This window comes from Budorcas taxicolor, chromosome 16, assembly GCF_023091745.1.
Source record: "Budorcas taxicolor isolate Tak-1 chromosome 16, Takin1.1, whole genome shotgun sequence".
NCBI classification, from domain to species: Eukaryota; Metazoa; Chordata; class Mammalia; order Artiodactyla; family Bovidae; genus Budorcas; species Budorcas taxicolor.
This window is the reverse complement of record NC_068925.1, coordinates 71,093,176-71,165,264: the sequence shown is the minus strand read 5'-3', so window position 1 is coordinate 71,165,264 and position 72,089 is coordinate 71,093,176.

Sequence of the window (72,089 nt, the reverse complement as noted above, 5' to 3'; positions counted from 1 at the left end):
TCAGGGCCATGTAAAGTATAATGAGTCCGAATTTGTTCCCCTACCTTTTTCCACGTCTCTAAACTTACTGTGCCTTCTCTGGGGAACCAAGGGCAGACTTCTTCAATAAATGAAAGAAAATTGATTAATTTAGGTTTGGAAATAGTAATTCCCCGGTGTTTTAACATTACAGATAACATATGTGCAAACAATTGACGACTATGCGTCTGTCCCATATTTATACTCTCAACTATATACCTTACTACTCCTCCTTAATTTAAATCACTTGTATACTTATATACTCACTCTTTTCAGCTTAATAAGAGTAGTGGCGAGGAAAACTGTCGATCTGCCCCACGTTGGGCGCCACCTGCCGCGGCCAGCACAAGCAAGAGTTGCACCTGCACAGGGAGAGAACGGAGCGTCCCCGCTAAGAAAAATAAGAGATAGAGACAAAAGATGGGGTTGAGAGGATCAGACCACAAATGGCTGATGCCTTTCTTTATTAGGCTACAATATTTATAGGATAAAATACGTGACTTAAGACATGCACAGGATTATTTTTTAACCTCAGGATACAATCACCAGACCCTTACCATTGTGTACAGAGCACTATAAGATTATCTGTCTTACATGTTGCAGAAACAAGACATCTTGGGGCTTTAAGGGCTATAAAAATTCTTGAGGGTGGCGGGACAGGGAGCTTAGGAACGTGCCTAAGGCTCTGCATATCTGCCGAGCAGCTCCCAAGACTTAACCCTTTACGGGCAGTCCCCCGCAGTTTCCTATTTTGTATCTTTCTGCAGCTCAGCTTGTTTGGTTCCAGACCATTCTACCGTTACACTGTATTCCTTCAATTTTTGAATGCATTTCAAATGTTGGAAATCTCTTAGTGAATTTTAAATACTGAGTTGGGGATGGAGGTAAGAATGCTCCAGCCCTTGACAGGTGCCCAAGACCCTGGCCCTACGGGGCTGAGCTGCCTGTGAGTGGGAAGTGCACTGAAAGGGTGTGTAAGGGGAGTCGCAGAGAAATAGAGCCAAGCTCACAGTTTCCCCTCAAGGCTGGTGCCACCCGGGAGGCTGGGACCCTGGGACAGTTTTTCAGTCCAAGCCATTCTGTAAGGCTGAACCTGCATGGTGTCAATGAAGTGGAATTTGATCCATGCAGACAGCTGATCTGGACGTTTTTTGGCCCAGATTATTTGTTTGGCTGTCTCCACTGATCAAATTAACTGGATAATTGCCAAATCTCCTCTCTGCTGTGCTCCCCTAGGCAGCTGGTACGGCCAGCAGGAGGGGGTGGGCCTCCGAGGACAAGCCAGATTAGAGAATTAGCACATGCTTGCTACCTGGTTGACCCAGGGAAAGGGCCATTTAATCAGGGTGAGAAGCGAGGGCCTGGGTGGGAGGAAGTGGGTGGTAGATGGGCCTCTGCTCTCCTGCTTCACATGCAGGAGACTGTGACAGCGATGCAGCCTAGCTTTCCCCAAGCAGCCTCCAGACCAGCGGATAAGATGGTGCCTAAAGAGAATTTTGGATGGAGGAGGCTGGTGGGCTGCAGTCCATGGGGTCGCTAAGAGTCGAACACGACTGAGTGACTTCACTTTCACTTTTCACTTTCATGCATTGGAGAAGGAAATGGCAACCAGCTCCAGGGTTCTTGCCTGGAGAATCCCAGGGACGGGGGAGCCTGGTGGGCTGCCGTCCGTGGGGTCGCACAGAGTCGGACACGACTGAAGCGACTTAGCAGCAGCAGCAGCAGCAAAGAGAATTAGGGAGCTGCCCGCAACTCTGCGCCTACTCACGTGGTGTGTTTGTCAAGGATGTCACAATCTCTAAGCAGTTTTTTTGTAGGAAGATGAGCTTCTTAAACTTGAGGGCCAAGAAAAGCTTAAAAGAGGCTGTGAAAAAGCCAGGGAGAAAGAGTTTCTCCCTCTTACTCCTTTCTCCGGGTGGCTGGGATCCAGGCCCCCGGGAGCACACTTAGCACCTTGACTGGCAGTCCCATTGTTTGACATGTGTCTTGCCTCCCTGGGGGTGGGGGGTGCACCTCATCTCTAAGAGCATGAGTCTTTCTTGGTTCCTTGAGCACCTGCTGGAGGGTCTGGCTCATTGTCAGTGCTTGCTGAGCTGGTTGGTCTATCACTTAATTCAGTAAGACTTCTGAACTTATTTAAAGAAAGTAGCCACTTGTTATTTTTATTTATTTGGATGCTCTGGATCTTAGTCGTGGCTTACAGGATCTTCAATGACACATGCAGGCCCTTTTTCACTCATGGCAGGTGGAATCTAGTTACCTGACCAGGGATCGAACCTGGGCCCCCTGCTTCGGGAGCATGGAGTCTTAGCCACTGGGCCACCAGGGAAGTCCCTTAATTCTGTAAGATTTATTGAGCACTTATTATATCCTAGGGCTTCCCTGATAGCTCAGTTGGTAAAGAATCTGTTTGCAATGCCGAAGACCCTGGTGTGATTCCTGGGTCATTCCGCTGGAGGCGGGATAGGCTACCCATGTCCAGGATTCTTGGGTTTCCCCTGTGGCTCAGCTGGTAAAGAATCTACCAGCACTTTGGGAGACCTGGGTTTGAACCCTGGGTTGGGAAGATCCCCTGGAGAAGGGAAAGTCTCCCCACTCCAGTATTCTGGCCTGGAGAATTCCATGGACCGTATAGTCTACAGGGCTGCAAAGAGTGGGACACAGTTGAGTGACTTTCACTTTCTTTCTATTATGTCCTGTATACTCAGGGGAGAACAAAGGTGGGCAAACCTAATTCGTGAGGACCCCACCCCCCACCCCACTAGTTTCATGGAGTGACAAATGATCGTAGGGCAGGATGGCAGGAGAGATGAAAGCTTTGAACGGAAGCTGTATCGGGGGCTGGGGTGGTGTAAGATGGTGTGGGAGGTCTGCACGCTCACTGAACCACAGCCCTGTAAGGGCTGAAGAAACCAGGGAGGTGTTATTAGCCCCATTCAACAGAGGAGACAACTGAGGTTCAGAGAGACTTGCTTCAGTGACGTGCTTAAGATCGTGCCACTAGCAAGAGTCAGGGCCAAGATGGAGACTCAGGTTTTCCGACTCCCTCTGTGTCTCCAGACTGGCCCTCTTTTAATGGATTACATCCTGGCCTTCAGTGAGGGAGTGGGGCCTTTGGGTACTGCGATCAGGCAGGAATCTCAAACTTGTGCTCTGCAGCCTGAAGCCCTCTGCAAATGGATTTGTTAGGTTCAGATGGCGATGGTGTTGTTTTCAACCAAACCGGTAGCTACAAATCAGGACGTTTTACATCAAGAGATGGCTTCACTTTGAGAAAGAAGAAGACGCACTGCTCTCAAATCACAACAGTTTGCTGGTGCGCAGGGATGATGGGCTTTCTGGTTAGTGTGTGATCTGGGGTGAGGAAGTGAGCCTGTGGGCCTGGGGTTGGGGGACAGGAACGTTGACCCCTCCCCTCAATCTTATGCATGGTCTTTGTGAGCACGTTCTAGTACACAGGGCACTGGACCAGGAGTCCCACCCGACACTTTGGGTCCCGCTCTCTGATTTTGGGTGGATCACGCAACCTCTTCCTCACTGCAGAATGAGGTCCTGCTATCACCTCCGTGCAGCCCCGGGAGTTTCCGTGTAATGGAAGGAGACAGTGGAGGAGAAAGCTCTTCATAAATTGTGGACAGAGGCAAAAGGACAGGCAGGTGGTTGTGATGAATGAATGGGGGGGGGGGGGGTGGTGGTGCTGGCACCACCAACTCCCCAACCCTGCTCCCAAGCCAGAGCCTCCAGCCTGTCTTCAAACAGGGCACCAGCAAGCGGATGGAAGTGTGCCCAGCTTCTGGTCAAGAGACCCAAATGTTTGCCTTCAGATCCACTGAGAAGCCACCAACCAGGTAGGGAGGTGGGGGCAGGAGGCTCCCAGAGGCCTTTGTATCAACAGACTCCTTGGCCCCTGGGCACATGGTCTGGCCCTGAGGCAGGGGCAGTGGGCTGGGGGTCTGCCCTCTGTTTCCAGCTCTGTTCCGTGCGAGTTCCACAGAGATCGCCCTCAAACCATTCCGGTTGGACTCCTCTGGGGAACTTCTGCTTTGTCATTTAAAATAGTTTGGGAACTTCAGATTTAGCTGAGTGTCAGAGCAGTTTATTTGGTCTGTAGGCGTTTTGTTTTTAAAATTCATGACAAGTTCCTTGCAACATGTTTTATTATATTTTCGCCACCTGTTCTACCTTGGGGGTGGTTTTAAAATCTGGGACTATCTATCTCTCTGTCTTTTTTTTTTTTCAAAGTTTCCTTATTTGCCATTTATATGTGTCTTGCAAACATACACACGTGCACATGCACAACGTGAATTTACATATGGGTATGGGTATGGAGATATATATATATCTCGCTCTCCCTCTGTGCCTTGATTGGCTTTAAACTGTGGTTGCAATGTTGAAGGTTTTGCCAGGCTAATTATGGAGCTTTAAATGATAAATTTGTAAAACAAATAAATACTTGGAAAACGCTTTGCCAGTGTAAATGCTATCTCCCTAAACATTAATAGCAAATATATATGTGCAAATATATGTGGTATATATATATATACCACAGCACTTAATCCTCTAAGGTAAATAAGCTGTTTAAAGCTTTACTACTTACCTAAGCTTCCACTGAGGAGAAGGCAATGGCACCCCACTCCAGTACTCTTGCCTGGGAAATCCCATGGACGGAGGAGCCTCGTAGGCTACAGTCCAGGGGGTCGCTAAGATTTGGACACGACTGAACGACTTCACTTTCACTTTTCACTTTCATGCATTGGAGAAGGAAATGGCAACCCACTCCAGTGTTCTTGCCTGGAGAATCCCAGGGACAGAGGAGCCTGGTGGGCTTCTGTCTATGGGGTCGCACAGAGTCGGACACGACTGACGCGACTTAGCAGCAGCAGCAGCAAGCTTCCACTGAAGTGAAAAGAGAGTAGTGTGTCCATTTTTACAGATGGTAAAGTCAAGTCTCAACAAGAGTAGCTTAAGGGTCAGTGATGGAGGTTGGAGTCCATCCCCAAACTCTTCACATCTATGTAATTATTTATAGCATCTCTCTATGTCAGCCAGAACAAGGGACCAAGACAGATTTATAGCACTATGTTCTATTTATTTTCCCTAAAAATAATGGTGGTTTCCTTTGAGCCCCTGGATCCACCTGTGCCTGAAGCTGTTATTTTAAGTTACATGAGCCACTAAACTATCTTTGGATTTCTTCTACTTGAAAAACATTAAAAAAAAGGTCCAAAACCCAAAAAACAATTTAGGTTTTAAATTATATTATGTACTTAAATTTGACATAAAAATGCAAGGTGGGTATTCTAATCTCCATTTGTAAATAGATGTACAAATCCCCAGATATTCTTGTGGAATATCCTAGTGTTGTGGATATTCTTGTGGAATATCCTAATGTTTATAAAACCAGGATATAAATATCCTAATGTTGATAAAACTCAGCCGTGTCTCACTCTTTACAGCCCCATGGACTCTACCCTGCCAAGCTCCTCTGTCCATGGAATTCTCCAGGCAAGAATTTTGGGTGGGTTGCCATTCCCTTCTCCAGGGGAATAAACCCAGGTTAACATATAAGACTCAAAATAAGTCAAGCTTCTTTCATAAGAAATTAAACAGTAGTCTACTGTAGTTTTCATAATTACCACTGGAAAGTTATGTATTAGGTTCCCTGACGTGGTGTCCCATCATGGCCCCTTTGCTGAGATTTTCAAGAAGGCTTTTGTTTGTGGTGTTGAAATACAGATGCTCTCTCTATTGTCATGGAAACAGAAGCCTCCCAAGGGCTGTTAGAGAGCTCTCTGTATCTTCTGTAGGTTCCTGTTCTTCCTGTTCCACGGGGAGATGATCTGTAGGACGGCATGGCTGGTACTATGGGAAACAGGTAGAGTGATGTGCATTAATTGCCTGGTTTATGCAAGAGGACCCTGGAAGAGGGAATGGCAACCCCCTCCAGTATTTTTGCCTGGGGAATCCCATGGGCAAAGGAGCCAGAGGGGCTACAGTCCACGGGGTTGCAAAAGAGTCAGACACGAGTAAGCACACACTGATTGAGTGGTGCAAGTGGAGTTTGCAGAGCAATGTCCTGGAACAAATATAAAGCTCGGATCTTATAAAGTTAAGAACATGGGAGTTTAGTGTCATATAAACTTGTTATTTGACCTCTTTAAACATTAATTTCTCCATCTATAAATGACAATACTATAATAGATGTCTGTGGTTAATAAATGGTAGGTATTCCTATTATTTCCCATAAGTATGACCAGATAAATCTGAGAGCCACGGTATGTGAAAATCTTATCTTGGAGATTCATAATATTCATCACCATAGTAAAGAGTTAGAGGGGTCCTTTGATAAAGCGAACTGATTGCTTTCATTTATTTCAGTGTTTGCAAATCTAACTTAAGCATAAAATGCTTGTCCTCTCTGATATTTTCCTGCAGAGCTGGGAGTCCCACGGAACAAACTTGGAGAACCCCCATGAGTTCGTAACCTGTAATAATTGAGGGGTATTCATTAGGCCACCACTAGGGGGTGCGCCCGTCAAGTTTTCTGATTCTCTGTCAGAAAAGAGGGTTTGCTCTAGGCTTCGCATAGAGCTTTTGAAGGCTTCCTGGGGGAATAAGGAGAGTCCAAAATGGCAACAGTTTAGAGGAGCAAGGGACGTAGAGAGAAGTGGGCACGCTATGTGCAAAAATGGACGTTTGCCTGCCCGTCCTTTTGTTATGACATGCATATGGTTGACCTTTGGATAATGGATCAGTAGAGCCCAGAGTGGCTGAAAGGGGAGGTGTGACTTGGAGGCCAGGCCGAGGCAGGGGACAGAGTGGAGCACCACCAGAGGCCTCGGACAGCGAGCCTCAAAGAGACTGACATTTTCCATGAGATTAGCTCTTACGTCTAATGTGAAGACTGTATATAATATATGATATAGTAATATATAAAATGAATGTATATTTTCTCTTAGTTAAAGGTTTTCTCCTAACCTTGGGCACTTAGTGGTGGACTAGAAAGTGGACACTAAATATTAAATGATAGAAACATTCAGAGTAGAAAATTTGGACAGTTCAGAAAAAAAAAATCACTTGCCATCAGTGATAACCTTCCCCAGTAACAGTTTGAAGTATGCAGGGAGATCTATAGATAATTGGGTGTTTGAGAGAGCCTGTTTTGGTTAGGATCCTTTCTGTTACAAGGGCAGGAGATTCAAAGGAACTGGTTTTTTATGAGGATCTTGGATGGTCCATCTCATTGATGCTGAGGGCAGGGAACTGGGCCAGGCCTTAGGTACAAGGATGAAGGCGGGACATGCTGTCGGGACACTCTGTTTCTCTTACTCTTGTCTTTTCCTCTGCGTTTACCCCTTCCTGTGTCTTCTCTCCGTGGATCAGCTGCTGGGTCTCTGGCTCACAGTTTAGGACATGTGGGCCCACATGTGCAACTCCTGGGTGCTCCATACTATCATTTCTGTTGCTGCAAAGAGACAGATTCTCTTCATTCCAAGTCCAGGATTACTGGGGAGGAAGAGGATTGTCCTGGCTGGGGTCAGATGTTCACCCTGAACATATCAGCTGCGGTCAGGGGCCAGCCACACTGTGCATGACTCCTCTATGGCAACTGTGTGTGTCTGTGTGGTGTATGTAGTATGTGTGTGTGTGTGTGTATGTGAGTGGTGTGTAGTGTGTGTGTAGTGTGTGTGCATGTGGTGTGTGTAGTGTGTGTGTAGTGTGTGTGCATGTGGTGTGTGTAGTGTGTGTGTAGTGTGTGTGGTGTGTGCGTGGGAGTGTGTAGTGTGTGTGTGGCATGTGTGTGTGTGGTGTGTGTGAGGGAGTATGTAGTGTGTGTGTGCATGTGTGCGCGCGTGCGTGTGTAGTATGTGTGTGGTGTGCGCACCAGAATGTGTAACGTGCGTGTGTGCGTGTGCATGTGTGTGGTGTGTAGTGTGCATGTGTTCACTTCACTTCACTTGCTCAGTCGTGTCCGACTCTTTGCGACCCCATGAACCGCGGCATGCCAGGCCTCCCTGTCTATCACCGACTCCCAGAGTTCACTCAGACTCATGTCCATCGAGTCAGTGATGCCATCCAGCCATCTCATCCTCTGTCATCCCCTTCTCCTCCAGCCCTCAATCTTTCCTAACATCAGGGTCTTTTCAAATGCGTCAGCTCTTCGCATCAGGTGGCCAAAGTATTGGGAGTTTCAGCTTCAGCATCAGTCCTTCCAATGAACACCCAGGACGGATCTCCTTTAGGATGGGCTGGTTGGATCTCCCTGCAGTCCAAGGGACTCTCAAGAGTCTTCTCCAACACCACAGTTCAAAAGCATCAATTCTTCGGCACTCAGCTTTCTTTATAGTCCAACTCTCACATCCATACATGACCATTGGAAAAACCATAGCTGTGACTAGACGGACCTTTGTTGGCAAAGTAATGTCTCTGCTTTTTAATATGCTGTCTAGGTTGGTCATAACTTTCCTTCCAAGGAGTGTCTTTTAATTCATGGCTGAAGTCACCATCTGCAGTGTGTGGTGTAGTATGTGTGCATGTGGTGTGTGTAGTGTGTGTGTGGTGTGTGCGCAGGAGTGTGTAGTGTGTGTGTGTGTGTGTGTGTGTGTGTGTGTGTGTGTGAAGTCCTCAGAAAAACTGGAGATAGGGAGGGAGGGAGGGAGGAAGGGACTATTGGCAGACAAAACATTATCTAGTACTGTGTATATTTTCTACATTTATAAAACTGAGATTAAACTGTATGTAAATGTATCCTGTTTTTAATCAAACCTTATGTCATCAGCCTTTCCCCAGGCCTCAAAATCTTTGTGAACAGCTTTTAAATTATTGCATTGATTTCAGTTATTTGGATGTACTTAGTGAATTTCCAATTGTTAGATATTTAGATTACTTTCATTAACATTTTTTGGGGGGAGCTATATTAGTAATGTTATGATGGAAGGGAATTTTCCTGACTTCATGCAGGTAATAATTAGGTACATTATTGTGAATAAAAACAACTAGGATTTGGTCTCAGAGTCTCACCCCCTACTCTGCTTCACTTTTCTCTTCCAACTTTTTCCAGGGTGAAAATGGCTGTGGGAGCTGAGCACCGAGAGTGTGAAGGAGAGAGGCCAGGAAGACAGGTAAGTTGGCTCCTCAGGTCTGCCCGGTCCTGCCTGTTTTCTTTCCAGAAATAGATGCAGGTAAAGTGAATCACCTGAGAATTAATCCTTCCACCTAGTAACCAAAGAGGTCAGCATCCCCAGAGTCAGGCGTCTCAGGAATGAGGCTCTGTTTAGATCGGGCTGGGCGAGTTAATACAGGAGCCTTCAGGAAGGAGACCAGCAGGGGACCTGAGCGAAGGCTGGCTCTTCGCTCCGTGCAGAGTTCACCACCACCCTCTCTGGGAAGCAAGCAAGGGTGGCTCAGCCACTAATGTGCATGTCTCCCCCGGGGAAAGGCAGTCTCGGAATGCTGGTGGTTTTCAAAATCCCGTGATTTTTTTCCAAATTGGGGTTAAACATTTGCTCAGGTTGAAACATGGTTTTAAAGGCCCTTTGTGGAGTCATGAGAGTTCCTGGAAGTTGGGTCATTGGATGTTTTCTTGTGGAGAACAAAGAATTCCTAAATGTGATAACCTTATCTGGAGGGTTTAGACTGTTTGAAGGAAGCTCTGTTGAATGCCACTGTGAAGGGAAGGAAGCTAAAAAAAAAAGGTGTCCTACTGTGCGCTAGGCACCATGTTGGGTACTTTCTGCTTTATTCTTCTGAGGTTTGGAATGGCCCTAGACAATATTCTCTGTGTTGATGTGACTGGATATTTAGAGTTGCTGTATTATTTCAGGTGATCTTTGTTCGGGGGGAAGGTTCTACATGTCCTCTGCCATTGTTTTTCTGCATTTTCTAACAGTTTCTATTTGTGGAATACTACGGTTTTTATTAGATATTCCAGTTCCTTCTGTCCTGGAGTGGCTCCAACTGATGTTTTATCATTCTTATTTGTTTTGAATGATAATAAGTGAATAATAATACCAAATGCCATGACTCTAGGAGGTGGAACATTTCTCAAGCTAGGACTGTACTGAATTTTGTTTTGGAAGCTGCTGTGCAGGCAGGCTGAGAGGCATTCCATTTGTGATTGGGGATAGGGACATAGAAATAAAATATTCTTGCTTCATTTGGGAGGATGGGAGTCTGATACCTGAATATGGTGTTTTCTTTCATGGCGAGGTCGTAAGTCTAAGCTTGAGAGCAAATCTTGAAGGTAGAGGAAAATCCCAGTCATTTTGACTTTCTATTAAGGAATTTGGGGAGTAGGAGCTGGAATCTGGGAACATCGATCTATACTTTTACACTTTCTAGGGAAGCAGTGTTTGGTAAGCAAAGAATGAATGGGGTGGTAGGAACAATGTTTGCCTCCCCATAAAATTGCTACATTCACAGCTCTTTCAGGCCCTCTCTCTGATTAACTGAGGGACTGTTACCTCAGGTTAAGTGAGGTGTGCCATCTCCAGCCTTTAAAGCTGTATTTTCTGCCTAGACAACCGTACTCTGACTTCCTTCAGAGTAAGTCTCCCTCCAAGTAAGTAAAGATTACTTTACTTCTCCCTCTGAGTAAGTAAACTCTAGTTAGTAAAATAATGAGTTCTCTACATTAATTAGCTTTGCCTAAGAAATTACTTGAAATTTGAATTATGATGTTGGAGAAGACTCTTGAGAGTCCCTTAGACTGCAAGGAGATTAAACCAGTCCATTCTAAAGGAAATCAGTCCTGAGTGTTCATTGGAAGGACTGATGTTGAAGCAGAAACTCCGATACTTTGGCCACCTGATGTGAAGAACTGACTCATTTGAAAAGCTCCTGATGCTGGGAAAGATTGAGGGCAGGAGGAGAAGGGGATGACAGAGGAGGAGATGGTTGGATGGCATCACTGACTTGATGGACATGAGTTTGAGCAAGCTCTGGGACTTGGTGATGGACCGGGAGGCCTGGCGTGCTGCACTCCATAGGGTCTCAAAGAGTCAGACATGACTGAGTGACTGAAATGAACTTAAGAAATTATAGCAAGTCATTTAACCTTTCTCTTCTCAGTCTCCTCATTGAGAAAGTAGGAATAATAATGGGTCCTCCTTATGGGATTGTGAAGAGGATTAATTGAGCTAATTGATGTAAACTGGGTGAACTGTGCCTGTCATGAAGTAAATGATCAATAAATGCTATTTATTTATTTAAGGGATGGTCAGGTAAACAGTGGCTGCCTGCTGAGTTGCACTGGTGTTTTCTCAAATCGATATAACAATGAGCTCGTGTGCCCTGAGCGGACAACAGTGATGCTGGGGAGAGAAAGTCTGGAGGCGTGTTGGAACAGGAAATGGGAAACTGACATTTACTGAATCCAAACTATGTAGCACGTGCTGCCTCCACCATCATTTTATTAACAAATAATAAACAAATACTGGAAAAGACCCTGATGCTGGGAACGATTAAGGGCAAGAGGAGAAGGGAGTGACAATGTATGATGGTTGGATGGCATCACTAACTCAATGGACGTGAGTTTGCGCAAACTCAGGGAGATAAGTGAAGGACAGGGAAGCCTGGCGTGCTGCAGTTCATGGGGTCCTGAAGAGTCAGACACAACTTAGAGATTGAACAACAATAGCAAATACAGACCGTGAAATGAATGCATGATGAGAGCACAGAAGATTACGTCTCCTTTAGAGCCCAGGAGAGGCAAAGAATCTTGCCAAGCAGGACTGCGTGTGGATAAGGGAGCCAGGCTCCAACCTTACACACCCTGACTCCCACACTCGTCCAAGGCTTGGCACCCGCAGACCACCTGCCACACTCGCTCTGGAGAAGACAGCGTGTCCTTAATGATTTATGTAGAATCTGGTGGAATCAAGCGATCCTAGGCTAGGCTACTGTAGACCAGGTGGAGAAGCCTGAGAGGGAGGCAGAGACCTTCCTAGCAAAGGTTGGGCTCTTGCATACAGGTGGCTCTGCTGATTTTGTTCAGTCGCTCAGTCATGTCGGACTCTTTGAGACCCCATGGACTATATCCCACCAGGCTCCTCTGTCCATGGGATTTTCCAGACAAGAATACTGGAGTTGCCATTTCCTTCTCCAGGGGCTCTTTCCCACCCAGGGATCCAGGCCGTGTCTCCTGCTCTGCATGTGGATTCTTTACCACTGAGTCAGGTGGCCCTACTCTTGTCTGACTTACGGCAGAGTGTCCACCTAACCTCTCTCTCCTCTCCTATCTCCCCACCTCATTTTTCTGCTTCTTCTTTGCCCACGTGTTTGCTTCCTGTGCATCTGTGCCATGGGGTCTCAGAGAGGACTGTTTCTCTAAGTCTTAGCAAGGATCCTGGATCTGCCAAACAAGGCTGCCTGGGTTGGTGGCGGGATCTCGGAGAATTGTCATGACAACTCCCTAGGCTTGGGAAGGGCTTCTGCAGAGTGCTTTCTTAGCTATTGGTCCTTGGAAGAATCACACAGAGCAGGCAGATACCTGGAAGAAACTAGAGTTGGGAAGGTGGGTGGGTGGGTGGCAGAGTGGGCAAGCAGTGAAGAACCTTAGTGAGTGAAGAGCAGGAAGCAAGATGGTGGGATTCTGATTATCTTAAAATCCGGTGAGCGGAGGCATGGGCCAGCAGGAACTGAATGTCTTGGTAAGGCATTAGGGTTCTGGAGCTCACGGAATCCATTTTTCTTTTCTCCTTTCTCCTTCCTTTCTTCGCTCCCTGTTTTCTGCGCACGGCTTTCCTTGCCTTCTTGCCTGGATGCTTATGGGCCAAGTTTATGCTGCACCCGCCGAATCCTCCCATTCATCTGATCTGCTTCCCAACGTGTGATTTAGTGGTGTTGCGTGCCCTGAACGCAAGCAGTGGGGTGGCAGGAGGGGAGAGAAAGGAGGCTGGGGGGGGACGCGTTTGATCAGCTGAAATGCACCTTAAGAGCAAAACCCATCCACATTGCTGAAGGTATCAGCTGGGTCCTGCCTACAGTTATGTCAAACAAAGTGTGCTGCAAAGTGCCAACCCTCCCTTTGTGCTGTGACACCAAGAGCTGCCAAAAGATATTAAAAAGCTTGCATGAACTAGGTGATGGCAGCTGTAACTATCTAAGTTATTGCCTGGCAGCTGCAGCGCTGCCTCACTGCTGCTGGCCGCCTTTATGGTCGGTTCTCCATTTGTTTGCCCTTTCTCTCGCAACTGAGAGCACCAAGCCCGCAGTGGGCGAGTCGCCGCCCCAGCCCCCTCGCGCCTGCAGGAGAGGATGCTCGCAGAGCGCGGCTGCGGAGAGACACCCCCTACAGCTTCTGGGAGAAGTTCTGTTTCTCTTGGCCCGGCCCCAAGCCCGGTTTTGTATCGGTCAGCTTGACTCCAAGGAACCTTGGGCGAGCGGATGGCACCGCGGCGAGCACGCACACCCAGGCGCGCACACCAAATGCGGCTTTCTGTGTCTGTGTGTGTGGCTTTCTTCCCCCCCTTCCCTGTTGGCGCCGAATGAGCTAGAACAATATCGCCAGCTCCAAGCCCTGCCAGTCCTACATCTGCTCCCTAAAACCTCCAGCAAATAAGAATACGGTGGGGTTGTTTAACCAACACTCTCAATATACACACTTTTCAGCTTTTCTCCCTCTGGGTTGCCCAGGCTCGGAGATCGGGATGCTGGTGGCAAAGGGCTGAGAGATAAGGGGCTAATGATCCCTGTGGGCATCTGTCTCGGAAGCCTCCTTCCCTGGCAGGTTGAGCTGTGGCATAAAATACATTTCATTGTCATGGGCTTCGGGGAAGGTGTCTGTACCGAGCCGGTTTTTGTATTCTTCTGTTGAGTTTGGTCTTTTCAGCTGTCTGTTAAATAATTCATACAGCTCATGAAAGTAATATTTCTGGGATGTAGGGGGTTCCATTTTTCCAATTCCCTTTCACTTCATCTTTTTTTTTGAAGCAGTTGTGGGGAGAACTTGGCAGGCGTGGCCTGGGTGGTAGAATAAAACCTTCTGTCTTTCCCTCTCACCTCTCCAGCTCGGGCTGGGACTGCGGGAGAGATTGCTGACCTTCAGCAGGCTAAGTTAAGGTCAAGACTGAGGTTTGAGTATGGTTTTCATCTCAGAGTTGAGCCATCAGAGGATCCAAGGGCATGGGCCTTTTTCATTGTGGTCAGAGCCATTTTGCTGTTGGAAGGACCTTTCTTTTCAATATTCTCCCAAATGCTTGCCCAGTGCCTAGCATGGGTTTTTGCCGCTACTGGTAGACAGTCAATGAGTGTCTAACAAAATGGACTGAATTGAGGCCGTTTTGCACAAAGGCAGGACTCAGCATTCTTAACCTCTGTTATGGTCAAGTCAATCACATACCCACACTGGCCATTTTGTTTATCTTGGCATGTCGAGTTAGTGTGTAGGCTCTGTCAATGCAAAAGCTAAGCCTTTTGTTCTTCAAAGAGTAAAGCCTCTTCATTCCAGCCCTGCAGAGCTCCCAAGCTGGGTAGCACGTCCCACCCAGTGTTGGCCAGACCCTTTGCACTGGATTGTGGTTGCCCGTTTGTCTGTGACCCTCCACGGCACCCAGAGTTCCTTGGGAGCAGAATTCAGGTCTAATTGTTCAGTACAGGGTGTGTGTGTGCTCAGCTGCTCAGTTGTGTCTGACTCTTTGCCGCCCCATGGACTGCCAGGCTCCTCTGCCCATGGAATTTTCCAGGCAAGAATCCTGAAGTGGGGTGCCATTTCCTACTACAGGGGATCTTTCCAACTCGGGGAGTGAACCCTGGTCTCCTGCATTGCAGGCAGACTCTTTACCCTCTGAGCCCCCAGGGAGGCCCCAGTACTGGACTCACAAGCATCAAAAGCAGTATCGTACATGTAGCAGGTGCTCTCTGTTTGCTGAATGAATATTATATAAAAATGTATTTTCTGTAAACAAACACATTTTATAGTATCATGTATAACTTTCCTGAAAACCTGAGAGGGGAGGGAGGTTTCCTGGAACCCTTCCATCCCACTAGAAAGTGAAAGTGAAAGTGAAGTTGCTCAGTCGTGACCGACTCTTTGCGAGCCGTGGACTGTAGCCCACCAAGCTCCTCCATCCAGGGGATGCTCCAGGCAGGAATACTGGAGTGGGTTGCCATTTCCTTCTCCAGATCTAGAACCACCCCTTTATTCTGGATCTCCTTAATCCCTGAAGGGCTCTTCGGGAGCTCCATGTCCAGCTCCTGTGGTCTTCATAAGGCCCTTCTTTCAAATTCACATTTGATCTTTGGGAAGGCTAAGACTCAGTCTCTGGAGGTGTAGGACTGCCCACTTGCTGACTGTGTGACCTGGGGTAAAGATCCCATCTCATCATTGGCAAACTCTATACCCACCTCAAAGAAATACTGGTGTGTATTATGGACTGCATGTTTGCTTCTCCAAAAATTCATAAGGTGAAGTTTTAACTCCCAGCATGGCTGTATTTGGTGGGGCCTCTAAGGAAGTATTAATAATAAAAGTTTAGATGAGATCATAATGGTGGGGCCCTGGTCCAAAAAAATTAGTGTCCTTATGAAAAGAGACACCAAAGAGCTCACTCATTCTCTTTCTCCACATGCTTAGAAGAAAGGCCATGGGAAAATTGCATGTTAGAAGTTTCCCCCCTATATCTGTTGCCTGAGAGATCAAGGACACAAGACTGGGGTGAGGGAAAGCAGGGAGAAAGCCTAAGGAATGTCTCCACGTCCATACTGGGAAAGGGCTGGGGATGTTTTTAGATGAATCTTGGAAGGCTTATGGAGGAGGTGGGATTATAGTGGGTGTGAGTGATGGTTGAGAATCATTGGTAGGGAGAATCAAAGTGAAGCCTCTGATCTGAGGTACAGACAGAGAGAGGCATGGGAAACAGAGGCACTGTCGTTTGTCAAGGGCTGAACGTGTGTGAGACCAGGGCTCTGCATGTCACACCTGTCACCTGCCTCAACCTGACCCCCGACCCCTCAGCACTGCAGGTACCACCATCCCCAGCCTAGAGACAGAGGAAGTGAGGAGAGGGGCTAGCAGGTGTCCAGGTGCCTGTGTGTCCTCTCTCAGTCCTCATGGCCGTCCCGCCAGGTGCCTTGTGATGCCACCCCCGCTTCATGGAGGAGGCCTCTGAAGCAGGCCTCCTGAGTAACTCATTCAGGCTACACAGTTAGTGGTGCTGTAGAGGGAGTTAAACCCAGGCAGGCCGACTCTGAGCCTGTGCCCTGAACACATGGTTTACTGCCTGGGTCATGCCGGGACTATATTGTGTGTCCAGATTCCACGCTGGCAGGACTGAGATGTGAACTGGGTTCTACTTTGAATCCAGACATTGCCACTCTATTACACAGCCCTGGAGGTAGGAACAGGACCCCTAAAAGGTGGGCGTCTGCTGCAACACCCACCTACCATTGAAAATAGACCAGGAAAGGGGATTTCCCTGGTGGTCCAGGGGTTAAGAATCCACCTTGCAATGCAAGGGATGTGGGCTTGATCACTGGTTGGAGAGCTAAAGTTCCACATACCGCGGAGCAACTAACCCTACATGCGGCAACGACTGAAATCTGCATAATCACAGCTAGAGTACATGTTCTGCAACGAAGGATCCCGAGTGTTGCAACGAAGACCTGACATGGTCAAATAAATAAATAAATATTAAAAAAATAATGGACCAGGAGAGAGGCTGACAAGTGTGAGAGGCAGTGTCTGGGCTTTGTGGGGTGGGGTGTTTGTAGGACAAGGCGGCTGGTGAATCGTCACAATCTACCCCCGGAGGTTGGTGCTTTTCTAACCCCCATTTTATAGATGAGGAAACTGAGGCACAGAAGGTTAAATCTGTCTAGGACTGCATGGCTACCAAACGGCCAAGTCGAGGTTTCAGGTCAGGTCATTGGGCTCCTGGACCCTCCTGCTAGCTGTCAAGTCACGTGGCCTTCGGTGGAGACTGGATGGTATTATTTGATAACACTGGCCTGGTGGAGGACCTTATAGGCAAGGCAGACAGAGGGAAAGTACTGCATCTCTGCTCGCTGGCTGAGGACTTGAGAGAGCGCGGGTGTGCGGGATGCCCGTGTCCCCTGCGGCAGGGAGGCTGGTGGCATGATCAGCCTGGCACTGCCTTGCAAGTATTCGCTTTGACTTGACTCAGTGCTGGACAAACACGTGGTGATGACTGTAGACCCTGCCAGACAGGTCTGTCTTGGGGTGTTCTCATGAGGCCCCCGTTGCACTCCTCACACCCTGCAGGGCTCTGTGCAGTCTGGGGACAAGCTTCTTTGCTACTGTCCTTCCCAGGGGCTAACCTCAGCTGGTGGCCTTCACAAACCGCCGTGGTTCAGAGCACAGCTGAGGGCCTGGAGTCCAGCCAGCTCTTCACTGGCTGTATAACGACAGGCACATTAATAAATCCCTCCGTGCCTCAGTTTCCCCATCTGTGCAGTGGGTATAGTCCTCATACTGCCCCGTGCCCCCTGGCGGGCTGTGGTGAGGTGGGACTGAACGAGGTGCTCAGAGCCTTGTTTCACACACAGCGCCTGCTGTGTCTGTTCTCAGCGCTGTCAGATCCCAGGGGCTGTGGCCACCTGCGTGCTGGTGACCGACTCACACTGTGGCTCGAGGGCTTCTCAGGACGTGTCCTCATCCGGCCTCTCCATCGCTGTTGTTCAGGGCTTGGTAGGACTTCCCAGTGCTGAGTAGCTGGAGGGCTGACCACCATAAGGAAGGGCTGAGGTCAGAAACCAAGCCTGACTCGGCTCTCGGTTCCACCCCTGGCTCTTGATGACAGGGGAATTGCTTTGTTTTCTCTGGTGTCACTGTCCTCTTCCATTCTTACCATCTCCTCAGACATGACAAGTTAAGTCCTCAAGGCCTTCAGACAAAATGAAGAGAAGGGATCTGAGTGAGTGCAGAGGGTCAAGTCTTGTGCCTTTTACCCCTCAAATCTCTCTTGACTGGAGAACCTTTTGTGTACGGCTCCGGGGGATCCAATGGACAGTCTCAGCCCTCAGGGCTTTCAGCCCAGGAGCGGGGACAGTTAAACAAGCATGAAGAGGGCCTGGTAGGTGGTTAATCAAGGAGCCTCAGATAAAGCTCTGCTGAGGGGATTTATGTGAGTCGGCGTTGCTAGAGGGAATTGTACCCAGTATGACAGACTGACCGAGGTTTGAGGGACTCTTAGGGTATTTTTTTTTGTCTTAGTATTAATAAATCCATTTTGAGGTTTAGTAAAACCCACAGATTTAAGTTTATTTTTATTATAGTTGCCTGGCTTCCAATTAACTGCAGGTGAATAACCTGCTTTGTAATTGCCCAGGGCCAGTTTTTAGTCCCTGACTGACCTATTCTATCACTTCAGCTTTCTCAAGGCACCTATGCTGTCTTCCCAGGGACTCCATTTTGGACCTTAAATCTGTCCCATTTAATAAACAGTGTGTGTAATGAGCCTACTGCATATTGGCCTGGGAACTGACAGCTGAATCGGACACAAGAGCATCAAATCTGATACAGTTCAAATAATGTATCATCTTTTCCTGAAAAGCTGAGCAGAAATTGATTTTTTATAGATCTGATATCAAATGAATTGAGAGAGTTTTACATTTCAAAGGAAGCTTTATAACCAGTGTTTGAATTTTCATACACTGAGTATCTTTAGACTGGGGCATACCCCAACTCATATTAGCCAGAGTTCAAGAAAATTAGGAAGGCGATGACATAGACTTCTAGAACTGAAGGGACCCAACTTCTGGATTTTTATGGGAGAGACCGTTCAGACCCTGAAACATGACATGGATGTCTGGTCCTGAGCTGATCACTGACAAGTGTTCCCGTGTGCCCTGCGGCTTTTTTATGCTCCTGGGGAGGGGTTATCTAGGCTTTCTGGTTGTCTGCTGGTTTGCACTATCCGTCCCAGCTTTCCTCCTTCAGTGTAAGAACTGGTGGTGGAACACTTCCATGAACACCACGGGACTTTTTAGTCTTGGGCCAAATCGTCCCCCCAAAGCTCTGGACCTCAGGGACCCAGGTTCGTGCACTCTCCTTCTGCTTGGAGCTTATGTGCCGAATTTCAGCCCTGCAGTAACATTTGGCTCCTTAAATTCACTCCACTCCAAGAGTGTGTGTGAGGCTGACAGACCTCTCCCTCGTGTGCCCAGAAACCGCACTAAAGAAGCAAGGACAGATGCAGCCACCACTGCCCTTGGTGGGGGAGGCCATTGAGCAGAAGGGCACGCGCGCAGGGAGATGGCACGTGAAACCTATTGTCCCGGCCTCGGCAGCCCTGGGCACGGAGGCGCCTGTCCTCCCGGGCGGCTACCACTCGAGGCGTGCGGAGTGTGGACGCGGGATGGGCACGTGGCCCCGCAGGTTGCCCCTGCCAGCGGCGGCCCTGGTGGGACCGGGAGCCCGGACGGGCCTCGCCGGCTTTCGGAGCAATTCCTCATCTGTTTTGAGTCACCAAGTACTGCCTTTGGCAGTTCGACTCTTCTCGCAGATGGCGACGGGTGGGCTTTGGTGAGACGAGAGATGGGCCAAATGAAGAGCCTTTCTTCAGAGTGGCCCCCGTCTGTAGGGGGTGACGTGGATTTTGGCCGTGTGCTCGTCGCCCCCAAATTATGTCCCGGCTGGGATCTTACAAAAGGCGGCGACCTCACCGCACACATTCGGAGGGGGGTGGCGGAGGGGCGGGTCGGAAAGCGAGGCGGGGAGGCGGTCTCTCTGGGAAACTCTCACAGGCATTGGGAAGATCCTCATCTTCCACTGAGTGCCTGTAAAACGATAACCCGCCTGGGGAGAACAGAGGACAAAACCAGATAAGAGAAAAGACCCAGACGTAAAGTGTTCTTTGGGCTCCTCTGTCTTCTTTCAGGGGAAGCCTAATGCCGTGATTGTTGGGGACTTGAGAGGTGGGACCAAGGGGAATGGAATATTCTCCACTGATTTTCTTTCTTGTTCTTTTTCTGTGGAGGGGTGTGTGGAGAAATAGTGGGGTGAGGAGAAACTTGTTGAAGAGAGCCATGCAAACAATGGCTGGTGGATGCCAAAGCTGGCAGTCGGTGCTTCTTAATGTTTGAATGGAAGTGGCTGGAGCTAGCTTCTTTTTTTTTTTTTTTTTTCCACAGTCAGTGTTGCCAAGAAAACAAGGAGTAGCTGTTTTAAGCATTTACAAATGGTAATGAACCAACAGCTGGTCTCAGTCCAACGGAGCTATTGTAGGGGTATTAAAAAGACAGGCCAGAGTTGGAGATGTACTGCCAACCTCCCTTGCAGAGTTGGGGAACATTTTCCTTGGAAAAAAAAGGTCTTATATTCCTGCAGAGATCGACAGGACGGTTCTCCCGTGGAGTCAGTGCCTTGCTTGGCAGAGGAGGCCGCGCGGGCAGGCGAGCCAAATGCTCCGGCGACAGGGAAGCGTGGAGTTAGGGGGCTTGCTGTGGGTTTATCCGCGCCTCCCTGCCGCCTCCCTGCCCAGCGCAAGTGTGCGCGTGCGTGCGGACACGGCTGTCCCACGTGTCTGGGCACCACATCCTCCGACCACCCCTTTGGGCGCGTGAGTGGTGGGGCTAGACCAGTGCACCCCTGCTGCCCTGAGTCTTGGCTTTCTCGTGTAAATCCATCACTGCTTCCCTTGCCTCTTTACCCAGGCCAGGACGAGGAAGGAGAAAAATCTGAAAAGCCTGGGCTTCCCTTTCCTCCTTCCTCATCCTCTGTCCCTTGGATGGCGGTGCCTCAGAGAGGCACCCCAGGAGAGGGCAACCCACCATTTCCCTCTTCTTTTCATTTCAAACCCCCCAGTCTGGGGTGTTCTTCAGGGTTTTGTTCATTTCAGGAAATTGTAATACACAGAGCATGCTTCTTCGCTAAATGTAATTACCAGCGGCCCTGTGTTTATGGATGAGGCATGGTGGAAAGTAATAGAAAATGATTATTTTTCGTTCTGAAGGCCTTCTTTATTAGTGGTGCGGTAGGGACGTCAGCTGCCTTCTCTGAATGGCAATGCAGTGTTTTGCTTTCCCCAGCAAGATAAACGATCTTATTTGTTGATGTTTGGTGCTTGAGATGACATTTATGTGAAATAAAAGGGACCAAATTAATAATAAAAAAAAATGATTAGCCAGACACAAATGAAAAATGTACATCTCTCCCCACCCCAGTTAAGTTGTTTGTATTTACATGCTATTCACAAATAATGGCAAAATGCCCAATAGTTGGATGGCGAGGATTTTTTTTTTTCTTTTACAATCATATGGCTTGATTCCGTTTTCCAGATCTTGTCTGAGAGCTGCTATTTGAAATAAAAATGTTTGCATCCATTTCCTCATTAATCCTTCCGTTGTAATACAACCTGCTGCAGAGAAATGGCAAAACAGATGCAACAATGAAAATTAAAAGGGATGGACACTTATCTTGGGCTATAAAAGCCGCTAACCATGGAGGAGCTAGGGAGGGTTTTGGACAGAAAATATGGCAAATAATAGAAACAATCATAGGACTAAGAGTTTGCTGTTTGGAAAACTCTGGTGGGACATTTCTCTGCTCGTAATGACTGGAGGACCACTCCTGAGTTTAATGTGCACCAGAGAGAGTATTTGTATGCTTTGCCTTGAGGCCTGTCTTCAGTATTTGGTGCATCTACCCATCTGATTTCTCATTGGGCTGGAATTTTCTTGACACAAACAAGCATTTTGCAAAGAATCTTTGAACTTCATGTTTTGAGGGCTCTATATTTTGCTTGGAAATACTGCTTCCTGCCCTCCTGGGAATCAGAGGTTCAGTTTGAAGCTTTGTTGACCTTGGTCTTTATTTTTGCAACCAAATACATTGTATACTGGGGAGATGAAGGCTTTATAGCATGTGCTGGTATCATGATTCCACATTGCTCAAACAACTTGGTAAACAGGAAAAAGAAGGTTCAAATGTAATTTTTTGGGCATAGGTGATCCCAACCTATATATCATTCTAGTTTTTTTTCATTATAGTTGTTTGATGTTATCTCATATTCAACTCCTGAATTCACTGGAATTTGGGGTCATAGATTCAGCCTTTTTGTATGTATTTATTGTGCATCACCTCTTTGCAGTCTTGGAATAATAAACAGAGACAGAGAAATACAAGCACATGGTCTTTGCCCCTGTACAGTTTATAAACCTCTTGGCAGAGACTGGATTGGCACAATTAAATACACATGAAGACAAACAGCCAACCAGAGACATGCCCTTGGGAGGTGATGAGTGGGATGTGAAATGGGAACATGGCTGGGACAGAAGATTTATTTGGTGGGGTCCCTGCAAGCAGTGTTAAGAGCATGAGGCCATTACTATTTGTTGACAGGCTGATCAGACCCTAACAAGTGTACTAAACAAGCGAAGGAGATGGGAGCCCATGCATATGGAATATTTGTCCACATATATCAGACCTCCAGTGACTAGCCCGTGGCTTGAATGACACAATGAAATGACACTTTGGTCAGAATGGAGGTGAATTTCAGACCTGTCTAGTAGGTCTGGTAGAAGAAGACTAGCAGGAAAGAGGATCTGCATCTGGATCAAGCCTTGGTTCTGCCACTTACTAACCGAGCATCCTCAGCCTTAATCTTTTAGTGCCTCAGTTCTCAAATCTGTGAAATGGGTAGAAACATAGTGCCTACTTTATAGTAGCAATATGAGGATTAAATGATAGAATGTAGCATAGAGCCTAGCATAAACAAAGAATTGTTCTTATCCTCTCTATATATTTGTCTTGTTTTCCTTTCTGTTCTTGTATAAAAGTTAAGACCAAATGCATATTAATTGTTCTACTTAAGATCATCCGTTGACAAAGAAAATTCTTATCTTTTCGCTTAAAAGGAGGTCTACTCCAAACAAAGTAGCTGAAGGCAGAAAGTTGGGCTGAATAAACTCTCATAGCCAAAACTTCTAGGAATTTGATTCTTGAATCTTTTGAATTCTGCTTCAAAAGCCTTAGCAGGGCTTGGCCACAGGGAAGTATGGCTTTGGGGAGTAGGTAGGCAGGTACAGGTTAATCTGGTACAGCCCCAAGTACAGAAAAAGTCCCGCCCGTGATGTAGTTGGGAGCCTGGATCTATTGAGCCATCACATCTAGAAGCTGCTTCATCATAGAACTTAATCACGGTGCTGCTGAAACTTGCTAGGCTGGTGTCCATGCACGTGCGCGACTGCTGAGAGTGATGAACAGTGAAGGCAGTAATTCAGTTACTCAATTCCTGGGCCCAATCTCAAGTTGTGCAGTTCTGCCAACAGTGGCAGCAGAAGGACTGAGCTGGCACAGTGCAAGCAGAGACACATTAGTGGGTGGGAGGAAGAGGGTCAGGGCTGGGAAGATGGTCCTGATCAAGCTGAACCTCAGGGCAGCTCAAAGGGGAGGGCCCTGAGTGATGTGCTCCTTTATCACAAACTTGAACGAGAACATCAGTTGACTATACCCAAATCACGGCCTCCCAAATGTTGAAGGCATTAACTAATGGACTCCTCAAGGGCAAAACCCGCATGTTCTGCATCTCTGTCTACTTCCGTGACGCTTGCAGTCCCTGGCCCAGCGTAGGCTCTTGGTATCTGCTATGAGTTGACCAACTGTGTGAATACTGCACACGTGCGGAGCACAAAGGAAAACTGCTTTCACAAACTAATACTTTCTTGCCAAGTTTGGCTTTAATATCGATATAGTTTTCACAGCTAGAGAGAAAATTCAGGAATTCTGGTTTCACGTCTTTAGTCAAGTGAATCATTTCTGGAGCGAGTTTCTGTGCCTTAAGTGTGGATGTCAGTGCATGAAAGGGCTAGTCGGATCTTTCTTTTCCTTTCTGGGATGGGAAAGATATGTGAAATTCAATGACATCTGCTGAAATTCAAACATATTTTTATTTATTCATGGCCATGATCAGGGCAGAACCTCTAATTTCAACCAATAATTAGACTTGACAATAGATGTAGAAATAAAACATTTTTGCTGAATTCACTTGTCATTCCTCCCTGCTGTAGCTGGTGTAACCCAGATGTCAGCTGTCCCCTTATTTTTCTCTTTGAGCTCCCCCTCCCACAGTCCATTCATGCCGATGCATTAGTGAGCCTTGTGGCATTTACTGAAGGTTTCATGGGGGAGGCAGAGACAGCCAACATTGCATGCTTCATAATCACCCATTAAATATCTCCTGAGGTTCAAGAACAGTTTTCTAAAGGCATTATCATCGCCATTTCATCAAGACGTTCTTCTTTCTCCCTGAAATACCCAGAGCAGTAGGTTCAACCTTGCACCTTCTCTCCAACCTCCAATTCTTCCCCTTCCTATTATATACCCTTGTATTGTATTCTTGATTTAATGCCATTCTGCCTGCTGCTGTTCACAGCCAGTTTAAAGAACTTCTGAGTCAAGTGGCCCACCAGCCTTTGCAACTTGACTAGCATTTCTCCTGGAAGGACTTGGATAATTGCTTTTTTCCACACAGACTGAGTAAAGTGTTTGATTTTTTTTTGCTCTTTGTTCCTCGGAGTGAAGATAAGAATTATGAGATGTCCACATCTGTGGAAAGTCCTTGCTGGCCTTTCCCTGAGCTTGCAGGGGAGTGATGAGGCAGGAGCCAGAAGGTTGGGACGTGGGGAGTGAATGGGACATGAGGAAGGGTGGGCAGTGAGAGTAGGCCACACTTTCTAGAAGTTCGCTTGTGAAGGAGAGGCGAGGGATGGCGCTGGGATGAAGGATCAGGAGAAGTTGGTTTAATTAAAGAGGACGATACCAGTACATGTTCAGACACTGATGGGAAGGAGGAAGTAGAGAGGGGAAGGCTGAGGATGGGGAGAAAGAGGGCATACTCAGGGACAGATGTCTCTGAGAAGTAGAGAGGGCTCAGGGTCCAGAGTGCGGGAGGAGGGCTGGCCAGAGCCGAGGGCAGATGTGATGGGAGGAGAGGGGGCAGAGGGTACGGGCTGTGGACACACTGGCAGTGCGGCTGAAGGTGAAGGGGGTACAGATGAGGCTGGCTGGCTGGTCCCCTCGTGATAGGCTGTCTGAGTGCAGGGAGGGGCAGTTCTTTTGGTTGTTGTTGCTATTTACCGTGCGCGTCCCTGGAATCCGCAACTACAGCCCTGGTCTGCGAGCTCCCTGTGGACCGGTGTCTTCTCAGTGGTCTGCTGGAGCCAGCTCATGAAGATGTGAACCAGTTGTGAAACCATGGGTGGCTTAAATCAGCCACGATGAGAGAGCATGTGCGCTAAAAATGGTCAAGGGCTAGACATCAGGGTCTTTCCTTCTCCTGGGAAATCTGTTCAACATTCAGAAGCTTGCTGTGCTTTGGCCTCTTGCTCCCCGCCTGTCCCCCGGCACCCCCAGCTCCCTTGGATGTGCTCTTCATCCTTGTCCGCCCTGTTTGACACATGGCCTCCCACCTCCCAGAGCACGTGGGCCGGCGTTGCCCTGCTGTCTCTCAGCCTCCTCCTCTGTCCCCAGGTAGAGAAGGGACACGGGTGGAATGGAATGTGTTTACTGCCTGTCATTGGGGCAGTGCCGGTGCTGGGGTGTTGCTGGCACTCTGTGCCTGGAGATGCTGCTCTGTGGAGATGCGGCTGCTCTCTCCTCCCCCCGCAAGGCTGGCAAACTTCGGCTTTAATTTATGTGTGAGCCTGCACGCTGGTGGAAGAGGGATTGGCCCTTCCCTCCCAGCCCCGTAAAACCCACACACAGAAGCAGGCACTGCAGCCACCCCTCTCAATGAGGATGGGGCGCCGGCAGAGTGGTGGCAGCTGGTAACTCATGAATGGCATGCTGGTGGGGGCTTCCACGACTGACTCTGGTCTTCCCAGCTCTCTAGCAGAGTGCCGTGCCTGTCTTCACAGCCCTCTTCCCCTGCCATAGCTTCTCCCAGCTGTTCCTTCCCTATCTGCCACCGGCTGATGGCAAAGGTTGGGAGTCTGGAACTCAGGACCAGAAATGTCAAGAGTCTGACATCCATGGAATAGGATACGGTGGAGAGAGAGCTTTGGAGCCTGAAAGCCCTGGTGTTGAGTTTGGGCTCTGATAGGTCTCCCAGTAACCTTGGGCAGCCTCAGAGTACTCCTCTGGCAAGGATTTAACATGATCATGTTTGTAAATGCTGAAGCTGAAGCTCCAGTACTTTGGGTACCTGATGCCAAGAGCTGACTCATTGGTAAAAAACCCTGATGCTAGGAAAGATTGAGGGCAGGAAGAGAAGAGGGTAACAGAGGGTGAGATGGTTGGACGGCATCATTGACTTAATGGACATGAATTTGAGCAAACTCTGGGAGATAGCAAAGGACTGGAATTCCAGGGAAGCCTGGAATGCTACAGTTCATGGGGTTCCAAAGAGTCGCACATGACTGAGCAACTGAACAGCAACAATAACAATGTTTGTAAAGAGTCTGGCATGTGGTAGGATTTCAGGAAGTGCAGGTCGAAGGAACAATGTGGGACTGAGGAAGAGTAACTATGGATTCTGCATCTCCCTCCTCCTGGAAGCCTTCCTGGACTGCTGCTCTCCTCCTCTGGCCATTAGTCACTGGTGCTTCTGATGATGGTCCACATTTATATGCTTCCATCACATGCTGACGCTCATATGAGAATGAATATATTTTATGGTGCAAGAACCTGGGCTGAGGGGCAAGGCGGGAACCAAAGTTCAAAGCCTCCATGTGCTTTTGAATGTTTGACAGCTGGCTTTCTTGGGGTTGGGAGAACCCTTGATTGTAGCTCTCGCCGATTTCTGTAGTGTACATACTCTCTCACCATAGCTGTTTCTAAGATATTAATGGCTTAACAACCAGCTTGCAGTTTTTCCAAAGACTTAATTATGGGCACCCGTGTGAGCTGAATCCAGCAGACCACTGGGAAGACACTGGTCCTGAGAAGACACAGGGGGCCTGCAGACCAGGATCGTAGTGCTGGAAAGATAGGGAGTCCGAGGCATAGGGGTGCTGAGGCCAACTGAGGAGCCGGGAACACATACACACCCACCCACCCACACACCCACACCCCCCCTCCCCCCTCCCACACTATCACACCCCCCCACACACCACACACACACACACTCACACCCCATACACACCACACACACACACTCTCACACCCCCCCACCCACCCCCACACACAGTCACACCCCCGTACATACCACACACACACACACTCACACCCCCATACACACCACACACACACACACCACCACACACACTATCACACCCCCATACATACCACACACACACACACTCACACCCACCCACATACACACACACTCACATCCACCCACACATACACACTCTCACACCCACCCACCCACACACACACCCACACACACACACACACACACACCCTCCCCCTCCACACTATCATACCCCCCCCACACCACACACACACACACTCACATCCCCATACACACCACACACACACACTCTCACACCCACCCACCCACATACCCACACCCCCCCCACACACTATCACACCCCCCCACACCCACCACACACACAAACTCACACCCCCATACACACCACACGCACACTCTCACACCCACCCACCCACCCACACACACACACACACCCACACACAGTCATACCCCCATACACACCACACACACACACTCTCACACCCACCCACACACACACCCACACCCCCCACACACACTATCACACCCCCCACACACCCACCACATGCACACACACACTCACACCCCCCTCCCCTCCACACACTATCACACCCCACACACACACACCACACACACACACTCTCACACCCACTCACCCACCCACACACACACACACCCACACACAGTCACACCCCCATACATACCACACACACTCTCACACCCACCCACATACACACACACTCACATCCACCCACACACACACTCTCACACCCACCCCCACACACACACCCACACACACCACACACACACCCACCCACATACACACACAGTCACATCCACCCACCCACACACACACTCACATCCACCCACACCCACACACACACACACCCACACACACACCCTCACACACAGTTAGGGCAGGTAGGGTAGGCTAGCAGATGACCTGAAATTCTGGAGGTCAAGGCAAAAAGGCAGAGAAGAAATCAGAAAGGCATTTAAGAACCAAAAGGACTCAAGTTTCAAAGAGCCGGGCAGGGCGACTGCTAAGAGGTAGTGAGGAGCCAGGGGTGCTGGGCAGGAGGAAAGAGAGGACACAACCCAGAAGACATGCTCTGGGGACGCTTTCATCCCAGTCCAGCTGCTTCCCAATGGATGTCCTTCTGTGTTTCCTGCTGGAGAGAAATTGCTCAAGACCACGGGGACAAAGGACCCAGCGCTAGGATGGAGGGGGGCCTCATGGCAAAGACTGCCAGGGTGCCGGGTGCTTGCCTCGGCTTCTAACTTTTATTTCTGACTCATTTTTTCTGGTCAGTGGGTGACCAGACATTTTCTGCAGGGACCCGCCATGCTTTTCAATGGAAATATGTCACCACCTGTCACCTGCTGGCAAGGGCGTGTACTTTTTGTTAAATTGATTTGTATTGGAGCATAGTTGCTTTACACCGTTGTGTTAGTTTCTGCTGTACAGCAGAATGTATCAGCCGCACATACACATCCATCCGCTCCCTTTTGAGCGTCCTTCCCACCCAGGTCACCACGGCGTGTTAAGTCGAGTTCACTGTGCTGTATAGCACGTCCTCCACTAGTTATCTAGTTTATGCATCGTGTCAATAGTGTGCCCGTCCCAGTCTCCCAGTTCCTCCCCCTTGGCATCCATATGTTTGTTCTTCAGCAATCCTACTCCTACTGCTGGGGACGGAGGCAGAGAAAACCACAATTCAAAAAGGTAACATGCACCTCAGTGTTCATAGCAGCACTATTTACAATAGCCAGCCAAGATATGGAAACAGCCTAGGTGTCTGTCGACAGATGAATGGATAAAGAAGATGAGGTACGCACACACGGTGGAATACTTCTCAGCCATAAAAATGAAAGAAAGTGGGTCATTTGTAGAGATCTGGGTGGACCTAGAGAGTGTCACACAGAGTGATAAGTCAGAAAGAGAACAACAAATGTTGCATATTAACACACATATGTGGAATCTAGAAAAATGGTGTAGACGATCCTGCTTGCAAAGCAGAAATAGAGCATACTTTGACCTGTGTTTTCATTCCTGGGAATGGGTTTGCTGAACCATTCATCTTCCTCCTCAGCTGGGTTGTGGCCCAAGGTACCTGTTTATGATGCTGGATTGAAAGGCCTTTATTTATGTATTTATTTATTGGGCTGTTGGACTTTGAAATTTGGGTAACTGTTCATGTTTTGTCTTTTTCCGTGGCAATTCAGAACCAATTTGCTATTAGGGCATCATTTTACTTTTAATTCACCCTTGGCTGCATGCTATTTTTTTTTTCCTTTTATTTCATCACCCTAATATCCTCATTCGTTTTTCTCAATCTCTTTGCATATACAAACTGCCTCAATTCTTTTAGAAATGAGTTAATTAAGAGTGAACCCTATAATATTTTGCCTATGCTTTGAATAAATGTATATTGAAAGTCCATAGGATGGATTGGGAATCAATGCTTAAAATCTCAACAAACAATATTGCATTCTCAAGGACTATTAAGGAAACTACAAGTGCCTGCCTCAAAGAGACTGTAGTTTCAAGTCATAGACAAAGCAGATAGATCTGAGTTAACAAAACTGTTTAGCTACAAAATTACAGAGGCATTATGAATGGAAAGATTTCTCATGGTCCTTCATCCATTCAAGAAACGTGACTGAGTACCTGAAATGCTGGGGACAGTGGTTACATCTGGTGGTAAAGCTGTTCCTCCACGTAGACACTATACATCTGGGTCACTATGAGGGCAAGGGGTGGGCTGGCTTGTGGGTAGAGATAACTTGTGAGAGTGTTCCATCAGGATGAAGTAGAGCTGGGTGGATCCTTGGCCTTTTCCTGGAAGATATGAGCCTTAGAAGTTGTGCTTTTAGTGAATCAGCATTTTCTTCCTCACCTACCATAGACGTCGTTTTTTGTTATGTCATTTTATTGATTTTAAGAGCTTAAGAGTTCAGTCTTACAGTTGACCTTTTTGAGAGCTTATCCTGGTTTTATCAGTTTCATTGTTTTCTTTAAAAAATCATTATTAGAGTACAATTACTTTACAACGTTGTCTTGGCCTCTGCTGTACAACAGGGTGACTCAGCTCTGTGTATACGTACGTCCCCTCCCTCTTAAACCCCCCTTATACCTCTGCCCCCCACCCCAGTTCACCCTCTAGGTTATCACAGAGCGCTGAGCTGAGCAGCTTCCTACTAGCTATTTCACACATGGTAGTGTGTATACGTCAATGCTACTTTCATAGATGGCTTTTGTTTCAGTTAAGGCGAACTCCTTAGACTGCTTCAACTTCTCAGACTGCTTCAACTCCCAGACTTCTCTGCTCATTGATAGGATGGCTTTCCCAGGCTGCCCTGAGAGCCTTAGCTTCCCTCTGCCACCTCTTCTTGAACGATGTCTGGACCTTGAGCCAGATAGCGTGAGGGCCAGTGGGTGCAGAGGCAGCCAGCCCTGACTCACCCATTGCTATAGAAGCCCAGCTATGAATGGCACGTGGATGCCCATCACTGTTGGGAAGAGGGGACCCAGGGCGGGCCAAGATGGCAGATGGCTTAGAGTGGCATGCTGTTCTCAGGCCCTTCTACCTTTGTTACTGGTGCCATTTGTGGCTGCTGGTTACTGTTTTTAGCTTGGCTGCCCATGGGCCTGAAGAGGCAGCGTTTGTAGTCACTCAGGAATGCAGGGTATTTTTAGCAAGGAGATTCTGCTTTGGGCTTGTGCGCTGTGTCCTCTCACTTATAAACATGGCAGAGGAGGCCGAGGCTCTGAAAACTTGGGGAATCAGCTCGATCTATTCATAGGAAAAAGAGGTTGGGAGGGGATGTATAACCAGCACCCTCTGTTGGGTCTCCCATGGGGTTAAAACAAAATCTTGCCTCCCCATTCTTCCTCAGAAGTTGCTGCCCAGGTGAAATGAAGGTAGACAGACTCCAGGAAGGAAGGGAGGGTGGGTCAAAGAACTGCCAGAGGAAGAGTGGGGCCATGGAACCGCACGTAAGGAGGCTGGACCGTAAGAGAACAGGTGTTGGTGAAATGGAAATTCACTGAAACCTTTCTCTTGTGCTTGAAATCAATTGTAGTTATTTTTTTAAAACTAATTCACAAGAAAGAGTGAATGAACAATCTTTGCCCACCTATTTATTCATTCTTACTATAGCAACATATAATCGTTAGTCTGGAAAATGTATGAATTATCTAGCTTAATCCATTCTCTTCTCTTCCCTTCCTGACACCCTACTCTCTACTCCTTTTATTTTTAAAATTTTTAAATATTTTGGTTTTTTTTTTTTTTTTTTGCACTACGGCATGTGGGATCTTAGCTTCCTGACCAGAGATCGAATCCAGGCCGCTGCACTGGAAGGTGAAGTCTTGACCACTGTACCACCAGGGAGGTCTCTCTGCTCCTTTTAGAGATAAAGAAGCTGAAGTCCTGAGAGGTTAAGTGACTTGTCTAAGGTCACATGAATTAATAGCGACTGTGGGACTGGAACCCAGGTATTCTGACACCTAATTCCCTACGCTGCAGTATTTCTATACTATTTATGTTTATTGTTGATGATAATAACATACCAGGAGGCCTGGTGTGCTGCAGTCCATGGGGTTGCAAAGAGTCAGACACGACTGAGCAAATGAACTGAACTGAACTGATCTGAACTGATGTGTATTATATTGTCGGAAGCACCTATGCTGCCCACTTTTTGTTCTTATTTTAATGAAAGAATTAAAATGAGAACTTAAAAGACTGCCTGAAATAGGGATGGGCAGGGGCTATGCTTAGAGTCTCAGAACTGTGAGACTCTCCTTTCCTCCTTCTTGGCTGCCTTTTTTGGGTTTCTTGCTCCTGCATGTAGCTCCCATTTGTCGAGCACCTACCTCAGAGAAGGCTCCTTGCTGAGTCCATCCACATGGACCATTTTGCAAACTCAAGAGCCTTCGGAGAAAACATCATACCCTTCTTGATGAATCTGAAGACTGAGATGCAGAGGTGTGAAATGGATTGCTTAAGATTAGATACCAGCAAGTGCCAGAGCCAGAATGAAAGCTAGGTCCAGTCTCCCGTAAAGACCAGGGCTCTTCCCACTGACCACCAGCTGTTTTCACCACACCTTAGGAGCTGTGTTGTTCTGTGTCTTGGGCACGATGGCCGCCCCTCTGATCAGTGGCGTTTGCTGTGTTCACTTGCCATGTGGACCTTCAGGGAAGAGGAGGAGGAGATGTCGTCTGTTCCTTTTCTTAAGTCACTAATGAACAAAACGTCCACAAGTCCCTACAGACAGCGCACCTCTTTCCTTGGACCCTCAGATTTGCTTTCGAGCTGCTACTTGCGCACCTGGGCTCCTATCTTTATTCCAGAACTCCCTGCGCATGTTTTGTCTCCCCAGTAGGTTTCTGTAAAATATAGATTATTATAATTGGGTTAGTATTTATTGAATGCCTCCCAAGGAGCTAGGGGCTGGGTCACAGAGGTGGCTCTCTGTGTTGGATCTCATGGCAGGACTGGGCCCTAAGCCACTCATGTATTCTTTTAACAAAGACAGTGCCAGGCAGCCTTAAGGTGTGAGCAGTCTAGTAGAAGAGGAAGACAAGCACACAGGGTAAACTGAATGTCCCAGATTCCTCCAGTTCTGTGGGTCAAGGGCGCTCCCCCTGACACTGGCTGCTCAGTGGAACCCCATCCCACCTGCAACCCACGGGTGTTGCCAAGTCTCCAGGAGACATCTCATTGCGGGGAGCAGGCTTCCCATTAGGCTGTATCTTCAATTCCTGACTTATCATGGCACAAAGATTTCAATACCTCATTTGGAATACTGAGGATACCAAAGGTCCTAGCAGTACATGAGGAATCATGGGAACTGAAGAGCTACTTTTTCTCAGGTAGTGAGGTTCCCAGGTTGGGCAGGAGGAGGAAAACGATGATCTCCATGGGTTAAGAGAACTATCTTTGTACCCCCAGTTCCTATTGTGGTATGTGTCAAATACATATGATATTGAATGAATAAGAGGATGCATGAGAATGGATTTATTAAATGTTTTCTTCCCTGTAAACTCATAGGGAGATCTTTAATAGTCTGGAGTGTTGAAAATTGACATGTTAGAAAAGAATAGAATGGGGTACACATATCTTCTTTAAAAACTTCTTACTTTGTATTGGGTTATAGTCAATTAACAATGTTGTGATAGTTTCAGGCGGACAACAAAGGGACTCAGCCATACATATACATCTCTCTGCTACTCTGCTAAGTCGCTTCAGTCGTGTCTGACTCTGTGTGACCCCATAGACGGCAGCCCACCAGGTTCCCCCGTCCCTGGGATTCTCCAGGCAAGAACACTGGAGTGGGTTGCCATGTCCTTCTCCAATGCATGAAAGTGAAAAGTGAAAGGGAAGTCCCTCAGTCGTGTCTGACTCTTTGCGACCCCATAGACAGCAGCCTACCAGGCTCCTCCATCCATGGGATTTTCCAGGCAAGAGTACTGGAGTGGGGTGCCATCACCTTCTCCAACGTATACGTCTGCATACATCTTTTTGAATTTGTGTTTTTGGGGTTTTTTTGGATACATACCCAGGAGTATGCAATGATCATAGCAGCATTATTTAAAATGGCTAAGATATGGAAACAGCCTAAGTGTCCACCAACAGGTGAATGGATAAAGAAGATACAGCATATATATACACATATATATGTGTATTCACACACACACATGCTGGAATATTACTCAGCCATAAAAAGAATGAAATAATGCCATTTACAGCAACATGGAGGGACCTAGAGATTACTGTACTAAGTGAAGTAAATCAGAAAGAGAAAGACATATACCATATGTCTTTAGGGTATGGTAATTGCACATTATATATGTGCAATTTAAAAAATATAGCAAACTAGTGGATACAACAAAAATGGAGCACTCTCTCAGATATAGAGGAGAAACTGGTGGTTACCAATGGGAGGAGGGGGAAGGCCATTACCGAGATGGGGGAAATAGGACGTTCAAACTATTGAGTGTAAATTGGCTCGAGGATGTGCTGTACAGCACTGGAATATAACCGATACTTTGTAATAACTGTAAATGGAAAGTAACTTTAAAAAATTGTATAAAAATAAAAACTTGAGCATCTAAACAAAGAAAAGAATAGAATGGGCTTGGGATCATTCTGTATTGAGAACAGATCATGGAATAATAGAAAAATACATATTTTTAAAAATTAAAAAAATATATTTTAAAGAAATGCTGGGTCTCTGTTGTTCCTTCAGTTCCACCGTTGCCTTTTCCAACTTTGCTCTCTGCTTGGGCAGACTGGCCTTTGGGCCTCTTCAATAGCTCCCTGGCCTTCTGGCTTTTCCCTGGGGGTCCTGGTAGGAGGCACAAGGAGGAGAGAGGGTGAAAAGTTTTAGCCACTCAGTCCAGCTCTTTATGACCCCATGGATTGTAGCCCACCAGGCTCCTCTGTCCATGGGATTCTTCAGGCAAGAATACTGGAGTGGGTCGCCATTTCCTACTTTCCTACTCCAGGGGATTTTCCTGACTCAGGGATCAAGCCTGCATCTCTTATACCTCAGCATTTGCAGGCAGGTTCTTTACCACTAGCAGTTCAGTTCAGTTCAGTCGCTCAGTCGTGTCCAACTCTCTGCGACCCCATGAATCCCAGCACGCCATGCCTCCCTGTCCATCACCATCTCCCGGAGTTCACTCAGACCCACGTCCATCGAGTCAGTGATGCCATCCAGCCATCTCATCCTCGGTCGTCCCCTTCTCCTCCTGCCCCCAATCCCTCCCAGCATCAGAGTCTTTTCCAGTGAGTCAGCTCTTCGCATGAGGTGGCCAAAGTACTGGAGCTTCAGCTTTAGCATCATTCCTTCCAAAGAAATCCCAGGGTTGATCTCCTTCAGAAGGGACTGGTTGGACCACCTTGCAGGCCAAGGGACTCTCAAGAGTCTTCTCCAACACCACAGTTCAAAAGCATCAATTCTTTGGCGCTCAGCCTTCTTCACAGTCCAACTCTCACGTCGATACATGACCACAGGAAAAACCATAGCCTTGACTAGACGGACCTTAGTCGGCAAAGTAATGTCTCTGCTTTTGAATATACTATCTAGGTTGGTCATAACTTTTCTTCCAAGGAGTAAGCGTCTAAGCAAGGTGTGAAGGCACATTTAGTTGAATGTTAACTCATGTGGCTGAGAGAAAGGAACTCTGGGAGTTTAGAGAAACCATCAGTCTGTAAGGGCTGGGATCATCATGGCAGATTTAAAGGTGAAACCACTTGTGAGGTAACTGGTGCCAAAAATGGCGCCTGCAAGCTCCCATTCCCCCTCCCTGGGCTCTTCCTTCTCAGCGATACTGGTGGAAAACAAACGATGTGCTCAGTTCACATCCCTATTTAATTCAGTTCCTTTTAGGCCACACAAAGTTTCTGTTCCAACAAAAGGCTCTGTAGGGGTGGCTCTGCAGACACCCTCTTGTTCTGCCTTAAAACAATGGAGCGGGGACGGGTCATTGTAGAGCGAGGTGGAGGCTGCGGCCACCCTGCCCAGAAGGCACAAATGCAGCCTTTCAAGTCAGGGCTGTAACTCAATCCTTCTTTCAGTTCTATCTGTGGGATGAAACCAGGTGGAAAAGCGAGGGGGAAGGAGATTGTGGCAGTTTTGACCTATTCAGGGTATGTGGAAAAGGATTCTCTCTTCAAATAAATGTGCATTAAAAAAATTTAAAGTATAGTTCCTGTATAATATTATATAAGTTACAGGTGTGCAATATAAGGGCTTCCCTGGTGGCTTAGTGGCAAAGACTCCGCCTGCAGTGCAGGAGGTGTGGCAGGAGCTGTGAATTCAGTTCCTGGGTGGGGAAGATCCCCTGGAGAAGGAAATGGCAACCCACTCCAGGATTCTTGCCTGGGAAATCCCACGGACAAAGAAGCAGGTAGGGGGCTACAGTCCATGGAGTCAGGAAAGAGTTAGACACGACTTAGTGACTGAACGACGACAAATACAATGTAATGATTCACCTTTTAAACAGCACACTCCGTTTATAGTTAATACAGAATACTGGCTCTATTCCCCATGTTGCACAATACGTCCTTGCACTTTATCCTAAACCTAATCGTTTGTACCTCTTACTCTCTGCCCCCTGTTGTGCCCCTCCCGCCTTCTCTATCCCCACTGGTAACCGCTAATTTGTTCTCTTTAGCTGTGAGTCTAATTCTTTTTTGTTATATTCACTAGTTTGTAGTAGTTTTCAGATTCCACATATAAGTGGTATCACAATATTTAATAAATGTGCCCTTTTGATACTGCCCGTCTTTGTCTCTGTCCGTCTCTCCTTTTGGGGCCCTCGTGTGGGCCCCAGACTTCAGGCCAGGTTGATCAGAGTTGGAATACAGAGACCAATCCTTCCGCAAAGCAAGAAGACCTTTCCTCCAGGTTCCCTGGCTCTATCCCACTGAATCTGTAATCAGCGTCTCCAAGTCACAAAATGTCGGATTGGAGCTGCTGTCATTGGAAAGAAGGGAAATTGGCACGTGGGTTTGTCCGTGGCAGAGGTCCTGAAAGGTTTCCTATTTAATGTTTTATTTGCGTTAGAAAAAATAGGCAGCCTCTTTGAACTGGAGAGGATTCAGTGTGTGCACGTGTGTGCGGATCGTGCGTTGAGGGCTGTGTAGTGGGAGCTTCCGTAGTACGCCGAAACCCACTCCTCAACCGCAGCCATTTTCAACATGATCCTTGTGTTTGCTTGGCAAAATTCAGGATTGGAAAAACAGAAGGTTTTCCTGCCAGATTCCATTAATTTCAGCAGCAGCAGTAGCAGCAGCAATCTGGTTCTGTCGGATGAATGTTTGACAAGAATGACCAGGAGTGAGGTTGGGGAGTCTTGCGGGATCTTTTCAGTGAAAGTCTAGCTTCTCTCTGCCCGTCTTTTCGCTTCCTAAGGAACATGTGGCAAAAATGACAGGATGATGTGCAAGTGAGCTGGCAACGTCCCAGGAGTAGGTGGGAGGATGGGAGAGCTCTGGGAGGGAGCAGAGATGTGGAAGAAATGGACACTGTGGGCTCATGTTGGGAGTGTCCCCTCTGAACCAAACAAGAGAGATGTCAAGGGTCACTCCTCACCTGCTGGGGCTGGAGAGCATCCAAGGGGGCCTGGTGCCGAACTGTGAGGCCACGGGATAAATCCCAAGGCGTCTGCTCTCTGGGGTCGCAGCACATTGCCTGGAAAACAGGAGCTGCCTGGTTATAAAGGGTGACCCAGTGACCAGGAATGAAGCTGGGGAATTTCCACTGCTTCCATGATGAGGCTGCCTTGTGTATGACTCGCTTGCAATTTTTTAGGAGTCCTGTAAGCTGGAGACGCCCCCTCAGGGATAGGGTCTTAGAAGCTGGTCCTGCAGTTAAATGATGATACTGGACAAAGGGCTATTTTGTCAGTTTTTTCTTTTTTCCGGTTGTATTTTCTTTCTCAGATTTTATGGTCTGGGGAAAAACTTTATGGAATTGGGAGGATCAGTGAGCACGGGTCAAACTAACGAGCTCAGTGGATGGTCACCAGCCTTTGCTGGGAAGGTGCATGGAGCCGAGAAAGTCAGACCTGCTCACACTGAGGTGTAAATAGCTTCTTATCACTCTTTGGATTAGATCACTTTTCTTGAATTATCAGGTTCATCACGGCTCTTCCACGTGGTTGGTGAGGGTCCAAGCGGTTGTCTAAAAACAAACAGCCAGCAAAGACAGCACCCCACCGTCCATCCCCCCAAGCAGCTCACAGCCTTCTGACAAAGAGCTAAGTCGTACTGATGCTGGGGGTATCGATGAAGCAGCTTCACTTACTGAGTCCTTGCTGTGGTGCCTCACCCGGGCCAAGTCGTGGATTACACGTTTAGTTTTCTGTCATTCCTAGGAAGGCATGGTCGTCTTTTTAAAGAGACTGAGGTATAGATGATTTAAAATGTTGTGTTAGTTTCAAGTGTGCAGCAAAGTAATACAGTGATACATATGTGTGAGTGTATACATATACATACACACATATATATTCTTTTTCATCTTCTTTTTTGTGGCGGCTTGTCACAGGATGTTGACATCCTGTGCTATACAGTAAGACCTTGCTGTTTATCTATTTTATATATGGTCATTATGTTAATATCTAGATGTTCAAGCTGGATTTAGAAAAAGCAGAGGAACCAGAGATCAAATTGCCAACATCCACTGGATCATTGAAAAAGCAAGAGAGTTCCAGAAAAATATCTACTTCTGCTTTATTGACAACACCAAAGCCTTTGACTGAGTGGATCACACCAAACTGTGGAAGATTCTTAAAGAGATGGGAATACCAGACCACCTGACCTGCCTCTTGAGAAACCTGTATGCAGTTCAGGAAGCAACAGTTAGAACTGGACATGGAACAACAGACTGGTTCCAAAATGGGAGAGGAGTACGTCAAGGCTGTATATTGTCACCCCGCTTGTTTAACTTATATGTAGAGTATACATCATGAGAAATGCTGGGCTGGATGAAGCACAAGCTGGAATCAAGATTGCTGGGAGAAATATCAATAACTTCAGATATGCAGATGACACCACCCTTATGGCAGAAAGTAAAGAGGAACTAAAAAGCCTCTTGATGAAAATGAAAGAGGAGAGTGAAAAAGTTGGCTTAAAACTCAACATTCAGAAAATGAAGATCATGGCATCTGGTCCCATCACTTCATGACAAATAGATGGGGAAACAGTGACAGACTTTATTTTTTTGGCCTCCAGAATCACTGCAGATGGTGACTGCAGCCGTGAAATTAAAAGATGCTTGCTTTTGGGAAGAAAAGTTATGACCAAACTAGACAGCATATTAAATAGCAGAGACATTACTTTACCAACAAAGGTCTGTCTAGTCAAACCTATGGTTTTTCCTGTGGTCATGTATGGATGTGAGAGTTGGATTATAAAGAAAGCTGAGTGCTGAAGAACTGATGCTTTTGAATTGTGGTGTTGGAGAAGACTCTTGAGAATCCCTTGGACTGCCAGGAGATCCAACCAGTCAATCCTAAAGGAATCAGTCCTGAATATTCATTGGAAGGACTGATGCTGAAGCTGAAACTCCAATATTTTGGCCATCTGATGTGAAGAACTGACTCCTTGGCAAAGACCCTGATGCTGGGAAGGATTGAAGGTGGGAGGAGAAGGGGACAACAGAGGATGAGTTGGTTAGATGGCATCACCGATTCAATGGACATGAGTTTGAGTAAACTCTGGGAGTTGGTGATGGACAGGGAAGCCTGGCGTGCTGCAGTTCATGGGATCGCAAGGAGTCGGACATGACTGAGTGACTGAACTGAACTGAATTTATCTCTCCCTACCCACTGGCATGGATATCTTTGTTTTACAAGTGAGGAAACACACTTGAAGAACTTAATCTGCCCAGAGTCACATAGAGTGGGGACTTTAGCCCAGTTCTGTTTACCTGCAAGGCCTGACTGGGGCCCCTGGTACTGATGATGGTCAGTTTTACATGTCATCTTGACTGGACTGTGGTACCCAATTATTTACTCAAATCCAAATCTAGGTGTTGCTGTAAAAGTATTTTGCAGATGTGGTCAATGTCTATGATTGATTCACTTTAAGTAAAGGGATTCACTGTTAAAAATCTGCATGGGCTGCATTCAATCAGTTGAAGCCTTTCTGAGCCAAAACTGAGGTTTCCCAGGGAAGAAGGAATTCTGCCTCCAGACTCAGCATCAACTCCTGTTGAGTTCCCAGCCTGCTGGCCTGACCTACAAACTTCAGACTTGCTTGTCCTGTCAATTTGGGACTTGCCAGCTCCCATAATTGCATGAGCAAATTCCTTGAGATAAATATCTTTATACACTCACATATACATAGAGTCTACTGGTTCTGCATAAAAGACCCATGAGTCTTTTATTTAGGTCCTATTAAATAATAAATTCCTAGTTCCATAGGAAAAGATTGTGTTATTATTGCTCAATAATTATATTCATTGAGCAAGGCAGCAGGATAAGTTCTGTAATAAAGGGGCATCTGCCCTGGGCTCTACGCTTTAGAAATAAAGGAGGAAAGAGCATGGCTTTTCCTCTCAAGGGAGTTTCATTACAGTTGAGAAATACTGCATCCCATTTTCTCTTATTCTTTGATATCTCCTCTCAGGGCCTTTATACTTTTACTGGGAGGGTTTCTGTCTGCTCAAGAGATGAGGACTTTGTCTTCCCCCGGATAAAAATCTGCTGGAGATGGTTGAGGAGGTGGAAGGTTGTGGGAGTGACGGCAGTAAGGGCATGTTTGAATGGGATGTTTTAACATTTGCCTTCTGCTTTCAGTTCAGTTCCTTACATTTATTCCTTCCGCACTGAGGAGTCCTACTCTTGTCCTCTGGAAATTCACACAACTGACTAAAATGCAAACTATGTTCTGAGATACCACGCCAGAGCATGAAGCAAGTGTTAAGGGATCTGGGGGAGGGAGATAGTTCTGATGGGGAGGTCAAGCAAGGCTTCTCAGAGGCATCATCATTTGGAGAATGACTTTTCTTCAGCCAGAGGGACGAAGGTAAGAGTGGAGACTGCTCCCAAGAGGGGTAACATCTCCAGGAAAGGCACAGGGGCAAAACGCTGGAGACACATTCACACAGCTTTGTTTTGTTTTTGTTATTTTTACATTTTTATTGGAGCATAGTTGCTTTACAATGTTGTGTTACTTTCTGCTGTACAGCAAAGTGAATCAGCCATACGTGTACCTATATCTCCTCTTTTTGGGATTTCCTTCCCATTTAAGTCACCACAAAGCATTGAGTAGGTTCTCATTAGTTATCTATTTTATACATCAGTTCAGTTCAGTTCAGTCACTCAGTTATGTCCGACTCTGTGCGACCCCATAGACTGCAGCACACCAGGCTTATCTGTCCTTCACCAACTCCCAAAGCTTGCTGTACTGTTTTATACATAGTACCGTATATATGTCAGCCCCAATCTCTCAATTCACCCCACCTCCCTTTTCCCCTTTTGTGTCCATATGTTTGCTCTCTATGTCTGTGTCTCTATTCCTTCTTTGCAAATAGCTTCATCTGTACTGTTTTTCTAGATTCCGCATCCAAGCATTAGTATTCGATACTTGTTTTTCTCTTTCTGACTTACTTCATTCTGTATGACAGCGTCTAGGCCCATTAATATTCAACTTAGTTGATGTACAGGTTGAAAGGAAAGAAGGGATATGGAGTAGGATGTGGGCTAGGAAAAGAATTGAATTCAGGTTCAGACTTGGGATCATCTCTAGAGTAAAATAAGCAAACTTTAGGGAAGGGTGTTATTTTCCATTTTAGTTCAATTTATTGCATGGCTCTGACATGGTTAGTGTATATACTCTGTAATACAGGGGTCAGATGGCATGTCTAAGAAATGGAAGGATACAGCCACAGGCTTAAGGAGTTTAGAGTCATCCTGGGATGATAGATTTATTAATAGCAGGCCTGGAGAATTCCATGGACTGTATAGTCTGTGGGGTTGCAAAAAGTCAGACACGACTGAACGACTTTCACTTTCACCATTCATTTGAGAAACTTTCATTCAGTGTCTGCCATGCTTTAGAAACTCCTGGAGCATGTAAAATTATATTTGGGTATGCCCTCAAGGAGCTTACAACTGAGTGATAGAAGACAGGAAGGTAAATTATATTTTACACCCCAGTGTTTAAATGATATGATGGGAATGTTCTTGGTGGTCCAGTGGCTAAGACTCTGCAGTCCCAATGCAGGGGGCCAGGTTCGATCCTTGGTCAGGGAACTAGATTCCACATGCCATAACTTAAAGATCCCCCATGCTTCAACTAAGACCCAGTGTGGCTAAATAAATAAATATTTTAAAAATTAAATAAAAATAGAAAACTCTTTAAAAGGCTATGATGGAGGAATCATATTGGTAATTTGGGAGTCCAGAGGGTTGATTTGAGGAGGTAGGAAAGAAAGGCTCTCTGGAGGAGTGCGTTTTTTTAAATCCTGAGACTTAGCATGTTTAGGATACAAAGTGATGAAAGGAGACAGCAGAGAAGGAGAGACTCACAATGAGGGAAGTGATGGGTGGTGAGGGGCGGGACCAGAGCCAGATGAAGGGTCTGCTTTGGAGAGGATAAAGGATGCTTCAGAAGGAAGGAAGAGATGACAGGTGAGGGTATAGACAGGTTAGTGGTAAGGAGGAAGCTGTGGGAGCAGGTGCCCTACCTTCTCAGTGTTTGTAAAGAAGTAGGCAAGGATGAAATGGAGTGAGGAGGAAGGGGATAGAGCAGGATTTGGAGGTGAGAGAAGATACTCAGAAAGGTAGGTGAACCAATGTTCATTGCAGAATCATTTACAATAGCTAGGACAACCTAGATGTCCATCGACAGATGAATGGGTAAAAATCTGTGGTACATAAATACAATGGAATATTACTCAGCTATAAAAAGGAACACATTTGGGTCAGTGCCAATGAGGTGGATGAACCTAGAGCCTGTTATACAGAGTGAAGTAAGTTAGAAAGAGAAAAACAAATATCATATACGAACGCATATATACAGAATCTGGAAAGGTGGTACTGATGAGCCTGTCTGCAGGGCAGCGATGGAGACGCAGAGAGAGTGGACACAGTGAGTGGGGGAAGGAGAGGGTGGGACGAATGGAGAGATTAGCATGGAAGCATATATACTACCACATGTGAAACAGCCAACCAGTGGGAATCTGCTGTATGACTCAGGGAACTTAAACCAGGCCTCTGTGACAACCTAGAGGGGTGGGATGGGGTGGGAGGTGCCAGGGAGGTTGAGGATGGAGGGGGCATGTGTATACCTATGTCTGATTCATGCTGATGTATGGCAGAAACCAACACAATATTGTAAAGCAATTATCCTTCAATTAAAAATAAATAACTTAAAAAAAAAGAAAGGTGGGTGAAGAGAAGAGAAGGAAGGCGTGGTGGCAGGGTTGGGTTTGGAGATGGTTGGTGTCAATGGTTGTGTGGCTTCCCCTGGCTTCCCTCAACAAATTGGCTGCAGGAGCAAGGGCATGTGATAGATATGTGATCCTTAAGGATAATGGCAAGGAAGTGACTAAATGGATAGATGATTAGAAAGGGAAGGATGTGAAGCCAGTTGAGAGGTGATAGTTGGAGAGACATTTATTTTGTCGTGGACAGAAAGTATCCATGAGATGCAAAAAAAATAAAAGTAAACAGAGGAAAAGAAAGATAAGATATTGTGCTCAGAGTAGGTGATCGGCTTTTCAGATGGAAGGTGTTGGAAGGCAGGGTACAGGTTACGAGGCGTCAGAGTCCATGGAACAGAACAGGCCAAGGAGCATCATTGTGTAAGGGTTCCCTGCTATCTGTGAAGGCTGTGGATGATGGCAGGACCAGGATGCAGAGTAACACCGCTGGGTAAATGAGGGGAGTGACAGTGAGGCTGGAGCAAATAACCTCCCTCCTCTCCTGAGTTCTGCCATCCATGGACGTCTTTTCCTGTCGCTTTCATTTATCCATTTACCCGCAGTTTAATTCTCCAGGCCCATTTTTACAGAAAACACTTATATGGGATGGTAAAGCTAGATTTCAGAGAGCCCAGAAAGAGTTGAAGGGAAATCAAATGAGAAGGAGGATCCAGGCAGGCGCCTGGCAGAGGTGAAGACCATCTGGTGGAGAAGGAGGAGCTGGGATATGAGATGTTTTTGAGATGCTACAAGCCGCTGAGAAGGTGACACTTCTCATCTCTTGTGGGACAGCAGATCTTTGGTTTTTGCTGTAAGTTCCCAAGAGAACATCAGAAATATTGCTTTGGGCCTTCATAGAGCTCAGATTCGGAGAAGGCAATGGCACCCCACTCCAGTACTCTTGCCTGGAAAATCCCATGGATAGAGGAGCCTGGTAGGCTGCAGTCCATGGGGTCACTAAGAGTCAGACATGACTGAGCGATTTCACTTTCACTTTTCACTTTCATGCACTGGAGAAGGAAATGGCAACCAGCTCCAGGGTTCTTGCCTGGAGAATCCTAGGGATGGTGGAGCCTGATGGGCTGCCGTCTATGGGGTCGCACAGAGTCGGACACGACTGAAGCGACTTAGCAGCAGCAGCAGCAGAGCTCAGATTGCCTGAGGGGAGGGCTTCCTATGGCCTGAAGTGGGATGGAAGACACTGGGGTTCTCAGGGTTCTCTGACTTTGGCCAAGGTCATCCCTGAGATAAGAAGGAAAGAGAAAGAGAAAGTGAAGTCACTCAGTCGTGTCCGACTCTGCAACCTCATGGACTATAGCCCACCAGGCTCCTCCATCCATGGAATTTTCCAGGCAAGAGTACTGGAGTGGGTTGCCATTTCCTTCTCTGAGGATCTTCCTGACCCAGGGATTGAACCTAGGTCTCCCGTATTGCAGGTAGATGCTTTACCACCAAGGAGCCGCCCCTGAGCCGAGAGGGAGAATGAAGTCAGCTGGTGCCTTGATGAGAGAGGTGGCATCCCTGGGCATCCAGGCTGGGAGAGGTTGGCTCCAATGGGTCGACTCAGCAAACCTTCATGGTGACATTTAATCAGTTGCTGGAGCTGATGGCCCAGATGGAGAGAGTGTGGTGTGCTGCCAGGCTGAAGTCATCAAAGAGGAGTCTCTGGGGGATTGGGGCTGTTAAAAAGAGTGCCATTTTATAGTCTGGAAATGGAGGCAGAAGAGGACTAAGCTCCTCAAGGGGCAGTGCTTTAAAGATGTCAAAGACTGGGTCCTATGAAAGGACCACTCTGTCCCCTATTTGGCTTCTGGCAGCCACATCAATGGGTATGGGGTGAGGGAGTGGGCCAAGCATCTTCAGGGGATAGCAGTGGGCTTGGTGAGTTGGTTACTCAGCAGACAGGCAAAGTCTCTATCGCATTGGTCTGCTTGCTGGTTTTGTGGGTGTTCAGAAGTCTTATTGCTCAGTCCCAATCTGCCCACTTGCTTTCATAGGAGGTACAGGATGGTGTTACAGTCAACCACACCTGAAAGCCTTGGTAGGCGTAATGGTGGGCCTGGGCTGCTCCCCATGATTTTGTTTGCATCACTGGTTCCTGCTGAGACTAGTTAAGTTCTCTGTGTGTCTGCCTGGCAGACCATGATGGGGCATTCCTAGCTGGCAAGTCCTCATTAGTTCTGCCTTCTGAAACGGATTCTATTCTAAGCTATCCGTTCTGAGATCTGTGAGCAAAGGGGAGTGGGATGGGATTGGGGGTGGTGTAGGGGAGAAAGAGGGCTTCACAGCTACGGCAAGAAAGGTGAAAAAGAGGGAGAGAGAGAGAAGACACTTTCATGCCATTTCTTTGATGAGGACACCGAGTCTGCTCAGGCTTAGCCCAGGGAGTGGAGGAATGAGCTGGAGCTCCTGGCCCTCTTATGTCCTGCTGTTCCTCTGCCCCAAAGGGCCCCTTCCTTCTCTGCAGTGGCGTCTCAACACCCTAGTGTTGCTTGCTTCTTTATACAATTCCTACATTGTATAAAGATCCTTGGTTCCCCTTTAGAAGCTGAAGTTGGAGAGGTGGGTCCTGTTCTGCTCCTTGGTATCTGGCCACATGCAGGTGATGTAGTCTTGGACAACTGGATGCTTCCATCTACCTGGTAATGAGCAGAAACAAATTCAGTAACCGCAGAGGCACCATAGGCCAGACTGGGCCTGTAAGTGGGGTGGCGGCCCCTTCACTGCCTGGTTTCCTTGCTCTGCCTGTTGGCTGCTTCTTTTGTGTTTCCATCACCTCCATGGGCTCTCAGTTTTCCTTCCAATAAATCTCTTTTCTGTGGAAATTGGAGTTGCTTTCTGTTGTCATCAACTGAGAATCCTGACTGAGAAGCATTCCCCAAGAACCCACAGAGTCTTTTCTACATTTTCTTAGATACGAAAGCCCTTGGAACATGTTGCTTTTTGAGTTGGGTTTAGAAACCTTGATTTCCTGTGTTATAAGCTCCTTGAGAAAAGGGATCACATTAGAATTTTCTCTCCAGAGAGTATCTGTGATGATTTGCCTACCCTCTAACATTTACTGAATGATGAATATGCAAATGACAATGTGGCTAAGCATGCATATTAGCTACCTGTTGAGGCACAGTAAATGCCCCAGAACTTAGTGGTTTAAAACTGCAATAACTATTATCTCACACTGCTACTAGGAGTTAGGAATTTGGAGTGGCTTAGCAAGGTGGTTTTCTCATGTAGTTTCAGTTAAGATGTTGGCTGGGGCTTTTGCATACTGGACTAGATCTGGAGAATCTAATCTCAACATAGTTCACTCAAGTGACTGGCAAGTCAGAGCTGATGTTGGCAGGAACCCTCGGTTTCTATCCATGTGGACTTCTTCACTGGGCTACTTGAGCACTCTTCCAACATAGCAGCTGGCTTCCTTCAGAGCAAATGAACCAAGCCAGAGCAAAGCACATATTGCCATGCCTTTTGCGGTCTAGCTTCAGAAGTCACACTCCTTCATTTCTGCAGCATCCTTTTGGTTACACAGGCCTGCTCTATTTGGTGTGGGGAAGATCTGTACAAGGGCACCATCTTGGGGATGTCTGTTGCCACCTGGTTCACAAGGACGCCAGGAACGGATCTCAGGGTCAGGGCCTACCTCAGTCAGATGCTTTGGAGATCACAGGGAGAGCTAAAGATGATGTTGGCCAAACTGGCTCTGAAGATTAAAGCTCGGGGTCTGTCCTCTGTGTTTGCTTGGTCTTGCCTGGGGGTCTCCACCTTCAGTGGAGAGGCTGTGAGCAATGTGGCCCGAAAAGACTGAAAGAATATCCGAATTGCTCATTAAAGAATGCACAGGGTTTGGGCAGGCTAAAGGGAAAATTAGAGAGTGAAAAGGAGGCTGTGAGCAATGTGGCCCATTGTAAGATGAGTGGGCAGGTGAAAAGGGAGGGAGAAAAGAAGAAGGTGGCACTGTTTCCAGACATGGTGGATGAACCCTACCTCCCCCCCAAGCCCCCACCCCCACCTTAGTGTCCATAGTCTGATTCTCAGAGGCCTGGATGTATGGCAGGAGGTGAGGTGGGCAGAGTCGGGAGGCTTCAGTTAGAGGGACCTTACCCAAGGCCTCTGGAGGAGGAAATGGCAACCCACTCCAGTATTCTTGCCTGGAAAATTCCATGGCAGAGGAGCCTGGTGGGCTACTGTTCATGGAGTCACAAAGAGTCGGACATGACTGAGCTCGCAGGCATACGCCCAAGGCCTCTCATTCCCGCAAACTTCCCACGTCATTTATTCCTCCGGTGATTGCTCTAAGCTCTACGTTCTTCTCTTGCTGTTTGATTCTAGAAAGGTGGAGTGGGTTGAATCCCCAAATTCATGTCCACCTGGGACCTCAGAATGTGATCTTTGGACACAGAGTCTTTGCAGATATAGTTAAAGAATTGAGAACTTACTGGATGAGGGTGGGCCGTAATTCCAGTGAAAGTGTCCAAAAGGGCAAGAACACAGAAAGGGAGGGATGTGACAGTGGAGGCCAGGATGGGAGTGGGGTGGTTATCTTGTGTGGTCTCAGTTACGATGTTGACTGTCTATGAGCCAAGGGAGGCTGAGCTGGGCTGTTTCTCCTTCAGAGCCTCCAGAAGGGAGCCTTCCTGCTGACACCTTGATGTTGGACTTCCAGCCTCTGACTCTAACAGAATATGCTTCTGTTCTTTTAAGCCACCCAAGTTTATGGCGATCTGTTACAGCCGCCATACAGAAGGGGAGAGAGAATACAGTTCTTCAAGACCTTCCGAGCCTGACTGTGGCTCAGAACCAGTAATTGAAGCAGGAACAGGGTTGAGGCAGGTGCTCTGGGGAGTGAGAGGGGTTTTTCTTCAACCTGGAGACCCTCAGGGCAGCCTGTTCACCTCCAGCCTCCCCAACCCCCATGATGCTTTGCCTGGTAAATTCCCAAGGATTGTTGGCACTTTGGCATGGGGTGGAGATGGGGCTAGGGGGCTTCCCATCTGAACAGGTAGTGGGAAAACGAGACCTGTCCTATCCAATGGCCCATTCATTGACTTAATCAACGATTCACTCATTGAGTAACTAGTTAACTAATTAATTGATTAATTAGCTGGAAGCAAAACTATGAGAATCTTATCTTCTCTTTTCTCTAGTTTATTCTTATATTCCACTAGAATCAAATGCTTCTCCTAAAACTGAAGCCCTTTCAGCGAGGTGGAAGGAAGCTCTTCCGCTAGGTCATGCTAGTGTCTCAGACTTTTTTTAGTGATCTCATGGCTTTTTCGTCAACAGGGTATTGGAATTTTAAAAGCGAGACCTGGAAAACTTAGTCATCACTGTCTAGCACTGGTGATGGGATCAAGGGAGGGACTCCCTCTGACCTAAGGTCAGCCCACATCAGTGATTTGGCTGTGAATCTGTCATGACAAGCTAAGGGAGTAGGCTTCCCTGTGCTGTCTGAGGTGGCATAGGATGGGGTTTGGTTCTGGAAGAATCGAAGAAACCCCTTCTGCCCTTGGGTAGCTTCACTCCCAGTTGTGCAGGAGAAACCTGGAGATGGGATAGTTTAGCCCAGGGCTTCCTCTTTGGGTTGAATTGACCTTGTGATGGCGGTGTTTTCCCCAGTCCCTTCCTCTGGGGCTCTTTAATGCCAGTCTGAACAGTCTGGAAATGGAATCCCTGGGACCTTTCCCCATCATCATTATTACAATAAACTCCAGGATTGTAGCCGCGGAGCCTCAGGGTGCAGGAATGCAGACTCTAATTACCTCGCTTCTAAATGCTCCTGGTAATGGATGATGAGGCCTCGTACATCAGACCAGTTAAATTGTTGTGCGACTCGGCCGCAATTTAACTCGGCAGACGACACACTCAGACTTGGCATATAGAGAGAATGTGAACTACTTGGGAATTAAGTTTTAGAAGAAACTGGGAAGTTTCCAGAAGTGCCAGGGAAGGCTTTGGAAGGGAGAAGTTAAATCAGTGAGGTCTTGGACCTGAAATTATTATCCATGACCACCTCCTTTTACTGCCCACCTGGGTCCACGTTCAGGGAGCAGAGCCTGGAGGCTATAGGAATGCTCAGCCTCTCTGCTGGGCGCAGGGCATGAGGAGGGCTGGAGATGGGACCACGCAGGGTCTCTGTCCTCTAGGAGTTTATGTCCAGTGAGAGGCAGAGCCCACACATCTGTTTCATGGACCACACTGGGATCCAGTCCCTAGAGTTACAAACTGAGGATCTGGGGCTTAATGGAGACTGAGTAATCTTGCCACACGGCATGGGGAGATTATGGAAGGGGTTATAGGGAAAGACTATCTGGGGACTTCCCTGGTAGTCCAGGTTCAATCTCTGGTCAGGGAACTAATGTCCCACACGCCGTGGAGCAACTAGGCCAGTGCTCCGCAACTACTGAGCTTGCGTGATACAACTACAGAGTCCATGCATCACAATGAAAGATCCCACATGACACAACAGAAATGCTGAGTGCTAAGACCTGATACACCTAGATAAATAGATGAAGAAATGAATATGAAGAAAAGACCGAAAGAATATCCGAATCGCTCATTAAAGAATGCACAGGGTTTGGGCAGGCTAAAGGGAAAATTAGAGAGTAACCAAGATGCCTCTTTAGAAAGGAGGCTGTGAGCAATGTGGCCCATTGTAAGATGAGTAGGCAGGTGAAAAGGGAGGGAGAGAAGAAGGTGGCGGCACTGTTTCCAGGAAGCTGGGGCCAGGCTGTGAGGCTAGATTCCTTCCTTTTCTCAAGGGAGCATACATGAGCAGGGCTCGCCAGTAACACCTGCCAGAGGCATACCTGGTCCCTGGGGTTGTGCCTCTGAACACGGGCTGGTCAAGCTGGGGCCCAGCATGCAGGGCAAGAGGTCCGAGTTAGCTCCACTCTTAAGTCAATAGAGTTCAGACCGGCTGGATGGCTTCAATGCTCCCGGGCGCTACCCCTCCACCCTCCCTGCTGCCATGTCCTTAAAGTGGGACTTGGGCATTTGCGTGGTCAGCCCTACCCCTGGTATGATCCTCTCCTCTCCTCCCCACTCCTCTTCCCGAGTTAGGATCAGATAGGGTCAGCCCCACTCCAGAGAATTTGACCTTGGGGTGAAAACCCAGCGGCAAGGAGGTTTGCAGGCGGACTGCAGCTGGCCACGTGCAGGTCAGGGACACTGCACTCCCTGGGGCATGTTCCATCTGCCCAAACGGATATGTGATATGGCACATCCTGCCACCCCAGGATGGATGCTGTTCAAGCTCCGATGGACCACGGGGCTCTTGCTGGCCTCCCCTCGACCGACTGTCTTTTCCTCCTTCCTGCAGCCTTTCATTCACTCACAGGCCCCAACAGCTTCCAGAGCTCCTTATACGTTTGCTGTGAATCCTTATTTCCAGATTACCACCATGTACACAACGTGGAGCGTCTCTGATTTGAGGAGCAAAAACAGTGATTACTAGATTGGTTCTCTCTCGCAGAATGCGGAGGAACAAACAATGCCACACAATTTCAGTTTGTATAGCGTCTTTCAAACCATGCAATGCCCTGGGCACAGCGTGGAGTTGCTGTAAATAATATAATCGCCAAGATGAACATTCTAAACATCTTTGCATCGAGCTTCATTTCATCCTGCCATACTGGAAGCTGGAATGAAAGAGAGGGGCCCAGTGTGGCCCCAGACCTGGAAGGGAGCCAAAGGGGGCAGGCGGCTGGAAAGGTGGTGGAAGGGAGATGGGGGACAGTGGCCTGGAACAGTTGTGTTTAAATGAGGGCAGGAAATGGGCTACAAAACAGGGAGAGGTGGGAGGAGTTGGTCCTGGAGAGGGAGTGGGGGCCGGAAGGGTTGCTTGGGAAGGATGTGCCTCCACCTTCCGAAGGACTAGGAGAGGCAGGTAGAAGTAGGGCAGGAGAGGTGGCTGCTTTTATGGAAGGCTTTAGGGAGACTTAAATGACACGGGGTGGTTGGGCTGGCTGCGTTACTTACATAACCTGTTGTGTGACTCAGTTTTGTCTCCCTGATTTTGGTTTTTCCATGAGGCGGTCATAGCAGTTGGCCATTAAGTTCCATGGCAGATCTGATGGTCTCTGAGCCATTGAGTCTGTGGCTCCCACAACCCCGTCCCCCGCCCCCAACCATGTGAAACCATCAGGGGTTCTGACTGCTTGTCCTCTGCCTGGGGGTAAAGGGCAGAGGACCCCTCCCCCGCCATTGCCCCACTTTCTGCAGCAGGAGCCTCCTCTCAGCTTCCAGTGGAGCCAACTCCCCACCTTCTGGACTGGCTCTGGAGAAGAGGAAGGTGAACTTGAGAGACTGCACCTCAGATGAATAACCCGGCTGTGTCTGAATGCTCCTGTGGGATGCTGGGCAAAAGCCAACCTCTCTGACTCTCCATTTGCCACTTTAAGTGGGCAGAGAAAACCAGCCACAGCCAGCCACAGGATTCTGGTGAGGAGTCACTGAAACAGCATGTCCAAGGTCCCCGGTATACTGGCTGGCGCAAAGTAAGCGTACAACTATTGGCTCAGACGGGAAAGAATCTGTCTGCAATGTGGGAGACCTGGGTTCGATCCCTGGGTGAGGAAGATCCCCTGGAGAAGAGAATGGCAACCCACTCTGGTATTCTTGCCTGGAGAATCCCACGGACGAGGAGCCCGGTGGGCTATAGTCCATGGGGTCGCAAACAATCAGAGACGACTGAGCAACTAACATACGGGTGTTTCTGGGCTTCCCTGGTGGCTCAGCTGGTAAAGAATCCGTCTGCTATGCAGGAGACCTGGGTTCGATTCCTGGATTTGGAAGATCCCCTGGAGGAGGGCATAGCAACTCACTCCAGTATTGCCTGGAGAATCCCCATGGACAGAGGAGCCTGTCAGGCTACAGTCCACGGGATTGCCAAGAGTCAGACACCACCGAGACTAACACACACACATTATGGTGATGATTTTAGTTATGGGTGACGATGATTCATTCACTGAGAGGGCACACACAGCCCGGGGGACTCGGGTACACTTGGGGATGGGGCTGGGGGTGCTAGGGCCTGCCCTGTGGGCCCGCCCGGGGCACCGGCTGTGGCTGCCTCTGGGATGGACATCTGGAACTCGCTCACTCTCATTTTCAAGTTGCTGGAGTTTTGTTCATCAGTTCTTCCTAATTTGGGTGAAGTTTGCCATATGGAGAGCAGGAAACAGTGTTAAAAAAGCTTTCACACATTGATAGCACAGCGCTTTCTCTGCTAAATGAGGACTCTCTTCTCCAGCGCAGATTTCACACGCCGATCTCCAGGGTGTTGAGTTCCCTCCGCAACAGGGGTGGAGTTGTGGAGGCTCCTGGAGCCATTGTCTCCAGCCGGCAGGGTCCTGTTCCCACCCCAGGAGAAATCCCATCTTCTTTTTCCTCCCCAGGGGTGAGGGTTTTCCAGCCCTCTCAGGTGAACCGACCGCGCTTCCAAGACCGGGCCAGCCTGCGGTCTCCCTACCCGGGCCCTTTGCGGCTCGGCTGCCGGCAGGCACGCCGGGGTCTCCCGGGATCCCTCTGGATGCCGCTCTGGTTTCCCGTCTGGAAGGAAGCTGGGCTGTTCTGAATTGAGCCCAAGCCCCCTGTTCCCCAACCCTCAGCGCAATCTCTAGAACTTTCTCTCCCAGCCAAGACATCTGCCACAGTGAGACTCCCTACCCCTCCTCCCACTCCTTCTTCCTGGCCTGACTGCACCAGAAAGCCTGCTTTCCTTGTTGAAAATCAGTCTCTTCATTTGTCTACTGGAGGCTGAACTGGTGCTGCCCGTGCCCATCAGTGGGGGCACCCTTACTGCTGGGGCTTCTGAAGGCTCTCGCTCAAGCAACTGGACCGCGTTCCCTCCCAGATGTCACTCTTGGGCGTTTGTCTGCCTGGGTGGGGCTGCACTTAGCTAGGGGTCAGCCGGCAACTTGTTTGGCCTCGACTTCTTCCTTGGTGATGGTGGTATGTGTTGGTGCTATACATTATTATCTCATTTCCTACTTTGCAAAACCCAGGCAAGGTCTTTGTGAATATCCTGATTTCAAAGAAGAGGAACCAAAGACTCAGAGAGGTTAAGTGACTCATGCAAAATTGCACAGCCAGTTAGTGGCAGAGAGGAGGTTCAAACCCAGATCTCCGGACCCCAGATCCCGTGCAATGTTCATCAAGCCTGCTCTCCGGATCGTTGTCTTAGTGCTAATATCCTACTGCATTTAAAGATGTTTCACACTTGGTTTAGGGATCAAAACTGCATAGAAACACAGCTGAAGACTGAAACTTAAAGGCTCTGGGGAGAAAGTTAGTGTTTTCCTAGGCTGGCTGGACTTCTGGAACGGCATCCTGTGTTAGGAGAGAGAGGTGAGGTGGAACTCTGCCACCCACATGGCTTTGGCTGTCCTTGGGACCCCTGCACAGCACTGCAGGGCCTGACTTTGCCACCCTGAGGGAGGAAGAGGAGCTTGAAATTGTTTCTGAGATGTTTTCATTGATTTTCTTTAATGCACAAAAACGTTTCCATTCCCACATGAGCTTAGTTGAAGGGGACAAAAGAAAAGATTTGACACAAACTTAGGGGGCTAGGTGGAACTCAGGGAGGGAGCCTGAGTGCCTTGTCGATTGCCCTTCAATTTATCAGTATTTTCCTGGAGTTCCTTTGCAAAGCTCTCTGCTTAATCTCGCTGCTGGGTGGGGATTGGACGGAGAGATGTGGCTCTCTGGGTTCCTTGGCTTCCACACCAGTTTAAGCCGGCAGCTCTGCCCCTGCTCTGTGTTAACTGTAGCCCCAGAACTGTTTTGTTTTTCTTTAAGAACATCTGGCTTTCTGGCTAGAGTTCTAGGTCCCCCAAATGAACAGGGGGTGGGGGACATGGTGCAGCTGGCGGCCCTGTGTGGGGCGCGGGACCCGATAGGAGGCCTCGGTACCTAGAGCTCTGGTGCTCTTATACCTATAATTTACAAGGGTAACAATTCTTCTCCATGAAACTGCTGTCTGGAGTACCTGTCAGGTTCGAACAGTGCTTACAAATGACATGAAAATAAAAACATAAAAGGAAAGCATCATGATCAAATTATTTTTTTCCCCCATAATCAAGTTCTTAAAGAAAGCCGCCCCAAATGGGTGAGCAGGAGTGAGGGATGGCAAGAGGGAGGAAAACCAGGATGGCACCTCTCTGTTCCCTGTCCACCTTCTCCTGAGGGCTGCTGGGCATTCTGGGGCCCTCAAGTGAATGTTCTCCAAAACCTCCAAGAAACCTCCATCTCAGTTTCCCTTGCTTGGCTCCTGGTTTAAGTTTGAGGACTGTTGTGATAAAGTGCCACCAACTGGGAGCTTAGAACAACAGAAATGTATTTCAGCTCTGGAGGCTGGAAGTCCACCATCAAGGTGTCAGCCAGGCTATAGCCCCTCAAAGGCACTAGGGAGGGGTCTGTCCCAGCTGAGTCTCTCTCCCAGCTTCTGGCTCTGGGAGAATAGCCTCCACCTTCACACTACTTTCTCCCTGTGTGTGTGTCTGTCTCTGTGTCCGAATTTCCCTTTTTTTGTAAGGACACCTGTCACGTTGGATCAGGGCCCACCCTAATCATCTCATTTTGATTACCTCTGTAAAGACCTGACTTCCAAATAAGGTCATATTCTGAGGTATCAGGGGTTAGGATTCCAACATATCTTTTTTCTTTTTTTTTGCAGGAACACAATTAAACCCTACGAGGCTCTCTCTTCCCCAGACCTGTTTTTTTTTTTTTTTTTCCAGTAAGCTGTCCTTTAAATTTGAAAGGGACTTTACAGTCACAAACTGCTAGTGTAGTGAGAAAAACTGCTAGTGTAGTTGGGATTCCCAGGTGGCTCAGTGGTAAAGAATTTGCCTGCCAATGCAGGAGACATAGGAGACACATTCGAGCCCTGGGTTGGAAAGATCCTTTGGAGGAGGAAATGGCAACCCACTCCAGTATTCTTGCCTGGAGAATTCCATGGACAGAGGAGCCTGGTGGGCTACAGTCCATGGGGTCACAAAGAGTCAGACATGACTGAGCATGCATGCACGCAGTGAGAAAAAAACATAGGCTAGAAATTCATGTAGGTCTGTGTTCAAACTCTGGTGCTCTAATTTACTATGGGACTGGGGAACCCATTTCTTCACTGGAAATTGGTAGTAATATTTCCATTTTATTGGTCAAATGTGAGGTCTGATAAACTAAAGGACATGGCATGGTGCTTGATACATGGTAGGCGCTCAAGAAATGGAGGCTGGTTATTATTCTCCCTTTTTGGCAGATGAGGAAACTGAGGCTCAGAGATCACCTAATCCAGGGCAACGTGGATGCCATCTTTGCAGACTGGACCTTAGACCTTGTTTCCTCTTGTGCCCCACGTAGTTATGGTACTGCTGCTGCTGCTGCTAAGTCGCTTCAGTCATGTCTGACTCTGTGCGGCCCCATAGACGGCAGCCCACCAGGCTTCCCCGTCCCTGGGATTCTCCAGGCAAGAACACTGGAGTGGGTTGCCATGTCCTTCTCCAATGCATGAAAGTGAAAAGTCAAAGTGAAGTCGCTCAGTCATGTCCGACTCTTCGCGACCCCATGGACTGCAGCCTACCAGGCTCCTCCGTCCATGGGATTTTCCAGGCAGGAGTACTGGAGTGGGGTGCCATTGCCTTCTCCAGGTTATGGTACTACCCTCATGGTATTACACTCATATATATTTTTTAACATATCTTTTTCCCTTGCTAGACTCCAGGTTATTTGAAAACTGTAATTAACCACTGTAATTCCTTCTTTTTGTATTTGATTTTTATTTCAGTAAATATACCTAACATAAGACTGACCATTTCAACCATTTTAAAGTGTCACGTTCAGTGACATTAAGTACGTTCACAGTGATATGAAACCGTCACCATCATCTATTTCCAGAATTTTTTCATCTTCAGAAATGAAAACTCTGTATTCATTAAATACTAACTTCCCCTGGCCTTTGTTTCTATGAATTTGACTACCCTAGGAACCTCCTATCCATGGAATCATGCAGTATTTATCCTTTTTTGTCTGGCTTTTTTCACTTAGCATCGTGTTTCCAAGATTCATTCATGCTGTAGCACATGTCAGAATTGCCTTCCTTTTTAAGGCTGAATAATATTCCATTGTATGTGCACCCCACACTTTATCCATTCATCCATTAATGGAAAGTGAAAGTGAAGTCACTCAATCGTGTCTGACTCTTTACAACCCCATGGACTGTAGCCTACCAGGCTCCTCCCTCCATGGGATTCTCCAGGCAAGAGTACTGGAGTGGGTTGCCATTTCCTTCTCCAGGGGATCTTCCCGACCCAGGGATCAAACCCTGGTCTCCTGCATTCCAGGCAGACACTTTAACCTCTGAGCCACCGGGGAAGTTCATGTTATTTCCACCTTTGCATGTATGAATGTTCAGTAGTGTCCAACTCTTTGTGCCCCTGTAGACTGTAGCCTGCCAGGCTCTTCTGTCCATGGGACTATCCCTGAAAGAATACTGGAGTGGAATGCCATTTCCTTCTCCAGGGGACCTTCCCAACCCAGGGCTCAAACCCACATCTCTTATGTCTCCTGCATTGGCAGGAGGATTCTTTACCCAGAGCCACCTGGGAAGCCCTCTTTTCACCTTTAGGCTATTGTGAATAATGCTGATATGAACATTAGTGTACAACTATCTATTTAAGTCACTGCTTTCAATTCTTTGGGTAGATCCCCAGGATTGGAATGTCCAAATCTAACCATATTCACCTTTGTATTCTCATGGTTAATTGCAGTACCTTTAGAATCTTATTACTTAACAAATATTTGTTGAATGGATGTAATAAGGAATGAATGAATGAATGAGTAATCGAATAATGAATAAAACAAGGAACAGAAAACTTACAAGGAAAGAGGAGGTCATCGTAACGTGGGAGGATAAGATGAAGCCCATGGACCAGATTACCAGGAAGGAGAAGTGAATGGTCAGCTTTTGTAAGAACTGTCCGACAAGCTTTTGTAGTGTCTCCGTGGTACACAGGCAAGGACTCAACCAAGACACTTTCCTCATGCTTTCCTCAGAGAATTCTTTCCCAACTAATGAAAGTACCAATAGGTTGATGCTCTTGATTAATCACTGTGCTTGAGAACATATTGGAAAGTGATTTGGAATTTTGGACTTCCGGCAACAGCCCTCCTCACCCACAGACAGATCGGGGTCTCCCTGGCAAGGATTTCCCATGGCTCCTTCAAATACCTACTCCTAGGAGCTCCATTCACATGTCTCTTCCGTGCCTCCCAGAAACCCTTACATGCGCTGTCTGTCCTGCTCCTCTTGCATCTGACACGAAGGTCATACAGCTGAATGTGACTTTATTTGTTTTCCTTTTGTTTGGAGCTGAGGACAAGCTGCCCGTCTTCCTCCTAGCCCTGAATGCCGGGAGGCTGTGATTGGCAGGGGCCCAGGATGAAAGAGAAATGTGCCTTAGGTAGCAGATCTGCCAGAAAAATTCTGGCTGGTCTGAGCTCATCTCACCCCATTCTTGATGGCAGGAGTTTCGCATTTCTCTGGGCAACTCCCTCTTCTCATCCCTCAGCCAGCCCCTAAGAAACTCAAATTCCAGAGGCAGCAGCATTGGCTCTGAAGGTTTCTGGCAGCTCGTCGCTCAGATTCGGCCACCAGTTTGACAAGGAGACTACCCGGGAGGGTGGCATGGGGGCGGTGAGCCTGGTGACCACGAACGGTTTAGCCAATTCTTACCACTGCAAACTTTATATGAAAATGGCAGGATCTCGCCCACCTTCTCTCTAGGTAGATAGAGAAGAAGCCAGTGAGAGGAAGGACATCTTTTCTCCATCAGACCTTTGTCACATCCAAATGAAAGCAAATCCCAGTCTCGAGAGTCCCAGAGTCTTCCTTATTTTACGTTAGAGCAGGAGAGTTGGTAGGGGAGCAGCAGGGGGCTGGGCTTGGGGGGGGCAGGCCCAAAGGTGGGGGCGTGGAGGGGAGGAGGGGGCATGGGCTGGGTGAATAGGAACTCAAGAGCTCTTCTGCACAACGAGATTAGCACGATGTGAGCATTTCCATGCCAAGGTGCTAACGCAATAATACACGCGAGTTTGCCAACTTTTCAAATTGAATGTATTTGATTATTTGCTTTTAATTAGTGTGAGTTTTGGAGTATGTACAGGATTGTCAGGGATACACGCAAAGCCTCCTACAGCCCATGAAGCCTCCCCTCAGTAAAGACGGGCCGGGATTGTTCTTTTTGAGCTGTGGAGAATGAGATTTAACAGCTCTGTTAAATGTTTTAGCCCATTTCCATTGTGCCTCTGTTTCAACCTATTGGCAAGACCAATTGAAGTGAGAAAATAAACCTCTTATCTGATCTGAATGCTGAGCGCGGCTCCTAAGAAGAATTTTCCAGCTCAACTTCGGCTTTCCACGAACATCCCTGTTTTGTGCTGTGCTTTCTTTTTCTTTCTAGAGTTGGCTATTAAGCTGACTTTCTCTCTTCTCCCTTTCTTGTACGAACATTTCAGGAAACATCTATACACATGGAGGAAAAGAAAGTGGGCATGGAGAGGGGAGACGGAGAAAAGAAATGTGTTTGTATAACTTTAGAAGTGTTTGGAGGGCTCTTACTATCTGCTGGAGACGTGAGAGGATCCTGGGTTTGGTGTCTCTCCAGACAGCAGGCGAGTCTTGAGGCCCTGGGGAGGCTGTGGAGAGGCTGGTCTCGCCAGGCCAGGAGGGAGGGAGTTGGATTTGAGCCTTTGAACCCTGTGCTGCTGTCTGCACCTTGGGGGACAGTGCTCTCCTGGCTGGTGTCCCACCTATAGCATCTTTCATTCCGGTGTTATTTTACCCAAGATCTCAGCCGCCCCCCACAACCCTGACCCACTTCCCATGGGAGTTTTGCTGGCAATGGTCCTTTACAAAAAGCCAAACACATCCTTCTTTAGTCACCAACTTCAAGAAGCAGAATGAGGTGGAGAATTCAGGGAAGCAGCTCTTTTCCATCTCTTTATATTTGCTAAAGAGAAGAATGTGATATGAGGCTTGTTCCATCCGCAGTGCTTTTTTTTTCCCCCAGCCTCCTCAGGCCAGGCACTCAGTTAGCCTCTGCCCCAGGACACTGGGGACACAGACAGAGGCTGAAGCCCACCCTGATGTGGCTGGCCACTTTGCCCCTTCCTGCCCCAAGCCCACGTTGCTGTCCTAGCAGCTCGCTTGGGCCACGGAGGAGCCGCCATGAAGCAGGGCAACAAGACCGCTCATACGGCATTCTGTGGACGGCCGCCCGCTCACCCATTACCTACACAATCTCTCAGTTACATTAAAAAAAAAATCTTTCCCCCCCTTAACAATAGAGAGGAACAAATGGTTGACAAATAACAACAGCAGCAGCTCTCCAACAAAAGCACGCAATTATTACAATTATACTATCCTTGATTAGGCTGCCATGCATTGCATTTCAATGTAATTGATGTTGTAGGTTGACACATCGGACACCAAATATTCTCGCCTGTCCCTTCTCTCTTTTGTTTCAGAAGCTGATTTGCATTTTCTATGCTTTTAGTAATGAAGACTTAGCACTTTTCCTCCATTAGAAAAAAAAAGAGAGATACAATAATCTGCAACTCGGCACTTGTTTAAGGATTCTGACCCTCGAAAATACCACTTTGCTTCACACATTAGCTGCTTACAAAGAAGGAAGCTAATGTATCATCTAATTGGGCAAACCACTGCATCTGATTTCTCTCAATCAGACTATTAGCTTCGTAATTACCCATCTGCCTCGTGTGGAAAAAACGGCAAGGCGCACACCCAGCTAATAACGTTCTCAAGAGCTCTCCACCGCAATGAGAGGAGGCGCCGTGGAGGGATGCGGGCTCTAACCATTTCGGTGCCAAGGTGGTCACACAATGCAGGGGGGCTTTGCCAACCTCCCCCTGCCTGAATGCGTTTCATTATTTGTCTTTAATTAGTTGGAGTTTTGTGGTGGGGGGGGGGTCTGTTCAGGATTGCTGTCCCTGCTGCTGCGGTGGTGGGTGGTGGTGTCCGCTGCAGATGCTGAAGGATGGTGACCCGCTGGGAGGCAGGATGCAGGCTGCCAGTGGCCTCTGCCGGAGATGCAGGAGTTGAAGGAAGGTGTCTGGGGGCTTGCCGGGGGTCCTCAAAAGGGAATGAAGATTCCACCAAGATCGAGCAGGGGTTTCTCTTGCCCTTCCTTTTCTTCTTCTGGGGTTGGATTCTTCCTTTTCCTGTGTGGGTTGAAGAGACATCCTTTGCACCTCTGCCAGGGCTGGCCGGAGAGTGGATGAGGACACCAGGAAGCCCAGGACCTGTCCCTCCTGATCTGCGTGTGCTCTGGCTTGTCACCATTTCTTCTGGCTCACTTGGCAAACACCTTGTTGTTTGATTCCAGGTGGCCAAGCTGTTCCTTGGTTGGGAACGTGTGACCTTGGGCAAGTGAGGAGGGCCTCCTCTGCCCCTTCTCCATAGACTGGGAAAGGAGGTTACATCTGCTCATGTCCTCGGGACATGGGTGGCTGGCAGGTGGATGCACTTGGGAGGGCAGGTGGGGTGGATTTTGGGGTCAACGTAAGTGGTTGTTGGGGCTCCCTAGCCCCTCAGCTATTCTACCCCACTGGAGTGGCTCAGCTGTGATTTGTCTCTGTCTATGTCATTTTATTTGAACATTAAGTTCCAGATAAAAATTTTGAGACTAACTGGATACACACAGTCTGGCTAGTAATGTCCAGTGTTGTGTCTATTTCAAGTCAGTGAACCGTGCCTATGCCAACACCACTACTCGCCGTCTACCAGTGTGGTAACTTAGCCCAGAGCTGCTGCCCTGGAAGTAGGAGGTGGTGGTGGTGGTGGTTTAGTCGCTAAGTCATGTCCGACTTTTGCAACCGCGTGGATTGTAGCCTGCCAGGCTCCTCTGTCCATGGGATTCTCCAGGCAAGAATACTGGGGTGGGTTGCCATTTCTTTCTCCAGAAGTAGGAGGTAGCGTATCAAAATGGAATCCTCTAAGGCTGACACAGTGATTACTTTTACTTATGTGGATTTCTTTTTGTAGCCTAAGTTTAACTGTGATATGATTTTTAAAATTTGTTTATTATTTATTTATTATTTATGTGGGTTCTAGTTCCCTGACCAGAAGTCTAATCTCTGCCCCTTGCATTAGAGGTGTAGAGTCTTAACCACTGGACCACCAGGGAAATCCCATGTTATGGTTTTAAACACTTATATCTAATATTAAAGTACTAGATTGAGAGCAGAAATTTACATATTCATTCTATCACTCAGAGAAGCATTTTCTAAAAACCTTATCGTGTGTGTGTGTGTATTGTGGTGAAGAGTCCTATAGATTATACTATATTGGGAATAGTCCCTGCGTGGAACGTTGGTAAATAAAAGATAAGTTTGTCTCTGACACAAATAAAAGACAAAGTCTTAGGATCATCTCTCTTCCCTGGTGGAGGCGTGACCCAGTCAGGCACGAGCCTACCTCAGCCAAGTAACTTTTATCTTCTAGTGCTCAGGCTTCCAGCGATTAGTTCTTTTTAATGTCACAATACCCTCTTGAAAGAGTTTGAAAAGCAAAGTGTTAGTCGCTCATTCATGTCCGACTGCTTGTGACCCCATGGACTGTAGCCCACCAGGTTTCTCTGACCATGGAATTGTCCAGGCAAGAATGCTGGAGTGGGTTGCCATTTCTCCAGGGGATATTCCCAACCCAGGGATAGAACCTGGGTCTCCTACATCGCAGGAAAATTCTTTACTGTCTGAGCCATCAGGGAAGCCCACTGAAAGTTTGGCTGATCTGTGTTATCTTTCCCAGTCTCTCTGTAGAGAAATTAGGGAACTTAACAACCACGTGTAACTCTTGGGGTTTAGGAATTTTGTGTAAGATGCTGTCACTGCATCATATAGAATCTTATAAAGATCTAAAAATTCCTTCCAGGTATCTGTTTAATGGAAGATTTGGCTTCTCTTGCACTATATGTACACCCTGTATTTTACAACTGATCCCTGCCCCCCACCCCCACCCCTCTTTTTCCTTTGGCTGCCAGGCAGCTCAAAGACCAAATTTTAACCTATCTGCACTGGCTTAATAAGACTATATGTCTTATGTTTTGTGCATGAATGAATCTAAAATAGTGTGCTTTTTCTGTTCATAATCATGTTTTTCATTTGTTTTCACTCCTACAAATATTTATTTCTCTTAAATCTTTTTGTATTATATGCATTTTGGGGGGTATAATATCTAATGCTTCCCAGGTAGCACAAGGGTAAAGAATATGCCTGCCAAGCAGGAGCTGCAGATTCAATTCCTGGGTTGGGAAGACCTCTTGGAGTAGGAAAGGCAACTTGCTCCAGTATTCTGGGAAACCCCAGGAACAGAGGAGCCTGGCAGGAGTTGGGCATGACTAAGCACATGCTCTCTCTCTCTCTCTCTCTCTCTCTCTCTCTCACACACACACACACACACACACACACACACACATGCAATATATAAATACTTGATGGGGAAGGTTCTGGTAGAAACAAGAACCAGGAAATTTAAGTGATTTGTTTACGTTACACAGGAATGAATGAAGTCAAGAAATCTTCCCACTACCTAATAGCACGTTTTCCCAGATGCTTTGATGTTAGCTATGAAATCTGCTACAATGAGTTTACCTTGGGATCTGCTACGTCTTAATTTGTCTTTGCCCAGGTTCATGTAATTCGTCAGCCTCCAGACAGCTTTTCGCTCTTCCCTAGGGGGCTAAACAGTGTGAACTGATGAAGCCACATCCTGGGGCAGAAGTAGAGGAGAAATGTTCTTGTGGCCTTCTGTGCTCAGGACCTGCGTGATCTTCATAGTTGTGGTCTGAGCTATCACTTCTGTCATACTCTGAGTTGCTCTCTCAGGGATCCTCCGCTGAGAAGGTGGCGTTTGCTACAGCCTCTGCATGACCCCAAGGTCAAGAGGAGAAGGGACTTGTGTGTGAAAGGGACTTGAAGGAGTGAATGCAAAAGAGCAGAGGACAGGTTTTCTGCTTCAGACTCTCAGAAACCTCACATTGGCTACCTCCTTACCAACAGAGTGTGAGAGCTCCTGGTACTTGTGAAATGCTTCCTGGGACATGCTCTTGTGCGTGCATCCATGCACGCTCAGTCATGTCCGACTCTTTGCAACCCTATGGGCTGTAGCCTGCCAGGCTCCTCTGTCCATGGGATTCTCCAGGAGAGAATACTGGAGTAGGTTGCTATTTCCCAATCCAGGGGTTCTTCCCGACCCAGGGATCAAACCCACGTCTCCTGCATTGCAGGTGAATTCTTTACTGCCGAGCCACCAGGGAAGCCCCTGGGATGTGATCTCATTTTAGCCTAAATACTGATTGTCTGTTTGGGTCAGGCCTTTAGCAATCACCTTGGTTTTCATTTGCCTCAAAGCATAGTCACTATTCTCCAGAGGCTAATAGTCCCAAAGGACTCCCCCAGGGAAGGAGGTTCCATAATAGAGCCATTCCAAACCTTTTGGAGTGGAAACATCCTCTCAATCGTTTTTAGCCGGCCCGTTTCCTCTCTACCTTTTTATTAAAAAGTCATATGAACTTTTTAAATAAATGTAGTTCTTTCGAGAATTTGATTATCATCACTTCTCCAACTTAGTCCTGGGAAAAACTGGGCCCAAAGGACGAGTACTTGAAACAGACTCAAATGCAATTTTATAATAAGCTCTAATCTGAGCGACTCTCAGGAAGTTCTTCCCTGTCTCTAACTGCTGTCCTTCCCCCTCCATTTTATTTCATTTCCTCTAGGTCTTTCCTTAGCGGAGACAAGCATCGTATGAATACCCAGATAACTGGAAATACAGCCAACTTTCTGTGGATTGTAAGTAGATTATGTTGCAGTTTATCGCTGGCAAATCTTGCTTTCATCTCTTAGTTAACATCTCCATTGCTTACTTAATTTCTTTATTGCTTTTATAACCATTGCCATCTGCTCCTGAGATTGGAATTCAACAGGAACTAGGAAATTGAAACTTTCAAAATGAAAATAATGATCTTTGAGGCCAATCAGACTGGAAAGATAGAAATCTTAGAGGAGAGAGAGTTCTGCTTAAAATGACCACAGCCTGCTAAGAGTCAAGTTGGCCTTAGCAACCTTCTGGTCATGTTTCACTTGGTATATTGATGAGAAAAATCAAGCCCTTGATCAGGTAAGAGAGTTGTCAAATGTCACAGAGCTACTTGGTGGCAGCTCTGATACAAGGATCCAGGTCTGGGTATCTTTATAGTCTATCAGGATTCTTACTTATCAGCCTGAAAAGTAAAATCGTCTGTTTCTAGCACAGAGCACATGACTGGTAGACGTGCATATTGGCACAGAACTGAAACATGGGATGGTTCCGAGCTTTCCGGCTTCTCTGGAATTTTGTCCTCATGATGCAATTTTATGACTTTTGGGTGCGATATCATAAATAACTAGGACATCAGCTATCTCCATTAAAGAAAGCAAGCAGAACTACAGACTGTCATGCATATACTCCAAAATAATTCGACATACAGAAATTATTTCATATGTATCTACTGTTCGGGTTACCTTTGTGAAGATCTCTTGCCTTTCTGTGGATGACGAGGAATTGGTGTTATTTATGCCTTCATGTAGGAGTCGGAATATGTGCAACACCCTCAGCATCTGGACCAAGGCCAGTCTGTATTTTTCCCCCCATCTGCTCCTGGTATTTTAAGTAAAAATGTTTGTATCTGTATCCCCCAAGCACTGTTGTAAATTGTAAATCATGCCATTATATCTGGTAAAACCACAATGTCAAGCAACAATTCACAAAGCCACAAAGATTCTCCGGAGTAATTTTCCTGTTCTCGTTGATCAATTTTATATTTTCCCTCTGGCCACATGCACACATTAAATGGCACTAATTCAGTGAGAAACTCATAAGGGATAATATTTCAAGTGGCACAAATGGTGGCGATGTCTTTACAAGTATCTGTTTTATAACTGCCTCCACACTCTACCTGAATCTGTTTCTCTCTGTTGTTTCAGCTGAGTGAAATGGACACAGAAATGGCATGGGGGGCAGGGAGTGAGGGAAGGGGGTGGAGAATGGTTTACTTAAATTAGGTGTAAAACCAGGAAAATCTCAAGTCAAAAATTGTATGGTTGCAATTCTTTCTTTCTTCTGGTGAGGCTATTTATTGTCATTTCTGGAGAAATGACAGGTGGGGGAGAGTGGGCTGGTGCTGGCTAGTCAGGGTGGAGGCTCACACTTGAGTGTCCCTCACCTATAACTTGAGGGCACACTTTATCTAGGTCACCGATTTCTTTTTTTTAATGAAAAAAATTTTTTTTAGTAAACTTAAATTCAAGTACAGTGTATATAGAGAAAAGTGCATAATTCATAGTTACATGGATGATCATTTTTTACAAAGTGAGTTCTCTGTGTAACCACCCCCCCCCCCCCCCCCCCCCCCCGCCCAAGAGTCAAACCGTTATCCGCTTCCCGGAACATTCCCTCTTATCCCCTTTTGATCAATATCGACTCTCCCCCAAAGGTATTAATAACTACTGTTCTCCAAAGGTATTAATAACTACTGTTCTGACTTCTATCACTTTCATTATTCAGTGTGTGCCCTTTGATGTCTTGTTTCTTTCACTCACTGAACATTGTGTTTGTGAGATTCATTCATCTTTGAGAGTTTGGTGGTATTTTGTTTATTTTCATTGCTCCATTGTATTCTGTGTGTCTGTGTGTTATATATGATTTATTCATTCATTCTGTTAATGATAAACATTTTAATTGCTTCATGTTTTTGACTTTGATGAATAATGGTGTTACGGACACTTTTGTACAAGTTTTTTTGAGGCACATTGTATGCATTATGATGGGCATATACCAAAGACAGAATTACTGATTAATAGGGACTATTAGATTTAGTAAAGATTTTTTCAAAGTGTTTGGATTTAATTAAAATTAACCCTCCCACCCACAATGTGTGAGAATTCCAATTGCTCCATAAATTAAACTAAACTAACACTTAGTTTAATGTTTTTAAACATTTCTTGACATTTTTAATGATTCTAGTGTATGTGTACATTATCTTATTGAAGTCTTTAATTTTCGTTTCCCTGATGACTAATGATAAGGACCAGCTTTTCATGTAGTCTTTGGCCATTTGAATATTCTCTTTTGAGAAGTGCCAGTACAAGTCTTTTGCCTGTTTAAAAAAATTGTGCTCTTTATTTTTCTTTTTTTTAATAAATATGTGTTTGACTTTTTATTTTTTAATTAATTAATTGGAGGATATTTACTTTACAATATTGTGATAATTTTTGCCATACATCGACATGAACATTTTTCTTTTTTGATTTTTTTTTATGTATTCTGGATACAAGTCCTACACACACACAACTTATTAATTTAATATTTATGTAGCAAATATCTTTTGCTACTCAGTGACTTGCTGTTTCACCCTCTTAATGCTCTATGTTAAAGAGCTTTAATTCTTAATTTTAGTGAAGTTCAATTTATCAGTCATTTCCTTGACGACTGATGCCTTTAAGAAATCTTTATGTGTGCCTGTCGTCATGCATATATTCTCTTACTTTACATTCTAGAACTTCATCATCCAGTGTAGTCATCACTAGCCTCAAGTAGCTACTTAGATTTCTTTTACTAGATTCACTGAGGTGTAGTTGATAAACAATAAGCTATACATTCTGAAAAGTACAATTGGATATGTTTTGACTTATGGACACCATGAAACCATTACCACAATCAAGCTAGTAAACATCAATCACCCCTCAAAGTTTCTTAGCGCCCCTTTGCAATCTCTCCCTCCCAGCTTTCTCCCTGTCTTCAGGCAACCACTGATCTGCTTTCTCTAATGATGGATTCATTTGTATTTTCTAGAATTTTATATAAAAAGAATCATACAGCATGTACTCTTTTGGTTTGGTTCTGCTTCTTTCAGCATAATTATTTTAGAGATTTATCATATTGTTGAGTATATCAATATTTCATTCCTTTTTACTGCTGTGTAATATTCCATTGTATGGATATACTACAATTTATTCATTCATTTATTGAGCATATGGGTTGTTTTCAGTCTGGGATTATTATAAATCGAGGTGCTAGGAAAACATACTAGTTTTTCTATTGCTGCCGTGACAAATGATCACAAACCTAGTGGCATAAATAACAGTTCTATAGACCAGAAGCCTGACAGTGGCCTAAAATCAATGTCAGTAGGGCTGAGCTCCTTTCTAAAGACTCTAAGGAGAATCCATTTCCTGGCCGCTTCCAGTTACTAGATTCCTTGGTTGTGGCCCTTTCCTCCATCTTCAGAGGCAGCAATATTGCTTCCTTCTGACCTTTCTCTGTTGCTACATCTCTCTCTGACCACAGCTAGGAAAGATTCTCTGCTTTTAAGGATCAATGTGATTAGATTGGGCTCACCTAGGTAATCCAGACTAATCTCCTCATCTCAAAGTCAGTAACCCTCCTTACAAAAGTCCTTTTGCTGTGTAAAGCAACATAATCACAGGTTCTAGGGAACGGAGTGTGGACATTTTTGGAGTGGGGGGTGGTGACTGTTATTTGGCCTATTCTGTGATGTCCATTTCTTTTGTTTCTCTTAGGTAAATACCTAGGCACAGATCGGCTGCCTCATGTGGTAGGTGTGTGTTTAACTTTTTAAGAAACCAGAAAGGTGTTTTTCCAAGTTGTCACACTTTACATTTTAGATCAACTGTGTATGAGAATTCTAGGTGCTTCACATCTTCACCAACACTTGGGAGTTTGTCATTTTGATTATAGCCATTTTTGTTGGAGTACAGTATCTCAGTTTTAATTTGAATTTCCCAAATGACTAATGACATTGAGCATCTTTTCATGCACTTACTTGCCATCTGTCTGTCTTCTTTAGTGAAGTGTCTCTTCAAATCTTTGGCCCATTTTAAAGTTCTTTATTTTCTTATTGAGTTTTGGGACTTAAAAAATATTCTGGGCTTAGTTCTTTATCAAATATGTAACATGCAAATATTTTCTCTGAGTCTGTAACTTGTCTCTCTATTCTCTTATCAGTGTCTTTTGAAAAGCATAAGATTTAATTTTGACAAAGTACAACTTATCAGTTTGTTCTATTATACATCTGCTTTTGCTGTTGTATCTAAGAAATCTTTAATAACCAAGATCAAGAAGATTTTGTGCTTTATTTTTTCCTAGAAGTTTCATACTTTAAATTTTCTCATTTAACAAAATATAAATCACAAGAAAACTTTTTTTACATATTTACTCAATTGACTACCATTTCTACTGCTCTTCCATTATTGTATAGATCATTTATTTTTATCTATTATCATTTGCCTCTGCTTGAAGGACTTCCTTTTGCATTTCTTATAATATGGATCTCCTGGTGATGAATTGTGTCAGCTTCTCTATGCCTAAAACTGTCTCCATTTCACCTTAATTTTTGAAGATTATTTTTACAGATATAGAGCTCTAGGTTAGCAGTTTTCTTTCTCTTGTGTACTTTAAAGATACTGCTCCACTGTTTTCTCATTTTCATTTTTTGGTGAGGAATCCACTGTTGTCCTTTTATTCCTCTATGTTATTTTTTCTCCCTCTGATTCTTCTAAGATTAAGTGTTATCACTGGTTTAAAGCAACTAGACTATGATGTGCCTTGGTGTATTTTTCTCCACATTTCTTTTCTTGTAAGGATTCATAGGACATTTTGGATTTATAGTTTTACAGTTTTCAGCAAATTTGGAAACATCTCAACCATGATTTCTTCAAGTATTTTTTCTTTTTCTTACCCCTGTCCTTCAGCAATCCCAATGACTTATATAATTAGGCTGCTTGAAATTGTTCCACAGCTTGTTTTTGCTGTCTTTATTTGAGACATATTTTCTCTGTGCTTTATTTTAGATAGTTTTTATTGTAATACCTTCAAATTCACTAATCTTTTCTTCTGGAATGGCTGTTCTGCTGTTGATTTCATCTAGTGTGTTTTTGAAATTTGCTATGTGTCTTTTAAATATACTTTTCATGTCTCTATTTAACTTTTGGTACATATGGCATATATTAATAATTATGATAACTATTTTAATATCCATGTCTGCTAATTTTAATTGGTCATTTTATCCTGTCCTTTGGGTGTCTGGTAAGTTTTTATTTTATATGAGGCATTGTAAATTTTACCCCACTGGGTACTAGATGTTTTTATATTCCTATAAATGTTCTTGGGTTTTGTCCTGGGAAGCAGTTATCTGAAAGCAGTGGTATTATGGGGTCTTGTTTTTAAGCTTTATTAGACAGATCAGAGCAGTGTTTAGTTTGGGTTAATGTTTGCTCACTGTTGAGTACTATGAGTACTCTGCTTGATGCTCTGTGAACGATCAAGTTTTGCAGTTTGGCTGATGGCAACAGGTGATATTTCCAGCTTTGCGTGTGTGTGCTTTACACTATTCTTTTTGATCCTTTCTTGTGGTTATTTTCCTGGTGTTGGGTCATTTCTTCATACATGTGCTGATTGACTCTCTGTTCAATATTTGAAGGGACCCTCTGCAGATCTACAGATCCTCTCTGTACGAAGCTATCTTTTTTCCTGATACTCTTTTCTCTACTCCAGTAACCTTGGCTTCCTTGGACTTTCAACTCCATCTCCTCAACTCTGGAGGTCTTCTGGGCTCTTCCTGAATCTCCTCTCCTTGCACTATGGAAACTTTCTCAAGGTAGTATATTGAGGCTATCATAGGACTCACCTTGTTTGTTTCCCCTTTCTCAAGGGTCACTCTTCTTTGTTGCTTGATGTTCAGTATCTTAAAATATACTGTTTTATATTTTTTTGTCTATTGTTCAAATTATTCAGGTAGAAATGTAAATATAGTTTTCTGGTTCATCTATGCTAAAAGCAACAGTCTTTGTGACAGTTTAAATTTGAATTATTTGATATGAATAACATTTTAAAAATTCAGTTTTCAAGCATTTTAATAGACACATTTCAAGTGTTCAAAAGTCATATGTGATTAAAAGCTACAATATTGGATGGTGCAAATATAAAACATTTTCATCATTATAGAAAGTCTAATTGGACAGCTCTGTTATAGAAACATAATATTTTAATTTTACAAAAATCCAATATGGATATCCAGTGTATCATTTATTCTTGACCTTTGTATTTCCACTAGATTTTTAGAAATAGTCATCAATTTACAGAAAAAGAGCATGTTGAGATGTGTTTGGAATTGCGTTGAATCTATCAATTAAGAAAGAATTGACATCTTTAAAACCTGGAATTTTCCCATGTATGAAAGTGGTTTATTCCTTTATTTAAGTTTTTTGTAATCTCTCCCAGTGTTGATGTTTCACAGTTGTCTAAATAAAGGTCATAGATACTTTCTATTAGATTTATTCTTAGGTATTTAATATTTTAGTTGCTTTCATAAATAGTAAAATTTAAGATTCCATTTTCTAATATTTTGTTTCTAATATATGGAAATGCAACCCATTTTGCATACTGACCTTTGATTGGTGACTTTGATGAAATCAATTATTTATTTGAATATTTTATCTGTTTCTTATTTTTGGAATTCTATGTAGCCAATTTTTATGCATCTATGAATAATAATAATTTAATACCTTATTTTCAAAATTTTTATGTTTTATATTTCTCTTTCTTGATTTATTGTATCAACTAAGATCTCTAAAAATTTATTCTTAAACAGTAGCAGTGGTAATGGACATTCTCAGGGTAAAAACTTTAAATATTTCACCGTTAAGTATAATGCATGGTATATTTTATTTGGGGGATAGATACCCTTTGGGTTGAATTTTTTCTTAGGATAAGCTTACTAGGTTTTATTAAGATTATGCTGATTTTATACAATGAACTTGAAAATATTGGTATAAGTGTATCTCTTTTTAAAATATTTGGAAAAATTTATAAAATTATCTGGGCCTGGAATTTTCTTTGTGAGTTTTAAGTTATGAATTCAATTTATGAAATAGAGATAAACTTTTCAGATTTTAAAATTTGTCCTTGTGTCAGTTTTGCTAAATTGTGTTTTTGAATTAATTTGTCTGTTTGTTTAAATTTTCTTTCTCATAGTTTCTTTGTGTCTAATTTGCTGTAATTTTTCTAGCTTCTTGAGCTGAATGCTTTAGATAATTGATTTTCAGCCTTCATTGTTTTCTAGTATGTGGATTTAAACTATAAGTTTCCCTCTTAGCTAGGCTTTTGTTGTGTTTTACAAGCTTTAATAATTTTGCATTTTTTATCTTTCCTTTCCAAATATTTTTTGATTTTCATTTTGATTCCTTCTTTGACCTGTGGACTGTTTATAATTTTTTTTCATTATTTTCCTTTGTGCATCTATCTCTATATTTTCTGCTAATCTATTTTCCAGTTGAATAATCTCTTCTGACATAGTAATATGCTGTTAAATCAATCTCTTTACTCCATGATATCCGAAATTGCATTTTTTTTCTTGTTAGACATTACATTTGATTCTTTTAAACAGAATTCACTGATGAAATTTCCATCTTATCATACATTTTCTTAAACCCATTAATCATAATCACTTTAAGTTCCATTTGTGATGATTCAAATAAATGAATCATCTGTTAGTATTTCTATTGTCTATTTTTCTTTATATGTTTAATCATTTGGTCCTATCTTCTGTTATGCTTTATAATTTTTAATTAAATGCTGGACATTGAATTTGAAAAATTTTAGAGATCTTGATGATATTATTTACCTCTGGAGAAGATTTATTCGTTTGGCCAGCAATTAGACTAAGCGCAGATTACTTTGATTAAATCGCATGTTAAGACAGTTTAAAGACAGTTTTGGATTATACATGGAGTCTCTGTGAGCTGCTTAATTTTTGTTTTTTTCTTTCTGGTGTCTGAACTAAAAGTTTGGTGTGTAATTGAGAATACTTCTTCATGGGCCATTATTTAATTTGAGTCTCTGCTCTCAATACAACTGATAATTTTTTTTGTTTGTTTAACATTTGTAGCTTCTTAGCAGCTATTTCTACCTGATTTCCC